We start from the raw sequence: 72,089 nt of genomic DNA, 5'->3' as shown, positions 1-72,089 counted from the left end.
TTGTTTGGTATTTTGCCCATAGAATCATTTAATATTACAACTCAAGGCTTGAATTTTTTCTTAATTTCTTTCAGCTCATGAAATGCTGAGCGTGTTCTTCTCATTTGGTTTTCTAACTCCAGGACTTTGCACATTTCATTATAATACTTTGCTTCCTGGAGCTGCCCTTCGAAATCTTCTCTTCATCTTTTTATTTCATCCATTTTTCCCTTCATGTTAGATGCTCTACATTCAAGATCAAGTTTCAGAGTCTCTTCTGATATCCATTTTTGCCTTTTCATTCTTTACTGTCTTTTTAATGACCTTTTGCTTTCTTCATGTATGATGTCCTTGATAACATCCCACAGCTTGTCTGGTCTTCGGTCATTAGTGCTCAGTATGTCAAATCTATTCTTGAGATGGTCTCTAAATTCAGGTGGGATACACTCAAGGTATATATACTCAAGAGGATTTGAAGTACTTACTCATGAAGATCAAAGACTACAGCCTTCAGTATGGATACACCTCAACACAAAGAAAACAAAAATCCTCACAACTGGACCAATAAGCAGTATCATGGTAAATAGAAGATTGAAGTTGTGAAGGATTTCATTTTACTTGGATCCACAATCAATGCCCTTAGAAGCAGCAGTCAAGAAATCTAATTATATATTGCATTGTGCATATCTGCTGCAAAAGACCTTTAAAGTGTTAAAAAAGCAAGGATATCATTTTGGAAACTAAGGTGCATCTACCCAAGCCATGGTATTTTCAACTGCCTAATTAGCATGCAAAAGCTGAACAATGAATAAAGAAGACCAAAGAAGAAGTGAAGCCTTTGAATTATGGCATTGGCAAATAGTATTGAATATACCATGGACTGCCAGAAGAATGAACAAATCAAAATGATCCTTAGAAGTGTGAATGGTGAGACTCATCTAATATACTTTGAACATATTATCAGGAGGGACCAGTCCCTGTAAAGGGCATCATGCTTGGTAAAGTAGAGGGTCAGTGAAAAAGAGGAAGAGCCTTAATAAGATGGATTGACATAGAGGCTGCAAAAATGGCCTCAAATATAGCAGCAATTGTGAGGATGGTGCAGTGTTTTGTTGCATTGTACCTAAGGTCACTCTGAGTCAGAACTAACACAATGGCACCTAACAACAGTAATGTTAATAATAAAGAATTTTATCAAAAGCTTTCTCAGCATCTATGAATTATGAGGTTTTTATTTCTCAGTTTATCAACATGATTAAATTTATAAATGTTTTGGAGTTGATCATACTCCAAATTGCTACTATCAAGAATGAAATAGTGAAAAAACTAGATATATAATATCTCTTGTGGAATGAATACTTTAAGATTCTTACGGATTCTGGTAATATTTAGAATTTAGGATCCATATTTCACAGTTTAAGTGCACTTTAAATCATGGATAAAGCAATGAGGTAGAAGATCAACAAAATATAGAAGACTTAAAATACACTGTAAACAAAGTAGACCTACTAAACATCTATAGATCACTCAAGTAGACAACAGAAAAATACATATTCTCAGTTTCACATGGAACATTCTCCAGGATAGTCCAAATGCTGGGCCATACAATGAACTTTAATAAGTCAAAAATCATAGATACAATACAACATGTGTTCTATGGCCAGAATAAAATTAAATTAGAAATTATTACTAGAAGGAAATTTGAAAAATTCACAACTGCACATACCTAAATAATCAGTGGATCAAAAATAAAATCACAATGGAATGTAAATTATAAAACACTTTGAGTTGAATAAAAATGAAACACAACGTGTATCTTATGGGATGCAGCTAAAGCATTTCTTAGGAGGAAATTTATAAACACATACTTTAAAAAAGAAGAAATATATAAAATCAACAGTCTAACCTTCCACCTTAAGAAAATAGAAAAGGAAGAGCAAACTAAACTTAAGATAGAAGAAAATAAATATTAAAGTGGAAATATGAAATAGATAATGGACAAGCAATAGAGAAAATCAAAGAAACCACAAGTTGGTTCTTTGTAAAGATCAACAACATTGGCAAAACTTTAGGTAGAGTAACCAAGAAAAAAAGAGAGAAAAAGTAATTTGCTAAAATCAGGAATGAAAGAAGGGGAACAGTATAGGCCTTAGAAAAATGAGAAGGATTTTAAAGGAATATTATAAACAACTGTATGTCAACAAATTAGGTACATTAAGATGAAATGGAAATATTTGTGGAAAGACACAAACTATTAAAATTGACTCAAGAAAAAATAGAAAATCTGAATAGACCTATAACACATACAGAGATTGGATTGTAATTTAAAGACCTCCCACAAAGAAAAGCATATGACCAGATAGCTTCACTGATGAATTCTATCAAACATTTAAAGAATAAATACCAATCCTCCACAAACTCTTCCAAAAAATAGGAGAGAACACTTCCAAATACAACGCATTCTCTGAGGCCAGTATTACCCTGATATACAAACCAGACAAAGATATCACGAGAAAAAAAAAACAACAAAAAAACTACAAACCAATATATCTTATTAATAGAGATTAAAAAAAAATCCTCTATTTGAAATGATATCATTTTGTATATAGGAAGTATTAAGGGATCCACTAAAAAACTATTAGAACTAATAAATTAGTTCAGCAAGTTTGCAGGATATGGGATCTATCAAACTGAATTTTTATACACTAGCAATGCATAGTCCAAATATGAACTTAAGAAAACAATTTCATTAACAGCATCAAAAAGCATAAAAATACTTAGGAATAAATTTGACAAAAGAAATGCAAGATTTGAACACTGAAAACAAATATTACTGAAAGAAATTAAAGATAACCCAAATAAATGGAAAGAAATACCATGCTCATGAATTGGAAGACTTAATATTGTTAAGATGGAATTATGCCCCATTGATCTACTGTCAATCCCTACCAAAATTCACCTCATTGTCATCCAAAAATTATATAAGTGGGTCCATTAGCTGCTCCACTGTAGTCAGAAACAAATGTTCAATGTTGTTAATTTCTTTGTAAATCTCTTTCTGACTAAAGTGTAAACTCTATGAGGGCAAGAATGCTTGTCTGTTTTGTTCACAAAAGTGTCTTATGTACCTAGAACAGTGCTAAAGAAACATTGGGGATGAGGTAATATATGTTGCATATCTTTTAGGGATCTGAGTATCTGATCTGTGATGAAAGAAGATTGCTCACATTTTAGTGCTGAGCAAAGGTATAGTACTTAAGAGGATATTAGTGCTTGACTGTTATTCCATTCTCCTTTGAGAATACTGGAAAATCTGGTGGTGTAGTGGCTAAGTGCTATGGCTGCTAACCAAAGGGTCAGCAGTTTGAATCCGCCAGGCGCTCCTTGGAAACTGTGGGGCAGTTCTACTCTGTCCTATAGGGTCTCTATGAGTTGGAATTGACTCGATGGCACTGGGTTTGGTTTGGTTTGAGAATACTAGCTCATAATCAGTACATTTAGAAAAGGCAATGTGAGGCTTAAACCTGTTGCCATCCACTTGATTCTGTCTCACTGCGACCCTATAGGACAGAGTAAAGCTGGCCCATAGGGTTTCCAAGGAGCAGCTGGTGGATTTGAACTGCACACCTTTTGGTTAGCAGCTGTAGCCCTTAACCACTGTGTCACCAGGTCTTCTTAACAGGCTTAGACCCACCCACTGCGGTCGAGTCGATTCCGACTCATAGCGACCCTATAGGACAGGGTAGAATTGCCCCATAGAGTTTCCAAGGAGCGCCTGGCAGATTCGAACTGCCAACCTTTTGGTTAGCAGCTGTAGCATCTAACCACTACACCACCAGGGTTTCCAAGAGGCTTACAGAGAAAGAAAGACCTGTCATTATTCACAAATGGCAATAGAAAACCCAGAGGATCTACCAAATCCATTGCCATTGATTCTGACTCATGAAAACCAGACCCACGTGTTACAGAGTAGATCTGCTCCATAACATTTTCTTTGCTGTAATCTTAACAGGAGATTGCCCTGCCTTTCTTCCAGGGTGCCATTGGGTAGGTTTGAGCCACTAACCTTTAGCTTAGCAGTTGAGTACAATCTGTTTGTGCCACCTAGGGACATTAAAAGATCTACAAACTATTGGAACTAATAAATAAATTTAGCAAAATGGCTGGATACAGAATTAGCATAGAAAAATCATTACATACTATTAGCAATTAGAGAATGGAACTTAAAAATATAAACATTTTATTGTAGTATCCAAAACATAAAAATGTATGTGAACAAATCTAATAAAATATGTGCAAGACATTTATACAAAAAAACAAAAGATTATTGAGAGAAATTAAGACCTAAATAAATGGATTGGAAAATTTAATATAAAGATCAGTTCTCACCAAATTAACATCTAGGTTCAATGCAATCCTAATAAAAATTCCAGCAGGTATATTGTGAACATTGATAAGCAGATGCTAAAATATACGAATGCCAATACTGGTGAAAACACCCATACAAAAAAAGTAATTCCAGATGGATTGTCGATCTCAATATGAAAGTAAAATGTAAGGCTTCTAGGAAGTAAGATAGGAGGCTTGGACTAATCAGGATAATGTGTGGATAAAAACAGGGTAGATAATAGAATAAAATTGTAATTCTGTTAGGTGAGTCAATGTTGAGTAAGCAATGAAAGTGTCTACTGCTGGATCGGTTTTATATAACAACCATAAAATCTCTGTTGCGTACAGTTGTTGTTAGTTGCCATCTGGTCAATTCTGACATATGGTACCCCATATGTTACAGAGTAGAACTGCTCCATAGGATTTTCTTGGCTGTAATCTTAATGGAAGCAGATCATCAGAAGCATACCAAACCCATTGCCGTTGAGTCAATTCCAACTCATAGCGACCCTATAGGACAGAGTAGAACTGCCCGATAGAGTTTCCAAGGAGCGCCTGGTGGATTTGAACTGCCAACCTTTTGGTTAGACTGCTGACCTTTTGGTTAGCAGATGTAGCACTTAACCACTATGCCATTACTTACCATACCCTAAATATGCCTCTGTCGCGTGGAGTGAGTTCCAAGGTATCACTGGGTAGGTTCGAACTGCCAACCTTTAGCAGTCAGGCACAAACCGTTTGCACCACCTAGGGACCTTGCATACAATAATAAACCCTCATTAACAGTCTTCGAGTTATACCTGATCTGGGCTGGAGCCAGGTGATATGAACTGGGTTAACTTTGCATCCCAAATCAGGTGAGAATTAGCCCCGTTAATTGTTTCTGGACCCACCCCCCTCCTTTTATTTTTTGAAGATTGACTGCTGTCTGACCTCAGATAAACTTGGCTGGGACAACTGGGGCCAATCAGTTCTGGCCAGGTTCCTTTCATCCTCTATTTGGCTAGTCTGGGAATGTTCTCATGACAATAGCAGAGGTGCAAGAGAGAGGGCACATCTAATTGTGCAAGTGCTTTTCAAGCCTCCTTCAGGGTAACAATTACATGTAAGACCATGTGGTCTTTAAATTACAAACACTGTGCTAGGCACTTAGTCTATTCAAGGAGCATTTGATAGTAATAAAGTATTTGGTCAATGCTTGCTCTCTTCACGTCGGGGCCATTTAAGAGCTCAGCAAGGATGTTTTGTCTTCTATTACTCAGGCCACTGAGATGTTTGAACAGATTTCTGAGAATAAGTGGATCACTTTACAAACTAACAGGCCATGTTGGAAAGACATTTCTATAGTTCTTTTAATTGCATTGTTTGCTGTGTAATCTAAAGGTGATCTACAGAATAGGCAAATAGTCTCCTCAAGTTCCGCTTATACAACTACTGCTCAAGTGATTTGAAACAATTTAAAATTTTTATCTTTTTTTTTTTTGTTTTTTTGGTTCCCAATTTGTTAATGGAACTTGTAATCATACCCTGGAGAACTAGAAAGTTTTTTTTTATATTTCAGAATCACAACAACAAATTGTTCAGGGAGTTGAAAGGTCTCTAATAGCAACAGGAGACTTAAATAATAGTCTTAGGTCCAGGGATAACCCTTTGGAATTTTGGGGGGTCATATCATAGGTGGTGATTTTGGCAGAACAAATCACAGTGTGATTTCTCTTAAGAATTAAAAAAAAAAAATTAATAGTAGCTAACTTTTTTTTTTTATGTATGTTGAGATTTTGTGAATCTGGCAAGATTTGGGTTGGTTCTTTTGCAAACCAAGACCATCCATATCCCTTTCCTTTGCTATCATTTGAATAAAAGTGTCTCCACACAACTGAATTTAATGTAGTTTCCATGCAGTGTTATCATAATTTAAAATGTCAGATTATTTTACTTCTTTGAGCCCTGCACTGGACTTATGAGAAAGACCCTGCTGAAGATCAACTTTAAATATTGAAGTATAAGTTAACCAAAAAGGAAGATGCTTATCAAATATGCTGAGGTAAAACGGGAGCAGACATCCATCCCTGCCTGTATTCTTAGGTCTACATGACTTATTAATGGGTGTCAGCTAGAACAGGAAACCAGGAGAGAGGTACCTCCTTTTAAAAGAAGTACTAGATGGTAGAAATACTGAGTTGGAGAGAGGTGTACTGAACATGAGACAGGTACTTGGTTTCATGTCCCAGATTTGCTCATTTACTTCAGGCAAATCATTAAATTACTCCAAGTATCTCTCAAGTTTATGAGAGGGTTGGATTAGAAGATTTCTTGAGTCAGTTTTGGCTCTGACATTATAGAAAACAAAGAGGGGAATGTGTTGGGAAACCTTTATTTTAGCTGGAATCAGAAATCATTTTACAGAAAGGGAAAATAGATAAAATGACTTGAATGTAAGGATATAAGATAAGGATGAAGAATGGGTGAGGACCCATGTGTGTGAGAGAAGGAGAAGATATCCTTGTTTCATTTCTGAAAAGTGGGCAAGAGAGTGGTGAAGAGGGGACAGAAAGAGGATAGTATCAGAGGAGCCAGGGCAAGAACCAGAAAACTGGGTGCTGTGTAGGGAAGGGCCAATAGAGAAGCCCTATGTGAAAGTAGTGGTGAGTGCTGGTCAAAATGGACTTTGAGGACCAGAAATGTCTGACATTCGCCTCCCTGGAAATGATCAGTAAAGTGCTTCATAGTCACCCATGGTTTGGGGATGTAAATTTTAGTAGAGCAGGAAGAATACTGGGTTTTTTTTTTTTTTTTTATCTGAGTTAAAGCAGTGAATATGAGGAACTACAAGTTGGTTGCTCTTTCAGAGCATAAAGTGTTTGTGGGGTGGAGAATTAGGAGAAGAGGCTGGATAAGCTGGCAACAACGAAAACATGAAGCCCATGTATGTGATGCTTCTTTTGAACCCTATCTTGTATTCTAAAAAAACTGCTGTCGAGTCGATTCCGACTCATTGTATGGCACTCGGTTTTAAATGTATGCCTTCATATGTGATCAGTTGTAAGATATGTTGCAAATAATTTCATTCAAATAATAAAATAACCTTTGAAAATGATTTCTTTTCTAAGGAAAGCTTCCTTTTCTAAGGAATTCAAGATTATTTCCATACTAAAAAATTCCTTCTGGAGGACAGAAATCAGGTGGCATGACAGTGAGTTGATTTTCCCTATTACCCTAGCCTCATCTCCTGGTAGTATACAATGTGCAGCGTATCTATCTATCATATTAAAATAAGTTTCAGTTTTATGAATTACAAGCAAATCTTCTTTCATTGTAACTTTTACAAAAATTACTCCTTGCCCAGCATGTCAGTTCCTTACCCTGATTAGGTCCAATGAATCTTTTGATTAACTTTCAGAAACTATCACTGAGCAGCTAGCTACCACAACATAGCGTTAGGGTTCTGACACTTGTTTGGCTAGCACCCTGGGGCAATCTTTATATTATGGCACAGTAATTGTTTGTTATTTACTTGATTGTGTCCTCTATTTGATTGTGAGTTGTTTGAGAGCAGACTCTGTGTAGTAAGACCTTTAAACCAAACCAAACCAAACTCCTTGCCATTGAGTTAATTCTGACTCATAGCAACCCTATAGCACAGAGTATAACTGCCCCATAGGGTTTTCAAGGAGTGGCACTTGGATTTGAACTGCCGACCTTTTGGTTAGCAGCCAAGCTCTTAACAGCTTTGCTACCAGTACCTTATAATGTATTCGATACATGGTCAATGGATGAATAATTAATGTGATGTTACTAGTAATATTGCAAGGATAATGACCCCTTTAAAATATCACTAAAAACTTTCCTTTAAAGTTGGTTGAGTTTAAATTATTTAATATGTACAGTGTATACTTCTACTCACTATTACAGATGTGCATGAAGGAATAAAATGGTTAAGACAAACTGTACAATAATTTCAAATTTTATTTTTCTGGAATTTACCCACTACCCCAAAGTTGAGATCATCATATTTGTGCTGTGCCTGCTGATGTTCCTGATCACCTTGCTGGGCAATATTATTCTGATCTCCGTCAGCATCCTGGACTCCCACTTGCACACCCCCATGTACTTTTTCCTCAGTAACCTCTCCTTTCTGGACATCTGGTGCACCTCTTCTGCTCTCACTCCAATGGTGGCAAACTTCGTTGCAGGGGAAAACAGCATCTCATTCTCAGGATGTGCTGCTCAGATGTACTTCTCTCTTGCCGTGGGCTCCACTGAGTGTGTGCTCCTGTCCATGATGGCGTATAACCGGTATGTAGCCATCTGCAACCCCCTGAGATATCCCATCATCATGAACAGGAGGGTTTGTGTACACATTGCAGCTGGCTCCTGGGTGACGGGCTGCCTCACCGCTCTGGTAGAAACAATGTCTGTGCTACAGTTGACTCTCTGTAGTAATAACATCATCAATCATTTCACTTGTGAAATTCTGGCTGTCTTGAAATTAGTTTGTGTAGATACCTCCGTGGTAGAATTCCTTATGCTGGTGATCAGCATACTACTTCTTCCTATGCCAGTGCTCCTCATTTATATCTCGTATGCCTTCATCCTCTCCAACATTCTGAGAATCAGCTCAGTGGATGGACAAAGCAAAGCCTTTTCAACATGTGCAGCCCACCTGACTGTGGTAGTTTTGTTCTATGGGACAGCTCTCTCCGTATACCTGAAGCCCGCAGCTGTAGATTCACAGGAGACAGATAAATTTATGGCTTTACTCTATATGGTTTTGACCCCCAAGTTGAATCCAATCATTTATAGTCTAAGGAATAAAGAGGTAAAAACAGCTGTGAAAAGATTGTTGGTTAGAAACCCTCTTTGTGCTCTCTTTATTCCCAGCAGCAAATAATATTGATCAACATTAATTTAAGGATTGTTTAATTGTCCATTTATACCAGAACATTGGGGTAATTGTCCATTTATGCCAGAACATTGGGGTAGTGGAGGGAAACACACATTTTAAATGAGACATGTTATTTCCTGAGCCTCTTTTTGTTTGACCACTGAAACTCTTAGATAACATAAAGATATCTTACCTAAATATACCAACAATTATATATAGGTATCATGATAAGACATTTTATTTTGGGGGGAGAGTTAAAAAAAAGTATAAAATCAACTGTAAAGCTAGTCTATTATTGAATATTCAAAATTTTGTACATGTAATATACAAATATAATAACTCTAGTAGATTTTTAAGCTAATGTATGATTAATCTGTTTGTTTTGGCAGAGCTAAATTTAATGGAAATAATCACATATTCTGTAAATGTGTGGCTGTATTTTACAAGTGAGTGTATATTTACATGTGCAGATAGATGTGTGTGATGTGAATATCTGTATACAAATGTAAAAGGTCTGCATAAATATAGTCTTGAATGGAAGTAGGATGGAAGAATGCCTATCGGGGGGGGAAAAAAGGCAGCATTTAGTAGTAGGTTGTTGATGTAGGGTGCTGACATTATGTTTTAAATTCAAAGAAGCTACAGGGTATGTCCGTGAAACTACTAGAACACTTTCTACTGTACTTTTCCTCACCTGATTCCTCAAATCTAAGGGTAGAAATCAATCCATTAACACTTACAAGGTTAAGGCATGATTCCTGTATTATAGAAATTAAAATACTCAAAACCCACTAAACTGGCATAAAAATATTGAAATATATGAAAATATCTTAATATTAAAAATACAACATACAAGTTATTCCAAAATGTACACTCAACAGCTTTCATGGCATTTGTATTCCTTCTTTGGGACAGATGACTAAATGTGAGATCGATGTGCATATTTTTTTTGCTCTTTATCACACATGTCTCACCAGAGTTAATGAAACTGGAGTCATGGCTTTGACCTAGGATAAGGATTTCCCCTAGGGGTAGAGGCAGTTATACTGGGCTTAATGTTGGGACATGTGAGGAAATCATATCAGAGATTGAATTAGTCCATTCAAAGGGTAACAACCTTATCATGACAGGTAGTTAGGTTGGAGCCAGTGATCTATGGTTATTGGAGGTTAAAAGAAGCGTGAGAGAGTAGAGGTAACAAGAAAGAAGAATAACCACAATTCTATGTGCAAGATGAAGGAGAGTATACGTAAGTAACAGCAAAAATGATGATTGGATTTAATACAATTATTAATTCCACCTAATCATGCTCACTCATTCTAACCTCATTCAGACCTTTACTGCCTGCAAAATGGCAAGGTGAATCTGATCTATGGGTGAAGAAATAGGAGTTTTCAAGCCTCACAAGCTTCTATTACCGGTGGAGCCTTCCTGAATAAAGTTTGCTTCCTTTTAAAGTTTTAAAAAAGTTTTCTGTTATATGGTCGTGAGCCTATTTTCTACAAGTGGGTGCTTCCTTGTAACTGACTTAATATTTATAAGCCTATGACAGTAAGGGCCTCTTAAGATTTTTGATAGGCTCAGAGGCCACTTATAAAGGGGTTTGTTCTACCTGACTTGCGCCAACTTCAGTAACGTACACACAGAATATCCAAGATTATCTCATTTTTAGTCCCGATGACTAATCTCTTTTTTATATTTTATCGTTGGTTATTTTTAATATATTCAATATCATTAATATCTATTGTTTTTAAACAAAATTAAAAAAGAGATTGGAATTCAAAGTTGATGGGATATTACATATCAGAAATGATCAATGCCTTTAAAAGTCAGCACATAGAATCCTCTGTATTGATGAAGCAACAGGGAAATATCATGATGAAAAAATTTTTGAAGAATATGAGGATAAGTGTTCAAATGGGAATGGATATTAATAAAAACATCTTGTTCCTTATCCTTTCCACTGAACCTTCATTATTACAGTAAAATAAAATACAGAGTACCCCTGTTTTTAGCTTAAATCAGAAAGCATATTATTCAACTTTAATGTTCTTTATACTACTGCTGAGGGAATAAAAATCGTGGAAAAAACTGTTAAGTTTTCATTTACAGTGTCAATACTTGTCAATTTAGTTATTTCTGCTACAGGAGAGGCAATGCAATGTTATGGAATACGTGAGATTTACCACTGAAAAACTCAGAACTGAATTTCTGCTCTTCTATTTCTTAGCTGCGTGATCTTGGAAAATATAACTTGATCTGTCTGAGCAAAAGCCAGAACAAGATATTTTGGGAGAGTTTTACTCCAGAAGCTATAGGGTTTTTCACAGTGGAGAGAGAGAGAGAGAGATGAGGGCAGAGACACACAGAGAGAGTGAGACACAGAATAGTGTGATTTTGACTAAGTGAATTAGGAAAGTTTTCAAAGATGAGTGATTTTTAAATTGAGCTTTAAAGAATTACTAAGATTTTAGGAAGCTAAAGAGTAAATGAAACATTTTTGTTTGCAAATACACAGCAAGAAAAGGGGGTAGAGATTGTTTCAGGAATATTGACTGAATTCACTTAACGAGTGGAAGATGGAACGGCTCGTTGAAATCACATTGTTAAGAGTCTTACAGCATAGGCATGTGAATTTGGGCTTTATTCTGTAGAAAATGAAAATCAGTGAAGATTTCTATGCACAGTTGTGACATGATAAGACTGGTATTGTGATAAGGACCGGTCTTGTGATAGAATGGAGGATAGGTTGACAATGGGAGAGATGAGTTAGAGGACCATTGCAACAGTGGCCCAAAAGATGCAGTGAAGACTTAAAATAGGGTGATGGGATGGAGAAGATAGGACACACATGGGATATACAGGGGAGCAGGTTTGGACTTGAGAATTTCTCAGATATGGACAGGAAGCTATCAAAGATGATTCCATTGGTTCTAAGTAAAGACCTCTCATTTCACCATTGATTGGATGAGGGGAGTAGCTTGGGGATGGTAGCTTCACAGAGATAGAGGTCTAAAGTGGTTGACTGGTTGACTATGAATTGATTGTCAGACATCTGTGTGAGGAAATAAAAAAAAAAAATGGATTAGTGAATTCCAAGAGAGAAATCAGAAATACAGGCATCGTTTGTAAGTCTTTTGCACTGAGATAGAAATTGATATGTGTGGCTGATGTGGTCTAGGAAAAATTTACGACAACTGTCTTTAAGGTAGTTGACTTATGTTTTTCTATATTTGTCAGAACTATAAGGGAAGTAGCAGTATACATGAGTTCTGGAGTGAAGAATTCCAATATGGTTTTTCTATACAAGCCAGGTGATCTTAGGCAATTTATTAAACATAAAGGTCTAATCCCTATTCTGTAAAATAGGAATGATGATAACACCACAGAATTTTTACAAAGATTATACAATATATGAAAAAGCATCTAGGACAGTTCCTGGCATTTAAAGAAAATCAATTCTATTTTCCCTTAAAGAAGAACTTATCTTTATCTGGCATTATTTGTATCTACTAGCTCCATCTGCAAAGGAGAAATGATGAAGTAAAAAATCTGAACAGAAGATTCACAGGGTGGCTCGAGAATATAAAGTATTATAATGAGATGTTCAAAATCTGGAATTAGAAAACCAAAAGGGCAGAACATGCTCAGCATTTCTCAATCTGGAAGGACTGAAGAAAAAATTCAAGCCTCTAGTTGCAATATTGAAGGATTCTATGGGGCTAAAAATTGAATGATGCAGGAAACATCAAAAGAAGATGGAAGAAATGCACAGTCACTGTACCAAAAAGAATCGGCTGACGTTCATCCATTTCAGGAGGTAGTATATGATCAAGAAGGAAGAAGTCCAAGCTACAGTGAAGGCATTGGTGAAAAGCAAGGCTCCAGGAATTGATGAATACCAATTGAAATTTTTCAACAAATGGATGCAGCACGGATCCGTGGACTTGGGACTTGCTAGCCTCTACAACCATGTGAGGCATTTCCTTGAAATATATCTCTCTCTATGTATACATACATATATGGTTCACTTCTCTAGAAAACCCGTAGTAAGACATTTTGGTACCAAGAATGGTTCTAGAGAAATAAAATCCCAAGGACGAGTTTTCTAATTTGGTTCTCAAGTCTGCCCAAACCTGCTGATGACTCTGCTTCCAGTAGTAAAGAGGGCATTGCTAATCCATGGTGTGAGATGGCAAAATATCACCACCGATAGATCAGGTATTGGTGAGAAGCGATTCTCTGGGTGATCGCATGTTTGATACTTTTCTACAATTTTGTCAGAATGAGAACAATAAGGAAATTGGTTGGTTGGTCCTACTTTTTCTAGACCAAGTGGTAAAAGAGATGAGCCCAGGGCTCAGGGTCACAGCTCGAGCACCACATAAAAGACCTCAAAGTTGCAACTTATGCCATGATAGAAAGCTTCATTTTTTGTAGTGACAGAGTTGATACTGCCGAAAACCAAACTCAAAGTCTTATCATAAGAGTGGCTGAATTACAAATGGCAGCTAAATTCCCAACCTTGAATGGTGTCTGAAGTTAAAGTGAAGGCATTGATTAGGAAGAAATGGAATCCTGAAACTTGGGATAGGGACATATGGGTAGATAATCAAGAATCTGGGGACACTGAGCCCCTGCCACTGAGTAACTCCTGCCAGCAGAATTAGTCCTCTTACTCTCAGTGGTTAAGTACTACGGCTGCTAACCAAGAGGTCGGCAGTTTGAATCCGCCAGGCACTCCTTGGAAACTCTGTGGGGCAGTTCTACTCTGTCCTATAGGGTTGCTATGAGTCGGAATCGACTTGACGGCAGTGGGTTTGACCCTCATCTGAAGAGATTACTGCATCTTTGTCTGCTAAGCCACCCTTCCCAGTAAAACCATTATTCCTTCTACAACCACCTGATAAGATTAACCCAGTTGTGCCAGAAGAGTCTGTGTCTGAGATATCACTTGGGATGGCACCTGGGATGTTGACTGGGGCATCGCCTGAGGTAACTGCCTTGCAATACATTGCTGAATGTTTCCAGGACCCACCCCCACCACCCACTTTTGCTTCTAGACCTATAACTAGACTTAAGTTTCAGGGAGCCCAGAAAGGTGAAGTATAAATGGTGACCCAGGAGGAGGTACGTTGCATTCCAAAAGAACTGCTTGACTTTCCTTTACATGTACCAACAGAAACCTAGGGAATATATATGGGAATGGGTATTAAGAGTGATGGGATAATGGTGCAAGGAACATAAAGTTGAATCGGTCTGAGTTTATTGATATGGACCCACTAAGCACGAGAGCTTAGGAAAGGATCTAATAGTTTATTTGGATGGTTTGCTGAAGCATGGGTTACATGGTGGCCTACACTGAATCAAGTTGAAGTACCAGACCTGCCTTTGGTATACTGCAGAAGCATATATCCAAAGAAAGGTTTAGGGAAATTGGTATGTTAGAGTGGATTTATCAGGTTAAACCCACAGACCTTCACATGGAGTGCCCAGAGGATACACCTTTACCACAACAGTTAGGAACAAATTTGTGAAAGGAGCTCCAGCATCCTTGAAGACTGCTGTGATTGCTGTTTTACATAAGTCAGATTTGACAGTGGGAACTGCCCTTAATTGAATTAAGACACTTAACTACAATGGGGATGATTGAACCCCGTAGTGGTAGGGGCCAAGTGGCAGCACTCAGTCAACAAAGACAAGGTGGGAGTGGTTACTGTAATGGACAGCGGAGTCACAGCAGTAATCAGAATAGTCTGACTTGTACGGACTTAAAGCATTGGCTACTTAGGTCAGTGTTCCTAGGAGGGAAATAGATGAGAAATCTGCTAAATATATACTTGATCTGTACCAGGAAAAGAATTCTAGGTCAAGTGAATGGTAGTCTATCTTGAATTGTTAGAATAGTCATGGCTCCTCATTCGATTCCTAGACTTGAGCCAGTTTACAGACCCACAACCTTGAATGAAAGGGAGCCCAGGTCCCCTTCAGGAAGGACTCTACTACATTGCCCAAAATTTATACTGTTAATCTTTCCCTTGGCCTTCCCCAAAGCGACAATTGGCCTTTTATGAGAATGGCTTTTCAGTGGGGAGAAGGAAATAATCAGACTTTTCCAGGATTACTGGATACTGGATCTGAACTAACACAAATTCCAGGATACCCAAAATGTCACTGAGGGCTACCAGTCACAGTGAATATGTATGGAGGTCAGGCTATTAATGGAGCCTTAGCTCTGGTTCATCTCACAGTGGGCCCAGTGGGTCCCTGAACCAGTGGGTCCACTGATTTCTCCAGTTCCAGAATGCACAATTGGAATAGATATTGTCTTAGTTAACTAGTGCTGCTATAACAGAAATACCACAAGTGGATGGCTTTAAAAACAGACATTTATTCTGTTACAGTCTAGTAGGTTAGAAGTTCGAATTCAGGGTGTCGACTCCAGGGGAAGTGTTTCTTTCCTGTCAGCTCTGGGGGAAGGTCCTTGTCATCAATCTTACCCAGTCAAGGAGCTTCTTAGCACAGGAACTGGGGCCCAAAGGATATGCTCTTCTCTTGGCTCTTGTCTCTTGGTGGTATGAGGTCTCCGTATCTTTCTGCTCAGTTCTCTCTTTTGTATATCAAAAGAGATTTGCTTACACACAACCTAATCTTGTAGATTGAGTCCTGCCTCATCAATATAATTGCCACTAATCCCATCTCTTTAATATCATAGAGATAGGTATTTTGGGGGGATGTGATTCAATCCATGACAGATACACTCAGCAACTGGCAGAACATCCACATTGGATTCCTGAGAAGAGGATTAAGGGCTATTATGTTAGGAAAAGCCAAGAGAGGGGCATTGGAATTGCCTCGACCTAGGAAAATAGTAAACAAATAGCAGTACTGCTTTCCTGGAGGGATTGCAGAGATTACTGCCACCATTAAGGACTTGAAGGATGCAAGGCTAGTGATTCCCACCACATCTCATTTCAACTCACCTATTTGGACCGTGCAAAAAACAGATAGAATGGGAATCCCAGGACACTTAATTGTGCTCATGAGGAACCTTTATATAGATCAAGAGGCAGTTGTTTGGACAGAATGAGGGGATACTGACTGGTTTAAAGTCAGGAAAGGTGTGCACCAGGGTTGTATTCTTTCACCATACCTATTCAATCTGTATGCTGAGCAAATAATCCCAGAACCTGGACTATATGAAGAAGAACAGGGCATCAGGGTTGGAGGAAGACTCATTAACAACCTGCATTATGCAGATGACACAACCTTGCTTGCTGAAAGTGAAGAGGACTTGAAGCATTTACTAATGAAGATCAAAGACCACAGCCTTCAGTATGGATTGCACCTCAACCTAGAGAAAACAAAAATCCTCACCACTGGACCAATAAGCCACATCATGATAAATGGAGAAAAGATTGAAGTTGTCAAGGATTTCATTTTACTTGGATCCACAATCAACAGCCATGGAAGCAGCAGTCAAGAAATCAGAAGATGCATTGCATTGGGTAAATCTGCTGCAAAGGACCTCTTTAAAGTGTTGAAGAGCAAAGATGTCACCTTGAAGTCTAAGGTGCACCTGACCCAAGCCATGGTATTTTCAATCGCATCATATGCATGTGAAAGCTAGACAATGAATAAGGAAGACTGAAGAAGAATTGATGCCTTTGAATTGTGGTATTGGCAAAGAATATTGAATATACCATGGACTGCCAGAAGAACTAATAAATCTGTCTTGGAAGAAGTACAATCAGAACACTCCTTAGAAGCAAGAATGGCGAGACTGTGTCTTACATACTTTGGACATGTTGTCAGGAGGGATCAGTCCCTGGAGAAGGACATCATGCTTGGCAGAGTACAGGGGTCAGTGGAAAAGAGGAAGACTCTCAATGAGGTGGATTGACACAGTGGCTGCAACAATGGGTTCAAGCATAACAATTGTAAGGATGGCGCAGGACCAGGCAGTGTTTCAGTCTGTTGTGCATAGGGTTGCTATGAGTTGGAACCGACTTGACGGCACCTAACAACAACAACAAAAAACAGACGAATCTTGGAGAATGACAGTGGGTTACTGTGAACTTAGACAAGTGATGACTCCAGTTGTAGCTACTGTTCCAGATGTGGTTTCATTGCTTGAGCAAATTAGTATACCTCGTGGTACCCAGTATGCAGCTCTTGATTTGTCCAATGCCTTTTTCTCAAGTCTGGTTTAAAAGGAACACTAGAAGGAGTTTTCCCTTATTTGGCAAGGCCAGCAACATACCTTCACTGTGCTACTTCACATATATTTCAACTCTCCATCCCTATGTCATAATTTAGTCCACAGGGACCTTGGTTGCCCTTCTCTTTCACAAGATGTCACACTGGTCCATTACACTGATGACATTTTGGTGATTGGACCTAGTAAGGAAGAAGTGTCAATGACTTTGGACTAGTGGTAAAACATTTGTGTGCTATCCCAGAAAGGGTGGGAAATTAATCCTACAAAAATTCAGGAACCTCCCACCTCAGTGAATTTTTTAGGAGTCCGTTGGTGTGGGGCATGTCAAGATATTCCTTCTAAAATGAAAGATAAGTTATTACACCTGTGCCCTCCAACAACTAAAAAGGAGGCACAATGCTTGATAGGCCTCTTTGGATTTTGAATGCAACGTACCCCCCGTTTAGGTGTGATACTCTGACCTATTTATCAAGTGACTTGAAAATCTGATAGTTTTGAATGGGCCCCAGAACAAGGAAGTGTCAGTAAGAGGTTCATGCTGCCATGCAAGCCACTTTGCCACTTGGGACATGTAATTCTGCTGATCCAATGATGCTTGAAGTCTCAGTGGCAGGTAGAGATGCTGTTTGGAGTCTTTGGCAGGCCCTATTATTGGTGAATCACTGTGTAGACTCTTAGGATTTTGAAGTAAAGTCCTGCTGTCCTCTTCATATAACTACTCTCCTTTTGAAAAATAGCTTTTGGCTTCTTACCGGGCCTTAGTAGATGCTGAGTGCTTAATCATGGGCCAGTAAGTCACCGTGAGGCCTGAAATACCCATCATAAACTGGGCGTTATCTGATGCATAGTCATAAAGTCAGACATGCACAACAGTACTCCATTATCAAATGGAAGTTGTATAACAAGATCGGGCTCAAGCAGGACCTGAAGGCACAAGTAAGTTACATGAGGAAGTGGCCCAAATGCCTACTGTGTCTGGTTTACAAATGTTTGTGCATGATATGCAGGCACTACTCAAAAGCAGACAGCAACAGCACTGCATCGCCTTTCTGGGACCTCACTGAAGGACAGTGTTGAAGGGATATCCTCCCAATGGACAGAACTTTGAGCACTGCACCTGGTTATTTACTTTGCTTGGAAGGAGAAATGGCCACATGTGCAATTGTATACTGATTCATGAGCTGTGGCCAATGGTTTGGCTGGGTGGTCAGGGACTTGGAAGGAACATAATTGAAAAATTGGACACAAGAAAGTATGAGGAAGGGGATATCGACACATTTCTCTGAATGGGCCAAAAAAGTGAAGATATTTGTGTCCCATGTGAATGCTCAGCAGAGGGTGACCTTCGCCAAGGAGGATTTTAACAATCAGGTGGATAAGGTGATGTGTTCTGTGGAAACCAGTCGTCCTCTTTCTCCAGCCACGCCCATCTTTGTCCAATGTGCTCATGAATGAAGTGATCATGTTGGCAGGGGTGGAAGTTATGCATGGGCTCAGCAACATGAACTCTCACCAAGGTGGACTTGACCACAGCCACTGCTGAATGCTCAATCTGCCAGCAGAAGAGACCAACATTGAGTCCCTGATTGGCACCATTCCTTGAAGTGAACAGCCAGCTGCCTGGTGGTAGGTTGATTACAATGAACTGCTTCCCCTGATGGAAAAGGCGGCATTTCATTCTTACTAGGATAAACACTTATTGTGGATATCGATTTGGCCTCCGTGTATGCAATACCTTTGCCAAAACTACCATCGGTGGATTCACAGAATGCCTTATCCATGGCCATGATATTCCACACAGCATTGCCTTGGATGAAGGGACTCACTTCACAGCAAATGAAGTATGGTAATGGGCCCATGCTCATCGAATTCGCTGGTCTTACTATGTTCCTCATCATCCTGAAGCAGCTGGCTAGAAAGAACTATGGAATGACATTCTAAAGACACAATTACAGCACCAACTAGGTGGGAATACTTTGCAGCTTTGGGCCGGTGTTTTTTTTTTTTTTTTTTGTATATGCTCTCAACCAGCATTCAATATGTCATGTTGTTGTCACATAACCAGGATTCACAGTTCCAGGAATCAAGGGGTGGAAATGGGAGTGGCACCACTCACTATTACCCCCAGTGACCTACTTGCAAAGTTTTTGCTTCTTGTCCCTGTGACAATATGCTCTGCAGGTCTAAAGGTCTTAGTTCCAAACGGTGGAATGCTTCCACGTGGAGACACAACCCTGATTCCATTAAACTGAAAATTAAGAATGCCACCCACCTACTTTGGGCTCCTCATGCCTCTGGACCAACAGGCAAAGAAGGGAGTTACCATATTGGCTGGTTAGGCACAAGTATGACTTTGTAATTGTCTTTGGTTATAGATTTTGTGTCGTTTAAGAAGATGTGTACAAGTGCCAAGTTGAAAGGTGCAGACTGTGATGTAGTTAAGGTAGTGTGTCAACTCGGCCAAGCAATGATTCTCAGTGGTTTGGTAATTATGTAATGATATATATATACTTGTGTGTGTGTGTGTATATATACATGTATATATGTGTGTGTGTATATATATATGTGTATATAGATATAGCTGATATAGACATAGATATAGATATATAGATGGAAACCCTGGTGGTGTAGTGGTTAAGTGCTTTGGCTGCTAACCAAGAGGTCGGCAGTTCAAATCCACCAGGTGCTCCTTGGAAACTCCATGGGGTAATTCTACTCTGTCCTATAGGGTCGCTATGAGTCAGAATTGACTCGACGGCAGTGGGTTTGGTGGTTTAGATATAGATGATATAGATATAGATGTAGATGTAGATATAGATATAGATGATATAGATATAGGTATGGATGCTCTGTCAAAGCTCTTTTGCTTGCTCTGGGTTCTGCATCTAGCTTGTTATCATCTGACCTTTGTTCGTGGGACTTGAGCCAGCTGCCTGACATATTGCCTGCTGATCTCAGGATTCATCAGCCTCCACAGCCTGCAAGTCAGCAGCTGTTGCCTTACATGCTGATCTTGTATTCATAAGTCTCTGCAGACTGTGAGCCAGTGGTCCGCATCTGATCTTGGGTTCGTCAGCTCCTGCAGCTAAGTGAGTCAGGAGAAGCCTCCAGCCTGATGCCTGACCCTTGGACTTGAGACTTGCCAGCCTCTACAATCATGTGAGCTATTTGGTAATTGAGATAAATTTTTCTCTCTCTCTCTCTAGAGACACTTCACTCATTTTGCTTCTCTAGAGAGCCCAACCTAAGACAGAGGGGAATACTGCATGGTTTAAAATCAGGAAGGATATGTGTCAGTTGTATCCTTTCACCATACTTATTCCATCTGTATGCAGTGTGTTTATGAAGAAGAACTTGGCATCAGGATTGGAGGAAGACTCATTAATAATCTGTGATATGCAGAGGACACAACCTTGCTTGAGGAAAGTGAAAAGGACTTGAAGTACTTACTGATGAAGTTCAAAGACTATAGCCTTCAGTATGGATTACACCTTCACATAAAGAAACTGGATTGATAAGTGACATCGTGATAAATGGAGAAAAGATTGAAGTTGTCAAAGATTTCATTTTACTTGGATCAACAGGAAACACCCATGGAAGCAGCAGTCAAGTAATGAAATGATATATTGCATCAGGCAAATCTGCTACAAAAAGCCTCTTTAAAGTGTTAAAAAGCAAATGTCACCTTGAGGTCTAAAGTGTGCCTGACCCAAGCCATTGTATTTTCAATCACCTCATGTGCATGCAAAAGCTGGACAATGAATAAGGAAGACTGAAAAAAAAATCGATGCCTTTGAATTGTGGTGTTGGTGAAGAATATTGAATATACCATGGTTTTCCAGAAGAAAGAACAAATCTGTCTTGGAAGAAGTACAGGCAGAATGCTCCTTAGAAGTGAGGATAGTGAGACTCACAAACTTTGGACATATTATCAGGAGGGACGCTTTCCAGGAGAACGCCATCACACTTGGTTAAGTAGAAGGTCATCGAAAAAGAGGAAAACACTTAGTACGATGGATTGACACAGTGGCTGCAATAATGGGCTGAAATAGCAAATATTGTGAGGTGGTGCAGGACTGGGCAGTGTTTTGTTCTGTTGTGCATTGTGTCGCTATTAGTGGGAACCAACCCAGTGACACCTAGCAACAACAGCAGCTCCATCTTGCAATGCCTTTTTCCACCACCTAATTGCTCCTGTGTGGGGTTGGAGGTTTAGCTCCCACCAGGCTTCACTAATGTCTGGAGTGGGAGGAAGAAGGCCAGCTAGCTCCTCCTTAAAAACCTTCATTGTGCCTTGTTGGAATCGAGTAGGGAGACCCATTGACATTGGGGGAAGTAGACCAACTAGCAATGCCTCATTCTACCTTATTGTTGCCAGGTAGGGGTGAAAGCCCAGTTTCTTGTTCAATATCACTCTAGTGGGGTTATCAGAGTAATGTTTGCTGCCATTGGGCAGGGAGTAGAAATTCAGTTCCCTGCTCAGTCCCACTGAAATTGCACTGGAGCGGGGGCAACAATTCCTACTGTTGGTGTTTGGCTAGTGTAGGATGTGTATTGTCTATTTTTTTTAGGAAACCCTTTCCTCGTACTTCAGATAGAGGCTTTTTTTGAGGCCCATCTTATCTGCTCCTGTTGGCAGTGCTATGCTGCAAACTTATCCAGTGCCTAGTCCAGGATATATAGGGAGCAAAAATAAAACCCAGGGAAATCAATACCATGTTCTTCCTCAAGTCTTCCTTTCTGCCTGCCAGAATCTTCCTATGCTAGTTGTTTTGTGTGTGTTATGCCCATGATTTTCTATTCATAACTGGATGGACTAGTGGGGAATAAATTTACATCATTTTGACTAGAAACAAAGGTCTCCCTATTGAGTATTTAGAATGTATTATTTAATTTTTTTTATTTAATTGATTGTTTTAGTGATTATAATCAATATTAACCCTAAATATATTACAATGTGGTTTGAATTAGTATTTTATTACTTCTTGAAAAATATAAGAATAACTCCATTTAGAGTCCTCTCACATTTTGTGCTATTATTGTCATATATTTTCCTTATATATGTTTTAACTGAGCAATGTAGTGTTATCTTTGTTGTTTTCGTAAGTCAAAACAACTTGTAAGTCTTTACAAATTAAAAAAACAGCAGTAGTTTATACTTACAGTTTCTACTGCTCTTCATTTGTTTTTCTAATTCAGTGTTTCAGTTTCATTTTTCTCCAGTATGAAGAACTTCCCTTAGTATTTCTTATAATAATAAATCTTAGATTATGATTCTTTTTTTTTATTTTCAATCTTGATGGGTATTATAAAAAATACAGAATTCTATGCTGGCAGAATACACACGCACACACACATATATACACACACACACATATACACACACAAATATGTGTATATGTATATATACACATGCACACACGCATATCGCCTGCCCCACAGCACTTTAAATGTGCCATTCCATTGATATCTTGCAACCATTGTTTCTAATGAGGAATTAATGGTTATTCTTATTTCCCCCTGAATGTAATATATCTTTTTTCTCTTTGCTTTTAAGATTTTTTCCTAAATTTTGGTTTTTAGCTATTCAAATGCGCTACACCTCTATATGGTTTTTCTATTTATCCTGAGGTTTTTTTTTTGTTTGTTTGTTACTTTGTTTCAGATAATTTTGGAAAATTCTCACATATTATCTGTTTACACTCTGTCCTCTCTTTTTGGTATTCCAATTACACTTAGGAAAGACCATTTGAGATTTTCCATACATCTCACATGTCTTATTATATCTTTTTTAAAATTCTTTCTTTATCTGTATTCTTCAGTTAAGATAATTTGTACTGACTTCTTTTCCTACTGCCATTCCTAGTCCACAATTTATCCTATTCAATGAATCCTTATTTTCAGATATTGCATTTTTAAAATTTAGACTGTTTATTAGGTCCTTTTTAAAAGATTCCATTTCTCTGTTGATTTCTCCACTTTTTCATCTCTTTTGTCCACTTTTTAATTAAATTACATATTTATAATAATTATTTTAAAGGCTTTTATGCTAATTCTAAAAGACTACATGTCAAGTAGCTAGGGTAGTGGACTTATCACTTTGACCCAATCAGTTCTTGATTTGGATCCTGAATAGACTAGTTAGTTTCAGTTTACCTCTGGTTTCAAATATTTTAACAGCAATATCTATTCCGAGTGTATTATAGTCCCAGGCCCATATCTGTAGCCATACTTAGGGATATGAGCATGAGCTACCCCAGGAGATCTCTTCCTTTGCCCATAGTCCAGCCTTAGTCCATAGACACATGCACTGAAGTATACTAAAAATTTCTATTTGGAAAGTAGGTAGGTGGTGAGCATTTGGATTCCTGTTTCTGGATAAGATGGAGTAACGAGACCAAGTTAATCTTTCCACCTGGCACAACTGAAAAAAAAAAAAGAACAGAAAAACTACGTTAAAAAAAATTCAGACATTGGACATCAAGTAGGACAGGAAGTGATACTTGGGTGAAGAGAAACAAATGAGGTGAACCCTATAGTTTATCCAGCTTATTGCAAGGAATGAGTTTCTAGGTAGCAAAGGGAACCCATGCGGAGGACTTGGCCTCCCTGAATTTAGGAGATGGAGTTGAGATGAAAGGAGGTTAGAGTGCAGACAGCAAAATACCAGGGAGGAGGGGGCTTCACAGTAGGTGAGTTCTGGAGATCTGAAGAGAATATCCCTCAAGTGTTCAGCTGAATATGATGACTGCATGTGTGTGAGAAAACTACCTGGTACCAGGGAAAGAACAATCCAAAAGGATTAGAGATGACTGCATCTCACAGCCCATACAAGGCTGAGAATACTTTCTGTTTTCACTAGAATGGCAAAACCTTGTAATTCACTGGGAATCAGATAGAGTACTCAAGAGTGAATTTCCTCACTACTGAGTCATAATTAGCCCTAGTCTGAAAGCTACTCTAGCCCTGCCTAAATGTAAAATATAAAAGGATCAAACTGTATCTAAGTAACTTTATTGTGTTCCAGTAAAAAGCTCAAGAATATTTATAGAAATACGAATATATTCAGTACCCAGCAAGGTAAAATTTGCAATGTCTGGTATTCAAACAAAAATTACCATCCATGCAAACAAGAAACTACAACCCATAAATTGAAAAAAAAAAATCAATCAATAGAAAGAAATCCAGAGATGATACTGATGACAAAACATTAAGAATTTATCTATCTATTATCCTGTCCTGGTGGTGTAGTGGTTAAGTGCTATGGCTGCTAACCAAAGGGTCGGCAGTTCGAATCCACCAGGTGCTCTTTGGAAATTCTATGGGGGAGTTCTACTCTGTCCTATAGGGTCGCTATGAGTTGGAATCGACTCGATGGCACTGGGTTTTGTTTTGTTTTTTTATTATCCTATCTGGAAGGTTGGAAATCCTGGTGGTGTAGTGGTTAAGTGCTACAGCTGTGAACCAAAAGGTCAGCAGTTCAAATCCGCCAGGCGCTCCTTGGAAACTCTATGGGGCAGCTGTACTCTGTCCTATAGGGTTGCTATGAGTTGGAATTGACTCAACGGCACTGGGTTTGGTTTTTTCAGTTTATTACCTTATCTATATTCTATATAGTCAAGAGTGTAGAAGAAAATTTGAGTATGTTATTTAGATATAGAAATATTTAAAAAAGAAAAAACCTAAGAGAGGGGAGGAATACATCTAACATGAATAAAACACTGAATGGAATTAACAACAAATTGGACAGTACAGAAAAAAAGATTAACAATCTTGGAATCATAGCAACAGTCACTCTTCGAAATGAAATATAGCGGGAAAAAACAGTGAAAAAAAGTAAACAGATCATCTATTACCTGTGGGACAACTTTAAGTGGCCCAATATACATGTAACTGGACACTGTAATGGAGAAAAGTGGAGGAGGGGGCAGCTAAATTTAATGAAAACTATAAATTCACAGACACAAGAATCTCAGTGAGCCTCAAGGAAAAGAAACATGAAGAAAATTATACCAAGGCACATAATAAATTGTTTAAAACCAGAATGGGAAGATACGATATCTGTGTACAATGTGTTATTACCCTTATGTATGAGAGAACATGAATTACCCGGGTAACTACATAGTGGGTGGAGCAAAGCATGCACAAAGTGGGTGGGTGAGTATATGCGAAGGGAAAGAAGAAGGTGAAATATATGGCTAGAAATGTAGACTGGGATTAGGTTAGGTTCCTGGTAAGAATAAACAAACAAAAAACTTTAAATCAAATGGATTTCCAAATAAAAGAGGCTGAAAATATGTTTTATTTGTTGAGTAAATATATGTGCTAGATTTTCTTGGAAAGGTTTACTTTTAAATATTTTTTATTTGTCCCCATATGTTTACTTGCACTTCTCAGACCACTTGTGTCTACATTTTTATGAGATCACAGTCATTTTCATAAAGTGATAAAGTTAGACTGTTGATCTCAAAATATCTTTCTTAACTCTGAAATTCTGTGACTGTACATATTTCCTTCGTTCCTTTTGCTATGTTTATATTTAAAACCCTTGCTCAAAATATGTGAGCTTATTTTGTATATGAACTCAAAAGTGTCAGTTTCTTACTGTTTCCTCCTGAACCAATGTCTACTCATCAGTTTTTTCATAGCCCCACGAACCTCCTTGTTCCTCAGGCTATAGATGATAGGATTGAGCATCGGGGTGACTATTCCACAGAACACGGCAATCAGTTTGTCAAGAGTCTTTGGACTTTGGCTTCATATACATGAAGAAGATTGTTCCATAAAATACAATCACCAGTGTCACGTGGGCTGAGCAGATGGAAAAAGCCTTTTTCCATCCTTCAGCAGAATTGATTCTCAGTACAGTAGAGAAAATGAAAAAGTAGGATAAACAAATCAGAAGTAATGGAGAAAACAAAAATATTATACTGTCTAACATTATAGTAATCTCATTCAAGGAAATATCCTCACAAGCCAGCTTGACAAATGCTAGTATTTCACAGCCATTGAGGGGATAAAAAAGGATGTGTACCAGATGTCTAGGAAGGAAAGATTACCAAGGAAGAAATACATGGGCATGTGGAGGTGGGAATCCAGGAGCATTAAGATGATCAAGGTACTGTTCCCCAGGAGGATTACCAGGTACATCAACAAGCACATCACAAAAAGTAGTTTTTCAGCTTTTGGGTAATCAGAAAGTCCCTGCAGAATGAACTGGACAACCTCAGTTGTCCAGTTGGTCCTTTCCATTTTACTTTTTTTATACCTGAAATAATCCAAAAAAGTAAACTGCATGTGTGTTTAATTAGTCTGTACATATAAAGTATAATATCATTTTATATTTGTCATAGTAAGTAAGAGATAGTTGGGGTAGGTGGGGCAAAAAGTGTGTCAGCACTAGCTGGAGCAGTGGTAACAGCTATGAATTTAGCTTTTGGGATCCTTTTATCTTGGATAGCTCCTCAGGCACTGGATTGCTGACATATAATTACATAATTAACTTCTTAAAATGCAGGTTTCTGTATTCCATTTCCTGAGATTGTGAGGCACAAGGTCTTAGGCATGGATGAGCAATTTGCATTTTTAAAAGGCATCTGTCATTTCTGATGTGGTTGATCCACAGACTGCACTTTGAAAATCAATATTCTGAAGAGAGTGTGCTTTATTCATTTCAACAGAGATTTGTTTATTTGATTTTATACCATACCAATTATTAGCAATAACATTTACTTAACGTTTTATGGGAAACCCTGGTGGCATTGTGGTTAAGAGCTACAGCTGCTAACCAAAAGGTCAGCCGTTCAAATCCACCAGCCACTTCTTGGAAACTCTATGGGGCAGTTCTACTCTGTCCTATAGGGTCGCTATGAGTTGAAATTGACTCAATGGCAGTGGGTGGGTATGGTTTTATAATTTATAAATATTCATAAACATAATTTATAAATGTTCATAAACATTTTATCATCACTATAAATCTGTGAGGAAAGTAAAGTTCAGTGGGGTTGAATTATCTATAGTTATAGTAAGTGAGAAAACTGCTGTTTAAACCTCATTTTTCTGATTTTAAATGCCATGTATTTTTTTTCACTATACGTCATTGCCATCCAAAAATTATGTAAGTTGAGTAAGGGGCTGGAATCAGATAACTATTTTTTGTAATAAAAACCCATTGCTGTCCAGCTGGTTCCGACTCGTAGCGACCCTATAGGACAGAGAAGAACTGCCCCATAGAGTTTCCAAGGAGCGCCTGGCGGATTCAAACTGCCAACCTTTTGGTTAGCAGCCGTAGCATTTAACTGCTATGCCACCAGGATTTTCTAATGTGTAACCAAAGAAGTAAGTCACTGGTCTCATTGAGTACTTCTCAAATTTTAGTATGCATAGAAATTACCCGAGGAATTTTTGAAAATTACATAATCTGATTCAGTGGATTTGACAAGAGGGCTGAGATTTGCATTTTTTAAATGTCCCCAGGTGATGCTGGTGCTGCTTGTTTGCAGAACACATGAGTAGCAAGGCCTCATAAACTATCTCTAACACCTGAGAGAGCAAATTGGTGCTTCACTTGCGTGTTGAATAGTAGTTGTGTAGTAGACAATGTGAACCTGAACACTCAAGTGAGACTTGGCAGTGAGACTTCTGTGTGGTTTATTGCAAATGGTTTCATGTTCTTCGGATTTTAGATACATAAGCAACCAAATTGCACACAGAAGAGCCTGCCTTGTATTGTTGTCCATATAAAAGTCATTCCTCTTCTATTTGTTGAATTTCTGGTTAGGGCCATTATTTTCCTAAAGAAGATATTTTGGGTCAGCTCAGGTGCCTCAGTTCTGCACCAAATATCATGAAGCAAATTATTTTAATTTGAAAAAAAAAATTGAAAAGTGGGTATTAGCAGGTATCATCCTGTTTATAGTAAATGAATCACAGATTATCCATTTTAAAACAGCTCTGCATCCTCCTGGTTTTCTACCACAGCTACATAATATACCCCTAGAGAAATAAATGAATTGGTCCAATGGATAAGTTACTACTCAGTATTTTCAAACAATGGCTGTGGTTATGGTATAGGATTTGCTTTGTGATAGTCATTTGCCAAAAGTTTTGCTGCTTTCTATGGAAACTCCAGTTTACAAGGGACAGATAGTTTAGTCAGCATAGAAAGAGGTTTATGTTTCTATTGGCTATGGAAAAGATGATTCTCATCCAATTAAACTGTTTCCAATGTCGCAGGCATACATTACAAAGAGGGCAGGGATGGTTGTGTAATCCAGGATATACTCCTATTTGATACTGTTTAATATTGGAATTTAACCAACTCTAGAAGCATGTCAACCGACTCTAAATCTTCCAGTAAGCCTCCGATACAGGCTTTCAAAGAGCCTCAGTAGTTTGATACTGAGGTTGCTGCAGAAAATATGTACATCAGGTCAAATGCCCTCTTATTTTCTAGGAGCCTCTCCTAAAAGTCGATTCCTATTTGGAAATTACTTTCAGAAAATAATTGTTTTATGCTGAGATTAATAGTGTACATGTACGTTTGGTATCCTCATAGTCTGAGATGTTGTTTTTAAGTGTCATTGAGTTGATTTCAGCTCATAAAGCAACCGTTTGTACAATAGAATGAAATACTGCCTGGTTCTGAGCAATCGTTGTTTTGCTTGAGCCTATCATTGTAGCCACATGCAGTTTACTTTTTTGGATTATTTCGGGTATAAAAAAAGTAAAATGGAAAGGACCAATTGGACAATCTGCTTTTCACTGATCGTCTACTTTACCAAGCATGAGGTCCTTCTCCAGGGACTGGTCCCTCCTGATAACATGTCCAAAGTATGTGAAACAAAGTCTCGCCATCCTCACTTCTAAGGAGCATTCTGGCTATACTTCTTCCAAGACAGATTTGTTTGTTCTTCTGGCAATCCATGGCATATTCAATATTCTCTGGCACACCACAATTCAGAGGCATCAATTCTTCTTTGGTCTTCCTTATTCATTGTCCAGCTTTTGTATGTATATGAGGTGATTGAAGATACCATGGCTTGGGTCAGGCACACCTTAGTCCTCAAAGTGATGTCTTTGCTTTTTAACACTTTAAAGAGGTCTTTTGCAGCATGTTTGCCCAATCCAACACATCATTTGATTTCTTGACTGCTGTTTGTATGGGTGTTGGTTTTGGATCTAAGTAAAATGAAATCCTTGACAACTTCAATAGTTTTTTGTTTATCATTATGTTGTTTATTGGTCTGGTCATGAGGGTTTTTGTTTTATGTTGAGGTATAATCCATACTGAAGGTTATGGTCTTGATCTTTATCAGTAAGTGCTTCAAGTCCTCTTTGTTTTCCTCAAGCAAGGTTGTGTCATCTGCATATCACCGGCTGTTAAAAGAGTCTTCTTCCCATCCTGATGCTGCCCTCTTCTTATACCACACAGTATCCCCTTGTTCTGTTCAAACGACTGCATCTTCATCTATGTATAGTTTCTGCACAAGCGCAGTTGAAGTGTTCTGGAATTTCCGTTCTTCACAAAAAAGATTTTACTTGAAAACATTTATAAGAGGAACCACCAATCTCCTCTGATGTTTTCAATCTCCTCTGATGTTTTCAAAAGCTTTGCCATCATTGAGTATTGTTTTATAAGACAGTTTTTTTTTTTTTTTTTAAATTCTTGGCTAATTCTTGGGAGATTGTTAAATAATCTAGTACACATTTCATGGGTCATTATGCACCTATATTTCTGAAGAATTTGTATTCATACAAAAATACTTACATTAAAATGATTAAATGAAAACAGAAACAACAACAAAAAATAGTATGCAGCATTATTTGCAAAACCAAAACCTAGAGCAAGGTAACCTAGGCAGACTGGAAAGCCTGGAAAGAAACACTTAAAACAAGCTAATAGTTCTCTTAGAGACATTTTTTTCTGCGTGTGAATTCTTGAAATTTATAAAATATGCATAAAGAAAAAACATCTTTTAAAAGAAAAAAAACTGAAGCTAGTGTCTAACTATGTTAGAATATTAACTCTGTGTCAAAAATATCAAAACTTAAATAGTGTAGTAAATTGTCTTAGGTGTCTAGTGACCACACGTTGGGATTGAGTTGTGCTGTCATGATTTTACGTATTTTCCTAATTATAATCCAGTTATCCATAGGAGGCCACCTTTTTTGTAGTGGACCTAGGTCATGTGTAATTCCTACCCTCAAAATCTTCCAGGTAAGTCAAGGGAGTATACCAAGAAACAGAACTTGAGCTCCTGACTTCATCATATTATCTCAAATTGCAGACCATTGATGCTTAGAACAGAATTGTTACTAGAAGACAGAATGGTGATAGAAATGGGTTTTAAAATTAAAGATTAAATTCTTATTTGCAAAGGCTCTGAACTGACCTGGATTCCTGCCACCCTCCAATCACCCTCTTTCTCCCCCCTGGTGTTTTGTAAGAAATAACCTCTGTGTTTCAGAACTCTAGGGCTTCACCTGGGCATGGTATTAGTGTTGTCATAGACCTAAGATTTTTTCCCAATAAAAGCTTGTGACTCTTTTTTCCAAACTAGAAGGCAAGCCAGGACTTCTAACTTTTTTCTCTTAGCCACTTTAAGGTCTAATCTCTAAAATATTTAGATTTTTTTCAATCAAAAACCCAGAACACATGCATCCTAAATACTCAGGGGGGGAAATAATTTTCTAATTCTCTCCAGCTCTTCTAAAATGACCAATTAAGACAATTGGTATTGTACAAAGATTGGTAGACATGACAACTCTCAATTTATAGTTTTTTTCAACTCAGATATTCGATTAATAGATCATGAAAGAGATATTATTTTAGCTCCAAAAGAGAATGATAATTGATATTAGGTGAGGTCCTAGTATATATTAGATTAAAGAAACCCATTGGTGTCAAGTCGATTCCAACTCATAGCGACCCTATAGGACAGAGTTGAACTGCTGCATAGGATTTCCCAGGAGCTGATCTTTTAACCACTGCACCACCAGGACTCCATATATTAGATACTTCCTATAAATTTTGTCATTTAATCTGTAAAATAACCCAACTAGTTTGATGTAACTATGACCTTTATGGGTGACAAAATTAATACGAGGTTTCAAAGGTTATGTAAAATTTCCAAAATCTTATAGTTGTTAAATGCCAGGACTATGATTTAAACCCATATTGAGTCCCCATTTTCATCACTGAAACACAGTGTTTCCCTTATTTATACATAAATTTCATAAAAAACACAATTTAATAACATGCTGTGAACTTTCATCAATGACCAATATAATAAATACAGTCATAAAGATATTTTTGTCTCTTTTGAAAAACCACTTAAGAGGACATTATGCTAATAATTCAAATGAAAATACTCAAAATTAATTTCAAGTCTAGTGTGGGAAACTAAGGCCTAGTGTAGTGGAATTTGATGTATTATATAAATGAAAACATGGAAATTTTTAATATTTCTTTTTTGCCTTGGCTTCCTGGGACTCTAACTCCTCAGTTGTAATTATTTTCCCCTCTGTTATATATTATTTTTTTCTAATCCTATTTTTAATTCAAACACCTTTAATTACATCTTTCCTCACATCCCTATTGGACATAATTTATATATGAATAATGTACGTATCGACATGTGCTGTTTCACCAGAACACTGTTCCTTAAGGTTTTAATTAACTGGATATTTGAATATAGTAGGCATTAGCCTGTTATCTGTAAAAGTCTGATGTGACAGCTATCTCTTCTTTAGTAGTCTCTCTCATGGATTATTTCTGGATTAAAAAAAAGAATTGAATAATGTCCTGGCCTGAGAGGTGATACCTAAGTTTTTCTGTTTTTTCCTCTACATAAAATTCATATTAAAAAAACTTACAATGACCATTTAAATTCAAAACTATTTATATATATATTAAGATATTTTTCTTTTGAAATGATTATAACAAAATCTTCTCTCTCTCTTACCTTAAGACTAGGTTTTCAAACCATCTACACCATTCCATTAAATACTAGAAAAAAAATTGCAAGAGTTTGAATTTCATTTGCATGCCTCAGATGAGACCAAGAGATTCTCAATTTGAAAAACTTTTGTTCCTCTTTCCTAAAAAATGTGACAAATAACAGCCACAATTAGGCAATTATTTTATACGAATCTATTAAGAGGACATCAAGGAATAAAATATATTAACCATAAAGATAAATGATATGACAAGTTTTACCATGGCTTGTTGTAAAGTTGACCATTACTGGAAAGAAACTCAGCTTCTTTTGGAAGTCAGTTTAGCACTTATTTTGCAAACTTCTTCTGTCCCTAAGGTTGTGAGTCAGAAAGTTAGAATTCCCTAGTGATAAAGTCCCTGACTTCTGCACAACCCAAAGACCCAGTTATCTTGACCAAAGACACAAAACAAAAAACTTTCCCAGTCATACATCTTTTGGAGTATTCATTGAATATGATCATATTTGATAGTGTCCTCATAGGTTGAAGCTGGAAGCCAAAAGCTCTCAGAAAATTTAACTTTCGCCGCCTTTGTTTTTATTGTATAAATAATACTTGGTCAGTCCTAATATTAATTTTTAAATATTTAAAAAAGAATATTAAATATTCTTTTAATTGCATAAATAATTCTAGGTCAATCCTAATAGTATAAAAGAAAAGAATAGTCATTTCACCTTGTTAAATTGTTTTTGTTTTTTATATTTTTTGTTACTCCTAGACTATATACATTTTTTTATACCAGTGTAATTTCCTTACACAAACATATTTCTTTATACCAGTATACTTCTAATTAACATTTGATACTTCATATAAATAGTTTTCTGTGATTTTTCACAGAGTTCGTGATATTCATTTTTAAATATTTGAATACTATTTAATTAAGTGGAGTTATAATTTAGTTTACCATCTTAATGTTATTGGACTTTTTCAAATTTTTTGAGATTTTGATATAATGACCATGAATATGTATGTATCTGATTAATTTCCTTCTGCTGGAAGTAAAACAAATATGATTGTATACTAAAAGGATATAAATTATAAGAGAATTCTTGGTACACATGCAAAATTATTTTCACAAAACTTAACACTTTACACTAATACTGAAAAAATTTGCATGGGCTATTTTCTTTACATTTTCTAGAACCAGAGAAAATGTTTATTATTTCTAGATGCATAAAACATTACTTTCTCTAGTTTTTATTTCTATTATTGCTAATTAGATTGAACAATTTCTTTTATAACTTATATTTTCTCTCAGTGGTTTCTGATTATGCCGCTTATATAACTATCTTCTGAAGTTTTAATAGTTTTCCTCTTAATTTGTATGAACTCTTAATCAACTTACACTTAGACATGTTGAAATTTTTGGAGTTTCACGGTAAAGAAAAAAATGATTGTGACTATTTTTCCATGCCTTGTCCTAAAGTTGGCACTTGCTGGAGAGAAAGTCCACTTCTTCTTCAGTCCCGCAAAGTATCCAGAAAGGAAAAATAATCAGATTGCTTATACAATAGAAAATGATTGGCACTAGATTTTTCCTCTACAAAATAAAAAGCTAGGAAACAATGAAATGTCATATTTAGATGTCATTCAGATTTCAAAACAGAAGTTTGTTATCCAAGTATTGTAAAGCCAAAATTTAAGATCTTACTAATCTGTGACAGCAATTGATAGATATATCCAAACATGTAAGGAATAAGAAATTATATTACTTATTTACCAAAAAAGTATGATTAGAAGTATTCTAGCCAATCTACAAACCTTCCCAAAAGGAAGTGTGGGAGAGAGATGATTTAGTAGGCATAATGGTGAGCTAAGAAACCTGAACCATAGAGCTGGTCTACACAGTTATCATTATGAATACAAAATGCAAAAAATACTGAAAGTTTCTTTGTATAAAACAATAATTAGAACAACTTGGATCTACAATTCTAGATTATTTTAGCAAAGAGGAGGAAGGTAGAGTTAAAGATAAAGGATGATTTGGGGCATGGAGAGGGGTGAATAAACTTTCTTTTTCACTTTATGCAAGGGATGATCAATAGAAACTATTTTTAATGTTGCAAGGTTGAAAAATAAAATGAGAAATATTATATTATAGTTCACAAATATAGTAGTTTATATTCTCTTTTGATCAATGTTAAAGCATAAGCAGCTTTTCATGTATCATAAAATATTTAGGGAACACATAATTTATAATGGCCTGCATAGTTTTATATTATACTTGTGTTTAAGATCTTTTTTTTTAAGATCTACTTAATCTATTTTCAAATATTGTGTATTTACCTTGCTTTTATTTTTTTATTATAAACTGCTGCAATAATAATTATAACTTATTCTTTAAGGGGAATACTTCTGTCTTATTTATTTTTGGAATAATTCAAAGCACTTTCACATGAACAATGAAGGTGGAGGTAAAGATAATTCAATGCATGTTCATATTCAGTAATACCGGTGTCATAGTCAAATTTTAAATCATTGAATCCTAGAGCTGATAATTGTATTGAAATTAACCTAGTTATAACCCTTATAAGATGACAGAAACATATCAAAGGTGACCATTAACCTTACTTCTGCCCCAAACCACAAGTTAATGGTTAGAGTTCTTTATGATGAAGCCACACAGGTTATTTTAGGACTATTCTAATTATTAAAAATTTCTTTACATTCAGTAGCATATATAACTTTCTGTATACAATGCTCTTCCTTCTCTGCGGAACAACAACAAAATCAGTGTATGACCCTTTCCTGTGACAGCTTTTCCAGTATTTACTATTGCTTCTGGTCTTCCTTGCCCCAGGCTATAATTTTACCTTCTTTCAGCCATTCCCCAGGTGTTTTCTCAAAATCTTAAAAAAATGTATATCACTGAAAATATCTTAGGAACGTGAGGTTCTCTGTGATAAATAAGGCCACCTTCTATGCATTCTGCTGCCGGTTATTAATTTTGTCTGACGCTACAGAAGTTAAGTATTCTCTGTCATTTAGGAGACAGAGGAGTGAAGTGGTTAAAAGCATGGATTCTGAAGTTAGACAGCCTGGCCTTGAGGCAGAGCTTTGTCAAGCACTACCTCTTTGGCCTTGGGGAGGTCACTGAACCTCTCTAACTCTCAATTTTCAAAATGAGGAAATTAAAAGTTCCTACCTGATATCGTTATGCTAAGGATTAATGAGTCAATACATATGAAGCATTTAACATAGTGTAGGTACTCGATAAAAGTGCTTACTATTTTTCTAATTAAATTGGTGGCTTTAAATATGCATCTTGCTAAGACAGAAGAGAATGACTCTGGAGTTGAGTACGCATGGATTTGAATCCCAGTTTCCTTACTTGTAGCTCGTTGACCTTGAGTACCAAAAAAAAAAAATCCAAATCAGGTGCTGTGACAAACCCATGTGTTCCAGAGTAGAACTTTATAGGGTTTTCAATGTCTGTGATTTTTCCAAGAAGTTCTCTAGGCCTTTCTTCCAAAGTGCCTCTGGGTGGATTTGTACTTCCAACTTCTGGGTTAATAGCTAAGCATTTAACTGTTTGTCCCACCCAGGAACTCCAGCCATTTTAACTGTAAAAGGAGTGTTATAACTACCTTGCAGGGCTGTTACGTGATAGTTTAAAGCGTGCTTATCATGGTTCTTGATGTGGTGGTGCAGTGGCTAAGAGATTAGCTGCTAACCAAAAGGTCGGCAGTTCGAGTCCACCAGCCGCTCCTTGAAAACCCTATGAGGCAGTTCTACTCTGTCCTGTAGGGTCACTACGTGTCAGAATTGACTCAACGGCAAGGGGTTTTATGGGTTTACATAAAAGGCAGTTAACTTTATCATATTTGATTATTGTGAATCTCAGTGTAGTTTGCTTACCGTTGACACCACAAATAATAACTTTCATTTGGTTTTCATAAATAAAACAGACATAATCATTCTGCTTCAGTGTAACACTATATAAATCAATAGAAGGTGTATCAAAATGAATAATGGAATCTATTCTTTGATAAGTTGGGGAAGATGTTAATTGCCTATAGGAGGCAAAATTATATAACTTATTGAATTTGATTACACAAAACCTTGACAACTCATTTAAGATAATTCTATCTAAATTGGAGGAGGCTCATTTTTCTTGATAAATATACAACTCAATTTAATTCAGCATATACGTTGGCAGACTGAAGGGCAATGGAAGTCGCAAAATGAGCTATGCACAGTCCTGACAAGGTCATGAGTTCCAGGTTAAAAACAGTTTCTGTAGCAATCTCCTAAATGGTCAAAATACAAATTTAAATTTTGTCATACTGAACATTTCCCTTCTTGACAGTAGTTGACCACCAGGTACAGCTGCTTCATGACATCCCTCCTTTGAAACTGATAGAAAGACCACATTTTTAACACAGAGCAGGTGCCAACTTAGCTGTATTCAGTAACAGGAAAAAGAAGTATTTCAAACCACTCCCACACTCATTTTTGGATCTTTCATCCACAGCCAGGGCAAAGCTAGCACACCTTGCTTCTCACGAGCTCTGTGGAGAGTGGAAAGTGTGTGGAGGGCACGGTATGAAAGAAGGGGCCTGATGAGAACACGGGAACTGATAAATCAGCATGTCTATGCCCAGGGCTGCCAGATGTTAAAGGAACAGACAGTGGTAAGTTTTTAGTTGGGATTAGTGCTAAGTAATGTTAAAAATGATATATTAATTCATATATTTAAATTTAAGTCCTCAGAAATTAAATCACTACTTTAAGCTATTGTGAAGAAGTCCTCAATGAAACATAAAGTGGTGTGATCAGCCCTGGTGCTCTTGCTCTCATTTGTGTCATATCTAGCACAAACGTACTCTGAATGATCATCTCGACCTACTGCTTTCAGATGGGAATCATGTGACCACCGTTAGGAACCTCAGGCACACAGCTCCTAAAAGTTTCTGTAATGGATGCTCATACACTTAGATACAGATGAACAATTTGTTCAACTAATTTGTATCCACTAATTTCCCAGGATAAAAATAAACTTCCTTGCATAATATCATGTCTTTTGGGGGTCACATCCTCAAATGTCTTCACTGATAAACAGTTAATGTAATTGAGTAAAACAGGTTGGGTATAATACAATATTGAGGGGTAAAGACTGTGGCAAATACTTTAATTCCATATGATTAAACTAAATGCATCACTATGACATCCTCATTTCCCACCATTTTATCACCTTTGACTCTTCACTCAGTACCTTCATTACAAGAATTCTGCTTTAATTACATTTTATGGATACCTTAGTGATGGCATCACATAACAGGCTGTCTACTTGTCACTGAATAAAGTGATTTGGCTTTTTAGAATTTTCCATACATTGAGCTCATTTATTCTTTTTCTTTCCTGTTTGCTTGTAACTAAAGAGGAGAAATGCATCTCCTAGAAACAGCCCAGACTCCTTCCAGAAAACTTGTGGAAGGAAAAGTGTTTTTGTTAAAAAGTCACAAGCTTACTTTAACAAGCTCAGCTTTAGACTATCACAGGCACATGGGACTCCATCCCTATGGAACCTATTTGCACTTTGATATCAGAGAGAAGTAGGTCAGTCAACTTTTAATGATCTCCTCTGAGATGTGGTTCCTTGCTAAGGCGTAAATATTAGATGGTGTCTTGTAGTCCAGTGGGAGGAGATTACCAGCTTATGGTATAACAAGGGAAAATGAAATGATGTCTTTTTAGGTCTGTTGGCCTCTTTGGAACCATCCTGTTTTATATAATTAAAGGTCATGTACAGCTGTGATCACAAAAACATATTGATGTGGTCTGTTTGCTAAAGAGATAGATAGGAACATCTTGGCAGGTCTGTTAGCCATCAAAAAGTTGAAAGTTACAATGAAGATGATGAGAAATGTGTGAATTTTGGAGTCATAAATTTGTGCTCTATTTCCTACTGTGCCACTTCCTGGGGCTGAGTTGTATAACTTCTTTGGACTCTCTTTATTGTTTATAATCATGTATTTCTTCAGGCTTTTATGAAGGTGAAATTTATCAGCCCATAATATGTTCCCTTCCCTGAGCAACAGAAAATATGAGCCACTGAAGTGGTTGCAGTACATCATTTTGGATAAATTGCAGCAGGGGAGAGGTATCTTCCTTCCTTTTTCTATTTCTCTGGAAACCTCATGGGTTTTGTCTAGAGATAATTATATAAGCTTTCTAACTGGACTCACTAAAATTATTGCTGTTTTATCTTTGGTTAGAGTACCACTGCTCCTACGACAACTTTAAACTTAACATTGGTGGCTTTGTGTAATCCTACAGGCGCCATTCCCGAAGCCACTGGGTCAGAGTCCTTCTTCTGCATATCAATATCTCTAGCGTCAGTATCTCCAGTTTCCTTTCTTAAATTAGGAAAGTCAATTTTAGCCTTCTTGAGACTCTCTTTTTTGTAATTTCAGTGACTATACGCAGCCATAAGCCATGGCTGTCTTTCTACCTCTTGGGCAACTTCTTGCCTCTTCTTTTAGTGGTTCCAATTCTTTGTTCCCTTTGGTACCACAAAAACAAAACAAAACAAAACAAAACAAAAAACCCAAACCCATTGCCATTAAGTCAATTCCAACTCATAGTGACCCTATAGGTGAGAGTAGAACTGTTCCATAAGATTTCCAAGGAGTGACTGGTGGATTCAAACTGCTGACCTTTTGGTTGGCAGCTGAGCTCTTAACTACTGCACCACTAGGGCTTCTTTGGTGCTATAGAAGGGGTAATTCTTGATGCAGATATTATAGGTAATTGTTGTGGATGAATTGTGTTCCCACCTCCATATGTGTTGGAATACTAACCCCATACCTGTAATCTAATCTAATCTAATCTGATCTGATCTGATCTAATCTAATCTAATGTAATCACACCCCATAATGCAATCTAATGTTACGTTAATGAGGCTGTACCAGTGTAGGATGTGTCCTAAACCTGATCACTTCTGAGCTATAAAAAAAGAGCAGATCAGACACAGAGGCAAGCACATACTGGGGAAGGCAGATGCCATGTGAGGTTTGCCAAAGAACCAAGGAAGGCCTGGGGCTAGTGACAAGGACTGTATCTCCCTGGTTTTCAGGGAGTGGTTTCCTCTGTGACAACAATCCTGTGATGGAGTGAAGAAGAGTTGTTGATTATCAGTTTTTTAGCTCATTTCTTTTTGCGAAAGTGAAAGTGATTATTTCTTTACATGCTGGGCTGGAAACTGGAAGTTCTCCCTGCCTCTTTTTTTTAAATGTCTCATTCTGCTCAGAGTTTTCTGAGTATGAAGGGAGTTCTTCAAAGTTCCAGAGAAAAAAAATTCCTTGGTTAACAAGGTTAAGTTTGATGTCATGGAGACCAGTCCTTTCTCCCTGCTTTTCCCATGGTGGAGTCACAAGAACCTGGACCTCAGCAATTCCTGCCATTTATGCTGCTTTCCAATTCTTTTTGCACACATTTATATTTTCTCCTAGTACATTTCTAGGAGTTCTTAACTCATTAAGGCATTTCTCATTTGGTAAAATCATCATGCCTTAAAAAAAAAAATGCTTGAGATTATCTTGCATATATTGAGAAGAGAATATATGTACTGAAATTTTGTTTCCACCACTTATTAGCTCTGAGATCTTGTGTAAATTCCTTAATGTCTCTTAGTTTCTGTGCCCTCATATACAGATTAGAAGTAATGAAGGTTCACAAAAGTGTAATGAACTCATCGAGATGAGATAGCTAAAATCCCTGGAGAATGGTTCCAATTCAGTATTATGTAAAGACATATTAGGAGTTCAATATACATTTGATTGATTTCTTTCTTAGTATATAATATTTTATGATTAATAGATAAGGGGGTCTTGGGTTTCGGTTAACAACATGAGTCCAGGTGCTAGACTTCCCACATCCTGGATGTTACTTCAAATATTTCTACATTATTGGAACTAGGCTTTAACTTTTGTAAAGTTGGGAAAATATAAGCTTTTTGCAGAGTTATCATGAAGATCCAATAATATGATCTTGGGAAATTATGTTGGAAATGATATGTTTGCATACCATTTCCCTCCTAAAAATGTTTTTTATTCATTTATTTAATTATTCATTCAGCTGCAAATTTATGGAAGTAGCATAGTATACACCAAGCATCTTATTGCTTTTAAAGTCATTTCAAGATAAACTAAAGACTCGATTAGACCATTAATTTCCCGTAAATGAAACTCACATGACACACTCAAACCTCTGAACAGGTGGAACTGGTAGACTATTGGTCCTGGAGTATAGGAAAAAAAAACAAAAAACAAAAAAACTAAAACCAGTGCTAGAAGAAGCTAAGCAGCTGCTGCTGCCATTGTGAATAGCCATAGTTGGGATGATGCTGATGGGAACTGGAAGCAAATAGGGAGGGGCCAGTCCCTTATCTTCATCCAACTTTCCATTCTCCCTCTAGCTCCTATTTTGGCAAAGCCACCTGACAAAGGAGAAATGTGATTTTCAGTGTTCCAGCTCTCACAAAACAGAGCAAGAGAAGTCAGTTTGATGCTGAGAGACAGCAGTTTAATGACATCAAAGTTGCTTCATAAAAAGGATAAAAACCTTGTACCTACTAAAAGCTTTATAACCTATTAAAGTATAACCAAAACTAATAATAATAAAATAGCCAATGTTTCTTGAGCATTTAGAATGTTCCAGGTACTATTAAGTGCTATGCATGAATTAACTCTTTTACGTAACAATAATTATCTGAAAGAAAGGTATTATGGTTTTACTCTTACAATTTAGATGTAGTTACAATTTTTTACTTTATATTTGTGTTCTATATATTCCTCGAAGTGCAAGGTTAAGGGGAGTGCTTCATCCTTTATTGACCATATTGGACTCAATTCTCCCCGTAGAAGAGTAGCTTCTATTCTCCGTGCGGATACCGTCACATATGGCTGCATACTTCAGTCAATAATCTCAGTCTAGAACTCTCTCTGTCTTATCTACCTTCCTCCAAAACTCTGTAGCTTCTCAGTCCATTGAACAACTTGATTTTTTCTCCTTTTCCTGGTCTTGTCTTCGTACTGCAGCTTCGTAAGTCACCAGTTTTGTGTAGTTCTTCTACTGCTTAGGAGTTTGTGCAATCCAATGCAGAATAAAAAAAGTCCTCAATAGTCTGGTCTCTTTTCAGAGTCACTCAGACTTTCCATTCTGCCAAGAGGAGCTCTGTGCTACTATGTCACATGTATTTTATTAAGTTCAAATTTAAGATACATTACCAGGGAACTCTTTCAGCTATCTTGGTCTTATTATATACCAAATCCCAGAAAAATTGTGGTAGCTTGTGGAAAAACCCGTGGCTCTACATTATAATACATAACATATAGAAGATAAAAACTAATAGATTAACAGTTAAGCACTGTTCATACGACAGAAAGCCAACATAGTTCATTTTGTAAATATTGCATTTAGTCAACTTTCTTTTTGAATAGTCTTTGTTACCTCAGGTCTGACAGGTAATATATTTTGTTTTCCTATATTGTATGGCTCACGTATTCATTCAAAAAATGTTTATTGGGCACCGGTTGGTTATGTGCCAGTCTCTGTCTGTTCTATCGGTGCTTTTTGGGATACCATAGGATAATAAACAGACAAGTTCCTATCTTTAGGAAACATACATGTGTGGTGAGCACAAACAGTAATTTAATTAAAAAAAAAAGAAAGTAATATATATAATGCAATGCCATATGCTGATTACTATTCCCTTTGCATAATTATTAACGTAACCAATATTATGTTACAAAGGGCTTTTTAGAACACCTTTTGCCTTGATTATTTTCTAAAGTTTTAAGAGAGATTCTTTCTGACTGGGCCTTTCTACAGATTTCCAATATTGTGCATTTTCATGTTAGTATTTTTGAAACCATAAAAGCGTTTTATGCCTGCAATTATAACAAAACACTAATAGTAACAATAGCAACCAAAATATTTCTGTTATGTGGTTTTCAATGACAAACAGTGAATTTGTTTTCAAATGGTAATTTTCTCTTTCCAAATCTGATGGCTGCAGCAGCTTTGAATATCGAGCCACATAGTGTAAATTAGTGTTTATATTCTATCAGAGAAGTGTTTTCTACCCAGCATGTTCTTCAGAGCAGCCTTTACATCCTTGTTTCTCAGACTGTAGATGAGAGGATTGAGCATGGGGGTCATCACTCCATAGAAGAGGGAGATGAGCGCCTCAATGATGTCTTGATTATCTGTAGCAACAGAGTTTTTAGACTTGGGTTTTGCGTACATGAAGAAGATGGTTCCATAGAATATAATCACCACTGTCAGATGGGCTGAACAGGTGGAGAAGGCCTTACATTTTCCTTCAGTGGAAGGGATCCTCAAAATGGTGGCAACAATAAAAATATAAGAGGTGGAAATTACTAGCAATGGAATAACCAGAACAATTAGATTTGACCCGGCCATGCTGATCACATTGATTGAAATATCAGCACAGGCCAGTTTCAGGATAGCCAGAATTTCACAGACAAAATGGCTAATGACATTATTAGTACAGAATGGTAACTGCACTGCAAGAGATGTCTGCACCACTGAGTCAGCAAGCCCAGCAACCCAGGACCCAGCTGCCATGGGCACATAGGCACCCTTGCTCATGATGACAGGGTATCTTAGTGGGTGGCAGATGGCAACATAGCGGTCAAGTGCCATCATACCTAGGAGCACACACTCCGTGGCCCCCATGGCAAAGGAGAGAAACATTTGCACCATGCACCCTGAGAAGGAAATGGTTTTCCTTACTGTCAGGAAACTGTTAAGAATTAGTGGGACAGAGGAGCTTGTATAGCAAATGTCCAGGAGGGAAAGATTATAGAGAAAGAAATACATGGGGGTGTGTAGGTGAGAATCATAGATGATTACTGAGATAAGGACTCCATTTCCCAGCAGAATCATCAGGTACATCCATAAAACTAGCACAAAGAACACTGTCTGGAGTTTTGGGTGGGCAGAAAGCCCCACCAAGACAAATTCTGTCAACATGGAATCATTGTTCCTTTTCATGTTGCGTTTGCTCTTTCTTCAACAGATGCTATGGTTGATAGGACAGGAATTGTTAATACAGTGACCTGGGAGAACCGCCATTTTTAAAGCATCATTTCCTGTGTGACTGCAGTCCTATGTTTTGATGCAACAGTATTACTCTGGGACAAGTTTCTTACCTCAAACCCAGACCACTAGAGCAGAATCCTAGACCTGACTTTCCCAGAGTTCAGAGACAACACGTTTGATTATAGGACTTTTGGCTCCCAAACAAGTTTATTGCTATCCCTACTAGTTCTGATGCTTAAAACCCTGATGCTGCAAATCAGTGGTCCACAACCTGCATCTGTAAGCAGATGTGCTATGTTTGGAAGTGATTGCCTACATTATGCTTCAAATTTGAATTAGAGATCATCTTAAAAGTAGGAGATATGGTATAAAAATCTTGATTTCCAGCTTCTGTTCAAATAAATTAGAATATTTGAAAATATTTGACCTATTTCCATTATGTAGCTCAGTTGTAGCTGGCCATTGGAGTGGAAGCATGTCTCTCCACTCCACAGAGAACCATCCTCACTCCCTTGTCTACTTGCTACTGGAGGTGAATACTAGTTGTTAACTGATGAGTTTTTCTCAGTTGGTTTTAATCATTTATATTACCTGACATGATCTTATGTGTATTGGAATTCTTGACCCATTGCTGCAGGGCCGACTTGCCTGGACATAGTAGGCATAGTGATTGGTACAATTAGGAACTCATGAAAATGTTTTATTTTGAAATAAGAATAAAAAGTGAATGATTAGGTTTTAGTATAGTATTAATATATTTGTCCTTATACCAACACAGTTGTAAAATATAAATTTACTTTATTTATTTATTTTTCTATGAAGCAAAGAGAAACCTTGGTGGTGTAGTGGTTAAATGCTATGGATGCTAACCAAAAGGGTGGCAGTTTGAATCCACCAGGTGCTCCTTGGAAACTCTATGAGGCAGTTCTACTCTGTCGTATGGGATGGCTATGAGTCAGAATCGAGTGCATGGCAATGGGTTTGGTTTTATTTTTTGATAAGAGAAAAAGCCCACAAAGACAAAAGTGCCTAGGGCCAATCAAAGTCATAATGCAGCCCTGTGTGGCTGAGTCTCCTTATAGAACTCAGTCTTGTATGCCAGTGGTGTAAGTAATGGTTATGTATCTGCCTCTGATCTCATTAAGGACAGCAGCTTCACTGAGGAAAGGGATGTATCTTATATTTCTCCATATGACAAGGACATGTACATCCAAATAACTTTTTAAATTGAAGATAAAAATCCAGTTTTATCATAAATGGAGGAATATAGTGTTGTAGGTGCCACCTAATTTTTTTATGTTCACCTCGTGCAAGAACCATCACTTAGGAATTAATCTAATAATAGTGCTTTATTTAAAATGTGTGCATTTGACTAAACTTGTGATATCCAACCATTATTTTTGGCAAATAGAATTTACAAAGAAGCATAATATATAAAACAAACAAAAAGGAGGGTTTCTCTTGTTGAAATTACACTGGTTGTGGGAGAGAATAAAACAATATTTCTTTAGCACCTATTCACTCTTCTTTTTTCAATTCAGTTTAAGGGGATCCCAGGGGCATAGTTCGAAAACCTCCAATGTAATAAATAATAATTAATATTAGCAAGCTATGCATTCTAATAATTTTATTGAAAACAATAAGACCATGTTAATAGTTTATATATTGGTTGATTACTATGTGCCAGGTAAGTTTCTAAGTTCTTTTATTCATAACAACCCAAAGAAGTAGGGTCTACTGTTATATGAGATATGGTTTATCCTACCTTAAAAATTCTGTAAACTTCACCAGTGAATCATGATATGAATAGACTGAAGAAAAAAGTACATATTTTGGTAGATGCAAAAAATGAATTTGATGAAGTTCAATTCATAAGTTTTATATAAACTACCTGAAGTTCACACACAGAAGGTAACTTCCTAAGCTTGTAAGAAAACTATAAACCAAAAAAACCCAACCCAGTGCCGTCGAGCCGATTCCGATTCATAGCGACCCTATAGGACAGAGTAGAACTGCCCCATAGAGTTTCCAAGGAGCGCCTGGCAGATTTGAACTGCTGAACCTTTGGTTAGCAGCGGTAGCACTTAACCACTAGGCCACCAGGATTTCCATATACCAAAAGCATAGCAAATTATTAATGGAGAAAGTTTACACATTCTCCTTAAGATCTGGAATAAGATAAGGATACTCACTCTTACAGACACTGTTTAACATAGGCTTAGCTATCCTGGTCAAAACCGTAAGACAAGAAAATATCAGAGTTGTAACAGAAAGAGAACACAAAGATTATACAACTTGATGAGAAAAATTGGTGAATTTGCTGGTGGTAAGAGTGATGGAAAATATAAATATTTATCTCTATATTAGCAATAAATAATTAGAAAACAATAGAAATAAGTATAATAGAAATGATAGCAAAAAATATAAAGCATTTGGGATTTATCCCAACAAAACATGCATAAGAGCCCTACAGAAATAATTTTAAAAGTATACTAAAGGGCATAACAGAATATCTGAGTAATTGAAAGGGTATAACATGTTAATAGATGGATAAAAACATAATAAGGACATCATTTTCTCCAAATTAACCTGTAAATTCAATTGAATCCATTGGTTTTTTCTTTCTTTTTTTTTAGGAATGTGAATCGTTATACTAAAATTTATATGGGAGAATAAAAGTGCACAAATTGCACAATCAATTTATATAAAAAAATGCTAAAATGTAATCAAAGATAGAAGAAAAAATCAGGATAGAATGATATTACAGAAGCCAAGCATCTTAGTTATCTAGCGCTGCTATAACAGAACTACCACAAGTGGGTGGCTTTAAGAAAGAGAGGTTTATTTCCTCACAGAAAAGTAGGCTAAAAGTCCAAATTCAGGGCGTCAGCTCCAGGGAAGGCTTTCTGTCTCTGTTGGCCTCCTCATCAATGTTCCCTGGGACTAGGAGCTTCTCCGCACAGGGACCCCGGGTCCAAAGAAGGTGCTCTTCTCCCGGCACTGCTTTTTTGGTGGTCTGAGGTCCCTCCTCTCTGCTCACTTCCAGTTCCTTTTTATCTCTTGAGAGATAAAAGGTGGTGAAGGCCACACCCCATGGAAACTCCCTTTACATTGGATCAGGGAAGTTACAATCCCACTCTAATCCTCTTTAACACAAAATTACAATCACAAAATGAAGGGCAACCACACAATACTGGGAAGCATGGCCTAACCAAGTTGACACATGTTTCTGGTTGGGACACCAGTCCATCCATGACACCAAGAAAAAAGTACTGTTTACAAAGATTATGAATTGAACTTCACCAAATCAATTTGCACTGATTTGAAGGAGACCTAGCCTGTTCTTGTTTTAGCACATCATTTTAAGTCTGTGAGGTCAAGGTCAGAATGAACACCTTGGTAAAAGCACCTCCACAGTGCTATGTGGTGAGATCTGTAGGTAGGAAACCAGCAAGTTTTCCCTGTTGAAATCCCTGAATCACTACACACATTTTATTCAGACTTTCAGAATAAGTATTATCAGACTTACTTCAAAGAAGGGGAAGTTATCTAAGAGACTGGTAGGACAAGATTTCATCATGTCAATTGAATTTGGCTTTGATGAGCTGAGAAGAAATAGTCTGAGGTAATGAACTGTGGCCAAAATGCGTCAGTGGGGCAGCTAGCTGAGAAAATGATATATAGGAGGGTGGTAGTCATAAAAAAATATGGTCCAAATGGTTAACTCACTGTGCTGCTAACCGTAAAGCTGAAGGTTTGAGTCCTTTCAGAGGCACCTCAAAAGAAAGGCCTGGTGATCTACTTCGCAAAAATCAGCCGTTGAAAACCCAGTGGAGCACAGTTCTACTCTGACACTCATGAGGTCACCACGAATCGAAATCTGTTCAATAGGAACTTTTTTTTTTAGTCAGAAAAAAAGGAGAAAGAGAAGTTAGCTGGTTGGTAAGATACATTAAATGGGATGTTAAGGAATTATAATTTATTCTGCAAAAATTGGGAACATTGGGAGTTTTGACCAGGGGATATTACAGACTAAAACACTGAAGGGTAATATAGAGGTAGTCTTCAGGATTATGTACTTTTCTTACCAATATTCAACTGTGTTAAAGGATTCAGCACAGCAATCTGTGCTTTGTAGGTCTATAATCACTGTTTTTTCAGTGCGATCATTGTTCCTTCTCTGGCTTGTAGAGAACCTGACTTAAAATTTACCTTCTTTTGAAATAAGACACACTTGACCTAGTTAATTTTAGGTCAAATTGGTATCATTAAGTCTCATTTCCCATGGCAAAAAAAAAGACAATCCTTCCATTTCCCCTAGGTTTTCAATTCAGTCCTACAAACAGTCAGTGAAAACCTAAGTGTACCTAGTTTCATTTGGAAGTGAAGACCAAAGCTCTATTGGGTCTTCCTCAGCCAGGTATTAACTGATTGCTTTAGTTATTAAACTAACTAAAGTTGTTATATTAATTGCCCCATTCACCTTGAGTTTTTTGGCTTCTTTATGAGTACGAAGGGCAGAAAACCAGAGAAAAAGAAAGAAACATCCTTGTTAATAGGCTTGATGACAAGCCAGGAACCTAACCTTAAGAAACTCTGCTATTCGTGTTTTTTTTTTTTTTTTTTTTTAAAGAGAGAGCCCTCCGCCCCCAAACACTTCTAGAAATACTAGTTTGTTAAGGCATTTTGTCCTTAGGTTCCTGCAGAGGTCCCAATGTGTGTTGAACACTATACGCAATTTTTAGTCATAAGTACATGCGACCAAAGGACAAAAAATATTCTCAGCTGCATCTCTTGTGAACTCCATGACATTACGATGAATTTCTAGCTTCTCTCAGCAATGTGTCCTCCCTTATGTATTGGAGCTAACAGAGGCTTATTAGTGTGATCTGAATTTAACTGTGATCATATAGGCTAGGTTTATGGTATGTGGTAGGAACATAAAACACATTTGATTCTTCCTTTGGTTATAATTACCTTTAATTAAAAGAGTATGAGACACGAAGTTGCATTCTTACACAACCAAAGTCCACGTGCTAAATTTCCCATGTGCTAGGAAGGCAACCTAGGACTGCGTGACTCTTCAGAGCCTAGGTTTCCTTGTCTGTAAAGTATATTTACCAATAGCTTCTTCATAGATTTTATGAAAGTATCCAATTAAGAGGATATGATGCTTTGAAAGCAATTTGCAAGCTAAATGTAATATCCAAATATCCATTCATTCATTCAATATATAGCAATAGCCTAGTGTGTACTATGCGGTATTACAGGGGTTGATAGAGAGGAGGCAGTGGTGAATGAGTGGAATTATTATAACTCTATTTTACTCAAGGCCAAAGGATAATCCTTCATACAAGTAATTCTGCATTTGGTAAACAGCATAATGTTCTCTTTTCAAATGATTTTACAATTTTAAAGCTTAAAGGGAATTGTCATAAGCTACTGCTCTTTCATTTTCAAAATAAGGAAAGCAATGCTGAGAGAAGGTGAATGTCTTACTAGGTGTTGTGTGACTAGAAGAGCCCTGGTAGTACAGAGGTTAAATTGCTCAGCTGCTAAGCAAAAGGTTGGCAGTTTGAACCCACCAGCCTCTCTGTGGGAAAAGATGTGGCTTCCATAAAGATTTACAGCCTTGGAAACCCTGTGGGGCAGTTGTCTCTGTCCTATGAGAGGGATCTACTCAACGGCAATGGGTTTGGCATGTTGTGGGTGTCCCTAATGAATTGTGTGCAGGAAGTGAGGGCTGACTGACTTTAAAGCACGCAATCTTTCAAAACATTGTATTATCTCGGACAGGGAAATGTGTGCTGTGTAAATCTTATTGGTTTAGTGACAATCAGAGAAAGGATAAAGATTTGACTGGACAATTAAAGTCAGAACCCAAGCAGAATGACAGATACATTGAGAATATGACAACCACAGACTTGAGCCACTTAGCAGCATTTCTGCTACTAATGAAAGCAATTAGCACAAAGCAGGAATAAACGGAACAGATGCTCAGATTTTTTTTTTTTTTCCTGGAAAACCTCTGTCAGCCAAGATTAATCCAGGTCAGTAGAAATCAAAACAAGACAGAGCTAAGGGGCCTGTTATAGACTTTTGCCTGAATACAGTAAATAACACTGTCAGAGCTCACTCTGGAACTCAGGGGCCTTAGGGTACTAGGATGAGGAGGTACTGATCGTTGGTCCTGGGTCAAGGGGTTTTCAGAAAGAATAATGGAGGAGGTGGTTTATGTTCACTCATGTTAACAGAGTTAGATGCAGGAATCATACTTTTTGTCTTTATTTGAATCTAATAACGATTTTGAACATAACTATACAGTTTATATTACAGTTCAGCTATTTTAAAAATCTTTTCATCGTTTTCAAATAATGGTCATAGAACTGCTGGTGATGGTAAAAAAAAAAGTATAGCAGTACCATGCATTTGGGACAGAGGATTAATTTTTTCAATAGATTATAGGTCTTCACATTACTTAGCTACTGAAGAAAATGAGAGATAACAAAATTACTTTGCATTGATGTCTGTAGGTTGGAGCACCAGAGTAAAAAAATCTAATTTTCTCGTTCTATCTGCAGGGAGGGAATGTGGAATAAGTATTTTTTGAAAAGGTAGGTGTGAAGCTGGAAAAAGTCACTGGATTTGGTCCCTAGATTTGAAACTTGGAGCTTCCTTTTTTCCTCTTATTTAAATGAGATTGATGCCTACCTAAGAGTTTTATTATGAAAATTACCCAGACAATGGACTAAAATATAATGCAAAGCTCTAATCACACTAAATGATGAAAAGTTGACAAATGAGAAGATTAGCTATATCCACTTAAAACATATAAATGATACCTTATCCATAATTTGAAAAACAGTATTTACCAAAACAGAAGATGGAGTTTATGTATCTCTGTCCTGAGAAATGGCTCCCTATCCTTGATTTAAGGTCATCTTTCTTCCTTAAGACCTGTTTTGCTTTGCCTCAAGAAATACTCTACATTTTATACAATAATATACAGGATAAATTGGGGGGATATTAGTGAAAATTAGACCAAGAGGAATAGTGTAGTTATTTTCTTCAAGTTTGCACTTACCAGTAGATTATTCCTTAGGTAAAACGGTTAGATGAGGGTATTGAAGATATTCTGACTCTCAGGCCAAGAGTTTTTTATTTAGTCTCAGAAAAAAAGATGACAAATATCCCCTTAGGTCCATGAGCCTTCATTCATGGACCTTCTACATTTGGACTCCAGAAACACCCCCCAAAGGGCCAGCCATTAGCACAGCAATGCAATTTAAATTTTTTGTGGGATACATAGGCTAAGGGTAAGAGGTAAAGCATCCAATATTGCAACAGATTAAATTTAGGAACATAAACATGGAGGATTAGAAACTTTCCAAAACTCCAGGGAGAACATCCCATAGACACAATTATATCATATAATTGGTATATTCTTGTTGTAGTGCAACTCAAGAGACAAATATTGTCATCTACATTACCACAATATTTGAATATTTTAAGACTCAAACTGAAAAAATTTTAATGAACATTGTTTTTCCTTTTTTGAAATTATCTGAAAAACTTTCCATTACTAATAGCATAAATTGCCCTTATTTACGTACACCACACACCTGTTGTCATCAAGTTTATTCCAACTCATAGCAACCCTACAGAACAGAAAAAAAAAAAAAAAACAGAACAGAGTAGGGTTATAATCTTTATGGAAGCAGGCTGCCACGTCTTTCTCCTACAGAGAGGCTGGTGAGTTCAAACTGCTGACCTTTCAGTTAGCAGCCAAGTGGTTAACCACTGTGCCACCAGGGTTCAGTGCTTTCAAATACCTAATGGGGTTCTCAGAACACTACCATGAATTAGTACAATTATTCCTAATATACAGATGTAAAGTCTGAGACTCTGAAAGCTGTAATATCTTTAAAGGATTGAATGTAAGCAATTTAAATTGACTGTTAAATGCCAGTAGAAGCATTAAACTTTATTTTTTCCTCTAAAGGTAACTCAGAGTTGGAGCATATGGAACAGAATATATCCTTTTATCGTAAACAATTAACAATTCCTCTTAACGGTACTAAGGGCTTGCACCCAAACCAATCATTTGTCACAGAAATGTACCTTCCTTTGTCAAAATTTTTCTATCAGAGCTTTGCCAGATGAACCCACTTTTTCAAATTGGTAACTTCTCCTTAATCGCCTATGTATTTCTTTTTAAAAACAAAACCCATTGCTATCAAATAAATTCTGACTCATAGCAACCCTATAGGACAGAGTAGAACTGTCCCACAGGGTTTCCCAAGAGGCTGGTGGATTTGAAGTGCCAACCTTTTGGTTGGCAGCTGAGCTTCTAACCACTGTACCACCAGGGCTCCATTTCTTCTTTAGTTGATTTCAAATATAATGTCGTATTGCTTGATCATCTGCTCTTAAATGCCAAAGAATCCTAGCTAACACCTCCTGAGTGGTGGGTATTTTCTATGTATTTTACATGTTTTTGGTTTATATAATCCTTATTGCAATCTTATGAGATAGGTGCTATTATTATCTTTATTTTACAGGTTGGGTAACTAAGAAACAAAAAAGTTAAGTTTCTTGTCCAAGATTATATAGTTTGTAAGTGGTAGAAACTGGGATTCAAATTCAGACAGTCTGGTCCTAGAGTCTATACTCTAACCACTAAAGATGCTTGAACAAAAGAATAAAAGGATTAGTAGTGTAAGTATGAGGGTGTTCTCGCATGTTTGTATGATTAGGTAGTTACTGAAGTGTACTAGAGTTGACTCGAGAGTGGACTATGTCAGTGATGACCCAAAACCTTACCTATATTTATCTGTATCAATATATTCAGTCTGTATGCTGAGCAGATAATCTGAGAAGCTGGACTATATGAAGAACTCAACATCAGGATTGGAGGAAGACTCATTAATAGCTTGCTATATGCAGGTAATACAACCTTGCTTACTCAAAGTGAAGAAGACTAGAAGCATTTACTGAAATGATCAAAGATTACAGCCTTCAGTATGGATTACACCTCAACATAAAGGAAACAAAAATCCTCACAACTGGACCAATAAGCAACATCATGATAAACGGAGAAAAGATTGAAGTTGTCAAGGATTTCATTTTACTTGGATCCATAATCAATGCCCATGGAAGCAGCAGTCAAGAAATCCAATGACATATTACACTGGGCAAGTCTGCTGCAAAAGACCTCTCTCTTTAAAGTGTTAAAAAGAAAAGATGTCACTTTGAAGACTAAGGTATGCCTGACCCAAGCCATGGTGTTTTCTATTGCCTCATATGCATTCATATGCATGCAAAACCTGGACAATGAATAAGGAAGACTGAAGAAGAACTGACACCTTTGAATAATGGTGTTGGCTAAGAATATTGAGTATACCATGGATTGCCAGAAGAAAGAACAAATCTGTCTTGGAAGAAGTACAGCCAGAATGCTCCTTAAACGCAAGAATGGTGAGACTTATCTCACATACTTTGGATATGTTATCAGGTGGGATGAGTCCCTGGGGAAGGACATCATGTTTGGTAAAAAAGAAAAAGAGCCTTGGGGAGATGGATTGGCACAGTGGGTGTAACATGGGCTCAAACATAGGAGCGATTGTGTGGAGATGCAGGATTAGGCAGGGTTTTGCTCTGTTGTACATGGGATCGCTATGAGTCGGAACAACTCGAGGACACCTAATGACATGTCAGAATTTCTCTCTCTCTGCTAAACCGTTATCTATAGTGACTGCACCATTTTACATTCCCACCAGCAGTGTGTGAGGGGTGCAGTATCACCACATACTCATCAACACTTGTGGTTTTATGTATGTATGGATGTACTTTGGAAATCACGGTGGTTTAGTGGTTAAGAACTACAGCTGCTAATCAAACTATGGCAGTTTGAATCCACCAGGCACTCCTTGGAAATTCTAGGGGGAGTTCTACTCTGTTACAGGGTCACTATGAGTCAGAATTGACTCGATGGCAACGGGTTTCGTTTTGGGTTTATCCTCGCGAGTTTGTTCATGGTTTTCCCCTTTGAGTATGCCTAAAATAGTTTATAGAAAGTGTTGTAGTGGAAACACCATGCGTCTGTTAGGTTTAAAAACAAACCATTTTATTATGGCAAAGAAAGTGTTCTGCAAAACGAGGAAACATAATGGTGGAAGAGATCCAGCAATGTGTCCCTGGGGTGCTACAGTAATACAAAAACTTATGAAGAAAAAAACCGCACACAGCAAGATACAGCTAAAACAGTTTTGATTGGTCAGTATATACAAAGCTGCAGGTGGTAACGCCATGGTTAACCATCCTGGCAGGTGTTGACATCTTTTGCAAGGATGGCTCTAGGGGACAAAATTCTGGCTGACTACTAAAACCACGTCTTTTATGGCATCTAGACATCTGTAAAAAAGAAAAAAAAGGGACATCTGTAATCTATGTTAAATTGAGTTACTTTAGCATTAAGATGGAGGATTCTGTTGAAATGTAAAACAAAAACGTTCTAGGATGATTATATCTAATACTTAAGGAGGGAAAAAGTTTTTGATACAGAAAAGCCGTAACTTTGTAAGGTTAATTTATTCTAATTGTAATTTTTAAGAAGGGTTATGTCCCCTTCCAGTTTAGGCTGAACAAGTTTAAAAAGCACAGGTTAGAAAAACATTTTTCACGGGAGAACAAAGGGGGCGTTTTCTGAGAGCTGGCATAGTAGTTAGTCACATATTCCACACTTCTATCTAATATACGCGGATCTTGAATTATGTTTTTTTTTTTTTTACCATTGGCCATTTCTAACCACAAGTGCTTGGCAAAAATGACAAGCTGCATTGTATGATAGAGAAGAACTCCAAGACGGAGTCACTTAGGATAAGAAAGATTGGGCTCAGACCCTGGCTAGAAATCCCAGTCACATCAAGGGTTTTAGCTTTGAAATGCTCTGTCGGAAGTTTGTTTACTGTGTTAAAAGCCTAGGTTCCTCAGGGACAGTTTCTATTGACTGCTTCCCCCCCCCCCCCCCGCCCCGTGTATGTGCCATTCTTTCTTGTTTATTTGAATGCCTCATAACTTTGTAAACATTTTGAATATTATAATGTGGCAGCTTTGGAAATCAGATTCCTCGCCCTCCCCAGGGTTTGTTGTTGTGGTTTGTTTAGTTGTACTGCTGAACTGTTTTCTAAGGTCTGCGTTCTTCATTGTGTGTGACCACAGAAATACCCCTTTCCTTAGTTTAATGATGAGCTAGTGATTGACAGAGAGTTCCTTAAATGCCTGGAAGCAAAAAAAAAAAAAAAATCTCCCAGTCTTTGCAGATGTACTCTGTGTGTATGTTGGAGCACACCTTCCACAAACACTCAACCAGCCAGTTTAAGACTCTGCCTTCTAGATTCTTATGAATATGTGGAAGCTTTTCAAAGTCTTTATTCCCCAAGTATCTCATTCCCTAGCCTTTTATTTCAAACTTTTTTGTATGCATATTGTTCACCGTCGGAGCCCTAGTGGTGCAGTGGTTAAGAGTTCACCTGCTAGCCAAAAGGTAGGCAGTTCGAATCCACCAGCCACTCCTTGGAAACTCTATGGGGCAGTTCTGCTCTGTCTTATAGGGTCTCTATGAGTTGGACTGGACAGCAACGTTTTTTTTTTCTTTTCGGAACTGACACATCAGCATTTTCTTTTTATTTTTTAAATTAATTTTTATTGTGCTTTAAGTGAAAGTTTACAAATCGGGTCACTCTCTCATAGAAAAATTTACATACACCTTGCTATACACCCCTTAATGAGACAGCACAGTCCTTCCCTCCACTCTCTCTCCTCATGTCCATTCGGGCAGCTTCTGGCCCCCCGCCCTCTCATCTCCCTTCCATATAGGAGATGCCAACATAGTCTCATGTGTCTACTTGATCCAAGAAACTCGTTCTTCACCAGTATCATTTCAATCCGATATTCTAGTCCAATCCCTGTCTGAAGAGTTGGCTTTGGGAATGGTTCCTGTCTTGGGCTAAGAGAAGGTCTGGGGATCATGGCCTCCATGGTCCTTCTAGTCCCAGTCTGACCATTAAGTCTGGTCTTTTTACGAGAATTTGGGGTCTGCATCCCATTGCTCTCCTGCTCCCTCAGGGGTGTTATGTCGTGTTCTGGGTCAGGGCAGTCAGTGGGTTGTGGCTGGGCACCATCTAGTTCTTCTGATCTCAGGCTGAGGTAGTCTCTGGTTTATGTGGTCCTTTCAGTCTCTGAGGCTCATAATTACCTTGTGTCTTTGTTGTTCTTCATTCTTCCCTGCTCCAGGTGGGTTGAAACCAATTGATGCATTTTAGATGGCTGCTTGCTAGCATTTAAGATCCCAGACGGTTCTCTCCAAAGTGGGATGCAGAATGTTTTCTTAATAGATTTGATTATGCCAATTGACTTAGATGTCCCCTGAAATCATGGTCCCCTAACCCCCTCCCCCCATCCCCGCTACACTGGCCTTCGAGCATTCAGTTAATTCAGGAAACTGCTTTGGGTTTAGTCCAGTTGTATTGACCTCTCTTGTATTGTGTGTAGTCTTTCCCTTCACCTAAAACTTATCTACTATATAATTAATGAAAACCTCTCCCTCCCTCCCCACCCCCCGTAACCATCAAAGAATATTTTCTTCTCTGTTTAAACTATTTCTCCAGTTCTTATAATAGTGGTCTTATACAATATTTGCCCTTTCGCAGCTGACTAATTTCACTCAGCATAATGTCTTCCAGATTTCTCCATTTTATGAAATGTTTCACAGATTCTGTTGTTCTTTATCCGTTGTGTGAATATACCATAATTTATTTATCCATTCATCCATCGATGGGCACCTTGGTTGCTTCCAACTTTTTGCTATTGTAAACAGTGCTGCAATGAACATGGGTGTGCATGTATCTGTTCGTGTAAACGTTCTTATATCTCTAGGATATAGCCCAAGGAGTGGAATTGGTTGATCATATGGTGGTTCTATTTCTAGCTTTTTAAGGAAGCACCAAATTGGTTTCCGAAGTGGTTGTACCATTTTACATCCCCACCAGCAGTGTTTAAGTGTTCCAGCCTCTCCACAACCTCTCCAACATTTACTATTCTGTGTTTTTTGGATTAATGCTAGCCTTGTTAGAGTGAGATGTAATCTCATTGCCGTTTTGATTTGCATTTCTCTAATGGCTAATGATCGTGAGCATTTCCTCATGTATCTGTTAGCAGCCTGAACGTCTTTAGTGAAGTGCCTGTTCATATCCTTTGCCCATTTTTTAATTGGGTTATTTGTCTTTTTGTAGTTGAGTTTTAGCAGAATCATGTAGATTTTAGAGATCAGGTGCTGATCAGAAATGTCATAGCTAAAAATGTATTCCTAGTCTGTAGGTAGTCTTTTTATTCTATTGGTGAAGTCTTTGGATGATCATAGGTGTTTCATTTTTAGGAGCTCCCAGTTATCTGGTTTTTCTTCTGCATTGTTAGTAATGTTTTGTATACTGTTTATGCCATGTATTAGGGCTCCTAATGTTGCCCCTATTTTTTCTTCCATTATCTTTATCGTTTTATATTTTATGTTTAGTTCTTTGATCCATTTTCAGTTAGTTTTTATGCATTGTGTGAGGTATGGGTCTTGTTTCATTTTTTTTCAGATGGTTATCCAATTAAAAAAAAAATTATCCAATTATGCCAGCACAATTTGTTAAAAAGTCTGTCTTTTCCCCAGTTAACTGACTTTGGGCTTTTGTCAAATATCAGGGGCTCATTTGTGCATAGATTTATGTCTGGATTCTCCATTCTGTTCCATTGGTCTATGTGTCTGTTGTTGTACCAGTACCAGGCTATTCTGACTACTGTGGCAGTGTAATAGTTTCTAAAATCAGGTAGAGTAAGGCCTTCCACTTCGTTCTTCTTTTTTAGTAATGCTTTATGGGCCTCCATATGAAGGTGGTGATTTGTTTCTCTATCTCATTAAAAAATGTAGTTGGAATTTGGGTGGGAATTGCATTTTATCTATAGATGGCTTTTGGTAGAATAGACGTTTTACCATGTTAAGTCTTCCTATCAATGAGCAAGGTATGTTTTTCCACTTAGTTGATCTCTTTTGGTTTCTTGCAATCTTGTCTTGTAGTTTTCTTTGTATAGGTCTTTTACATCTAAGATTTATTCCTAAGTGTTTCATCTTCTTGGGGGCTACTGTAAATGGTATTCATTTGGTGATTTCCTCTTCGATATTCTTTTTGTTGGAGTAGAGGAATCCAACTGATTTTTGTATGTTTATCTTGTATCCTGATGCTCTGCTGAACTCTTCTATGAGTTTCAGTAGTTTTCTTGAGGATTCTTTTGGGTTTTCTGTGTATAAGATCATGTCATCTGCAAATAGAGATACTTTTACTTCTTCCTTACAGATCTGAAGGTCCTTTATTTCTTTATCTAGCCTAATTGCTCTGGGTGGGACTTCCAGCACAACGTTGAATAAGAATGGTGATAAGGGGCATCCTTTTCTGGTTCCCATTCTCAAGGGGAATGTTTTCAGAATCTCTCCATTTAGGATGATGTTGGCTGTTGGCTTTGTATAAAAAAAATGCCCTTTATTATGCTGAGGAATTTTCCTTCTATTTCTATTTTGCTGAGAGTTTTTATCATGAATTGGTGTTGGGCTTTGTCAAATGCCTTTCTGCATCAGTTGATAAAATCATGTGGTTCTTGTCTTCTGTTTTATTTATTTGGTGGATTACATTAATTGTTTTTCTAATGTTGAACCATCCCTGCATACCTGGTATGAATCCCACTTGGTCATGGTGAATTATTTTTTTGATATGTTGTAGAATTCTATTGGCTAGAATTTTGTTGAAGATTTTTGCACCTAAGTTCATGAGGGATTTTTTTTTTTTTTTTTAGCTGCTTTCAGTATCATGGATAGGCTGACTTCATAGAATGAGTTTGGGAGTATTCTGTCCTTTCCTATGCTGTGAAATACCTTTAGTAGTAGTGATGTTACCTCTTCTCTGATAGTTTGGTAGAACTCTGCAGTGAAGTTGTCAGGGCCAGGGCTTTTCTTTGTTTGGAATTTTTGATTACCCGTGCAGTCTCTTCCTTTGCTATGGGTCTATTTAATTGTTCTACCTCTGTTTGTGTTAGTTTAGGTAGGTAAGTATGTTTCCAGGAATTTATCCATTTCTTCTAGGTTTTCAAATTTGTTAGAGTACAATTTTTCCTTGTAATCTGATATGATTCTTTTAATTTCAGTTGGGTCTGTTGTGATATTGCTCATCCCATTTCTTATTCAGGTTGTTTCCTTTCCTGTTTTTCTTTTGTCAGCCTGGTCAATGGTTTATCTATTTTGTTGATTTTTTCAGAGAACCACCTTTTGGTCTTGTTAACTGTTTCAATTGTTCTTCTGTTCTCTAATTCATTTAATTCTGCTCTAGTTTTTATAATTTGCTTTCCTCTGGTGTCTGAGGGTTTCTTTTGTTGCTCTCTTTCTATTTGTTCAAGTTGTAGGGAAAATTCTTTGATTTTGGCCATTTCTTCTTTTTGTATGTGTGCACTTATTGATATAAATTGACCTCTGAGCACTGCTTTCGCTGTGTCCCAAAGGTTCTGATAGGAAGTGTTTTCATGCTCATTGGATTCTATGAATTTCTTTATTCCCTTCTTAATGTCTTCTATATCCCAGTCTTTTCTGAGCAGGGTATTGTTCAGTTTCCAAGTGTTTGATTTTTTTCCCCTGGTTTTTCTGTTCTTGATTTCCACTTTTATGGCCTTATGGTCTGAGAAGATGCTTTGTAATATTGCAATGTTTCGGATCCTTCTAAGGCTTGGTTTATGACCTAATATGTGGTCTATTCTAGAGAATGTTCCATGTGCACTAGAAAAGAAAGTATATTTGGTTGCTGTTGGGTGGAGTGTTCTGTATATGTCTATACATATCAATCAAGTTGGTTGATTGTGGTATTTAGACTTCCATGTCTTTATTGAGCTTCTTACTGGATGTCCTGTCCTTCACTGACAGTGGTGTGTTGAAGTCTCATACTATAACTGTGGAGGTATCTATCTCACTTTTCAGTGCCGTTAGAGTTTGTTTCATGTAATATGCAGCCCTGTTATTGGGTGCATAAATATTTAATATGGTTATATCTTCCTGGTAAATTGTCCCTTTAATCATTATATACTGTCCTTCCTTATCCTTTGTGGTGGATTTAACTTTAAAGTCTATTTTGTCAGAAATTAATACTGCCACTCCTGCTTGTTCTTGATTGCTGTTTGCTTGATATATTTTTTCCATCCTTTGAGTTTTAGTTTATTTGTGTCTGTAAGTCTAAGGTGTGTCTCTTGTAGGCAGCATATATCTGGATTATCTTCTTTTATCCAATCTGCAACTCTCTGTCTCTTTATTGGTGCATTTAGTCCATTTACATTCAGCATAATTATAGATAGGTATAGTGCTGTCATTTTGATGTCTTTTTTTGTGTGTTGATGACAGTTTCATTTTTCCATTTACATTTTCATGCTGAGTTTTTCTTTGTAAATTGTGTGTTCCTCTTTTTCATTGTAGTTGAATTTGTTTTTGCTGAGTCTTTATGTTTATCTTGGTTTTTATCTTGAAGTATGGGATTGTTGGTCTTCTTTGTGGTTACCTTAATATTTAGCCCTATTTTTCTAAGTATAAACCTAACTTGTATCTCCCTATATCGCCTTGATTTCCTCTCCATAGGGAAGATCTATGCCTACTGTATTTAGTCCCTCTTTATTGATTATTGTCATCTTTTACATAATGACATCAGTGAGCCCCTGTTTTGAGTGTTTTTTTTTTTTAATTTTATTTTATTTTTGTGATTTCCCTGCCTAAGCTTACATCGGGATGCTCTGTTCTGTGTCCTAGTGTTGGGTTGATATGTGATATTATTGAGGCATGTGTAGCCTGTGTGTGCTGGCTGGGTCCCCACTAAGACTGGCTCAGGGGGTAGGGCTGTGTCCCTTGCTTGCCACGTTTCAGGAAACTACCATCAGCCCCACTGCATTGGTGCCAAAGAAGGGCACCACGTAATCAGAGCTGAGGCGCTGCGTGGGCTTGGCAACTGGTCACTGCTTCTGCACTGTCTCTCATTCACCTGTCACTCACATCAATTCCTTAGTTCTGTGTTTGATGCTCAGGGTTCGTAGATTGCCATACACTTAATCCATTCACTTGTATTTTTGGGTCTTTGTTGCAAGAGGGTTCAGCGGAATCTTCTGACTAGTTAGCCATCTTGGCCCCGCTCCCCACCCCATTTTTTTTTTTAAATTGTTTGCCCTATTATTCATTGTGTCAGGCAGCACAAACAAATACATTTGTTTTTAAATGTTTTTGACAAACGCTCCCCAGGAAGCTGCCTCAGCCCTTTGAGCTGGTCCTTCAGGGAGCTACTGGACAGGTCAATGCAATCAACTACAATGTTTTGGGAATAAGGTCCATACTGCTCTCTCTGGTAAAAGGCACATGTACCAAGCATGTGGACTGTTTGCTCTGAGGCTGAATTGAAGCTGGGGGGTAGAGGATGGTGCTAGGAAAAATTAAAATACCACAAGGCTGTCTTAGTGTGATTCTGCTGCTTTTCTTGATTGAGCATTGCCCTCATGTTTGTAAGCTTTTGAGTAGATTTCAGAGTTTAGAAATAAGTTGATTCTGACCATTTTTGCCAGCTAATTTTTGGAGGAATGGACTTTTAAATTGCCTACTTCACTATTTTTGCTGGTCTCCTCCACACATTTACTCTTAAATTCTTTACAGTTCCATCCCTCTAACTTAATCATATTGTTCTTTAAGTATTAATTAAAAGGTTTCAATGTGACAGTGCATTGTGCACCACTGTCCAGCAATTCTAATATAAAGTTTCTTCATCATCCCCAGGTACCCATAGTAATTCAAAGGACCTCAGGTCTCTGCTGGTTTTGCCCATGAGTCAGAATTATAATCCTATCCTTTATCTCTTTAACTTGCCATCTTTATCTGCATTAATTACACTGATTCTGAAGGGATTGTAGATTCTTCTTTTGTGGTATCATGAGATTTTTTAAAATTCATCAAGGCTGGAATAAATTGAGTCAATCTGTTGCATTTATTGTATAGAATGGGAAGTCAGTGGAACAGCCTGACCACCAGTACTCTTAGAATGGTCCATTAAAAGTTTAGTAGGTAGTCCATTTACCTGTTGATTTTTCATGCCATTTTAAATTAATTATTGGAACATTTGACTGCGCTTAATTGTTCTGAAGTTTTGTCATCACTTTTGTTTTTATTTCCCTTTCTTCTGAATATTCCTAATATATATTAAAAAAAAAACAAAACACTAAACCCCATTTGTTGGAGCTAAGCTAGTGGATACATGACAAGATCACTGACATTACTCTGTATTCCCACTCATAGTGTCATAACAGGAAATTTATAATGGTTGGTGCCACTTTTGCTATTGATCATTACCTGGGTCAAAGACATAAAATTAGATGATACTGTAATATTATCACATAACCAATTTGCATTGTATATATACGTGCATTTTATAGTATTTATCAAATTGTGTTATATTTGTTATTTCATAGATCTGCTTATCTCACTATGGTCAGATCTCCTAGAGCACAGGGATGTAACAACCCCATCATCATGTGAAAATACATACTCAGAAATGTAGCTTGTATGTGATAACGGCTATGAACATTTTATAAACTCTTAGATGCTTTAGGTATTATTTTAAAAGTGTGTTGTTGTTAGGGGTGTTGAGTGGGTTCCAACTCATATTGACCCTATGTACAACAGAACAAAACACTGCCGGATCCTGTGCTGTCCTCACCATCGTTGTTATGCTTGAGCCCATTGTTGCAGCCACTGTGCCAATCTATCTTGTTGAGGATCTTCCTCTTTTTCGCTGACCCTCTACTTTACCAAGCATGATGTCCTTCTCCAGGGACCGATCCCTCTTGATAACATGTCCAAAGTAAGTGAGACGAAGTTTCAGTATCCTCACTTCTAAGGAGCATTCTGCCTGTGCTTCTTTCGAGACAGATTTGTTTGTTCTTTTGGCAGTCTATAGTATATCCAGTATTCTTTGCCAACACCATAATTCAAAGGTATCAATTCTTTAGTCTTTCTTATTCATTGTCCAGCTTTTGCATGCATATGAGGCAATTGAAAACACCATGGCTTAGTTAGGCACACCTTAGTCCTTAAAGTGACATAAAAGTGTAGAAGCATAAGAAAGATACAAGCATGTTTCATTAAAAATATCTCCTGGGGCACATATAAATGTGGCAAAAAGAGAGAAATATGGGGGATATTTGAGAAAAGTACCATATCCTCTGCTTTGGGAAGAAAAAAGAAAAAATACAATAACATAGCTCTTGCTTCAATTTTAAAACATTTTATTGGTAGAATTATCTAAGGCTGTAGTTCAAATCTCATTTTTTTATTCTAAAATACAGATGTAAATTTATACCAATAAACTAATGTGAGGTTCTAAAAAATTCTTTATACCATGTTTATTGGAGAAATGTTGCAATGCTCAAAGTTTTGTAAAAAGCATTAAGCATTTTCTCTAGTACAAAACTAGCCTGTTACATGTTATATGTCCTTAATACAACTCTGTTTTTCCAGCACTCACTTACCTGCAGAATTCGCTCAATCATATATTGTATCCTTACTGCAAAAATCAGTGCCTGACACTAAGTGATGGAAACCCTGGTGAAGCAGTGGTTAAGTGCTATAGCTGCTAACCAAAAGGTCCACAGTTTGAATCCACCAGGTGCTACTTGGAAACTCTACGGGGCAGTTCTACCCTGTCCTATAGGGTCCCTATGAGTCAGAATTGACTTGATAGCAACGGGTTTGGTTTTTGTGGTTTTGAAGACAAAACCCATTGCTGTCCAGTCGATTCCAACTCATAGAGACCCTATAAGACAGAGTAGAACTGCCATATAGAGTTTCCAAGGAGCAACTGCTGAGCTTCTGGTTAGTAGCCATAGTTCTTAACCATTGAGCCACCAGAACTCCATGCTTAGTGAGTGCGTGTTTATATTTGTGGAATGTAGGGTGCTAGGAAAATATTCTCAAAATTCAAAATATAATACATAAATCCTGTTGCATCTCAGCTTCCAGAAATAAAAACGTTCTATAAAAATATTTTAAAAGAATATTAAAAAATATTTGTTTGTGATATTGAATATTAGACTTTTGTAATTGTTACTGATTCACCTATTACCAATGAATGTGTGAATTTGGAGCACTATTTTACCATTAAAAAATTTGATTATTCATCTGTAGGGAGGGGAGATGTAATAGTTAATTTCTACAGCATAAAAAACCGACATTTTCATTTGTATTTTAAAGCACATGTAGTATAAAAAAAAATTTTTTTTGTAGTATAGTTTATGTAAATTTGTGTTTATTTGTGTGCCTAAATAATGACCTTGTTTTCTAGTGAATTCTGCTATTTCCCAGAATCCAAATATTTTTCAGTGAAACTTGATTTCCAGTTGGAAATTATGATCATAACTTAAGTTTTAATAACTAGAATATAGCTTAATATATGTTCATGGAACACTTTCAGTCAAGTAATGTGATAAATGTATATCTATGTGAATTTATGCCACAAACACTCCTAGAATTTTTTTCCATTTGTGTTCTTAAACATTGAGATTTGCTTTTGTGTTGTGAAATTATTTTTATTTTATTGCTTATACGTATTTCCTTTTATAACAAAAAAATCTTCCACAAACATATCATCTTAAACGAATGGTGATAAAGCAACCAAAGGAGTTAAATAATGATGCATTTAATTGATTTATTCACTTCATCCTACCTGGATTGTTTTTAATTCTAGCATTTGACTCTGGTAATTATTATTTGGATTAATAGGCTCTCACTTTGAAGTAGGCATTTAAATTTCCTTTGGTAAATATATTATGAATTAAAAAGTTCTCATTTTATAAATTTTGGTTGGTGAAGATTTGCTGCATGTTCTCAAAGGTTATACTGGAAGGAGAATTTTACTTCATTTTTAAAGTTTTAGTACCACTTTGATTTATTTCCAACTTCCTTCTTAATCGGGTCTGTGGAAGAGTGTCCCTCACGTACCAAGAAATTTCTCCATTTCACAGATCTGTTATTCCAGCTTTAAATTGCTTTGGGAACTGGGGAACAATTACAGTAACTCTGGCATAACAAATATTTACTCATCCACATCTGTGGAATCTGGCATTATTCTTGATCCTGACCTTAATTCAGAATGCTGTCATAGATATTTAAAAAATTCTAAATTGACTCTTCTAGAAAATGTGGATAATTTCTCGGTTTAAAGTAAGTTTTAAATACCATAAACTGTACCTTTTCAAACTATGTTGTTGTTGTTGTTAGGTGCTGTGGAGTCAGCATCTCTATGAGAAATGGAAGGTAAATATTTGATCACTATTTTACAAATTTTTGATGATTTCCAATTTTCCTAGATTCATACTTCATACATTCCAGGTTCTGATTATTAATGGATGTTTGCAGCTGTTTCTTCTCATTTTGAGTCGTGCCACATCAGCAAATGAAGGTCCCGAAAGCTTTACTCCATCCACGTCATTAAGGTCGACTCTACTTTGAGGAGGCAGCTCTTCCCCAGTCATCTTTTGAGTGCCTTCCAACCTGGGGGGCTCATCTTCCAGCACTTTATTAGACAATGTTCCGCTGCTATTCATAAGGTTTTCACTGGCTAATGCTTTTCAGAAGTAGACTGCCGGGTCCTTCTTCCTAGTCTGTCTTAGTCTGGGAGCTCAGCTGAAACCTGTCCTCCATGGGTGACCCTGCTGGTATCTGAATACCAGTAGCATAGCTTCCAGCATCACAGCAACACACAAGCCCCCACAATATGACAAATTGACAGACATGTGGAACCAGGGATATCATTGCTGATGTCAGATGGATCCTGGCTGAAAGCAGAGAATACTAGAAGGATGTTTACCTGTGTTTTATTGACTACGCAAAGGCATTCAACTGTGTGAATCATAACAAACAATGGATAACACTGCGAAGAATGGGAATTCCAAAACACTTAATTGTGCTCATGAGGAACCTTTACATAGATCAAGAGACAGTTGTTCAGACAGAACAAGGGGATACTGATTGGTTTAAAGTCAGGAAGGGTGTGTGTCAGGGTTGTATTCTTTCACCACACCTATTTAATCTGTATGCTGAACAAATAATCTGAGAAGCTGGACTATATGAAGAAGAACAGGGGATCAGGATTGGAGGAAGACTCATTAACAACCTGTGTTATCCAGGTGACACAACCTTGCTTGCTGAAAGTGAAGAGGACTTGAAGCACTTACTAATGAAGATCAAAGACCACAGCCTTCAGAATGGACTGCACCTCAACATAAAGAAAACAAAAATCCTCACAACTGGACCAATGAGGAACATCATGATAAATAGAGAAAAGATTGAAGTTGTCAAGGATTTCATTTTTCTTGGATCCACAATCAACAGCCATGGAAGCAGCAGTCAAGAAATCAAAAGATGCAATGCACTGGGCAAATCTGCTGCAAAGGACCTCTTCAAAGTGTTGAAGAGCAAAGATGTCACCCTGAAGACTAAGATGCACCTGACCCAAGCCATGGTATTTTCAATCACATCATATGCCTGTGAAAGCTGGACAATGAATAAGGAAGACCGGAGAAGAGTTGATGCCTTTGAATTGTGGTGTTGGCAGAGAATATTGAATATACCATGGACTGCAAAAAGAGCAAACAAATCTGTTTTAGAAGAAGTACACCCAGAATGCTCCTTAGAAGCAAGTATGGCGAGACTGTGTCTTACATACTTTGGACATGTTGTCAGGAAGGATCAGTCCCTGGAGAAGGACATCATGCTTGGCAGAGTACAGGGTCAGCGGAAAAGAGGAAGACCCTCAACGAGGTGGATTGACACAGTGGCTGCAACAATGAGCTCAAGCAGAACAATGATTGTAAGGATGGCTCAGGACGGGGCAGTGTTTCGTTCTGTTGTGCATAGGGTTGCTATGAGTCGGAACCGACTCAAAGGCACCTAACAACAACATTTTACAAATGAGAAAACTAAGGCTATAAATTAGAATCAAGGAACTTTAAACCAAAAACTTTGAATCTAAGTCTGTTCAAGTAAAAAAATATTAGGTAAATTCTCTTTATGTACATTGCATTAACTGGTGTGATTATCTGTATAAGACAGCAGCTTGTTAGTACTGATTGAAAGATACCAAGAAAATAAACTAAAACTAAAAGCCTGCTGCAAATGAACACATGTGGCATGTTAAAGTTGTCCTGATCACCAATCTCTAAGTACCGTGAGGGAAATTGCTTAAGAACCCAGAAAGTAAGCCTGTATCTTTTGAATTAAAACCTGTTTTATGCAACCACTGTGGTCATCCACAGGCATAGAGGAGAAAGGTAGAGAGATGAGAAAGACAAGCAAACTCCTTCCCCTAAGCCTCTTTTTATCTCACAAAATGCAAGGTAATTGTTCGGAGTGCTCGGAGCAAAAGAAAAAAAAGGCAACATGACATGCCTGGTTCAAGGTGGTTTACATTGGTGAGGGGATTCTTGCCTGGGAGGAGGAGGCTTAGTGCAGGTGGCAGAGAGAAACAGTTTAAGGGGCTTAAGATACATTGTCATTATAGTTTTCTGAAGCGGAAGCCAAAAGACTCTCTGGTTTAGACCCAAAGGAGCTGAATCCGGAACATCTCCATATTTGCCAGTAAGTCAGGTAAGTCATTGTCTTGTTTTTCTTCCTTTTGCATTTCATGACTGGGCGGATCAAAGTGCTCATGTTCCTTTTCCAAGGCATCTCTACTCGGGGAAGATTTTGATTTAGTATTAAAAAGACTATAGGGTGAGTGTAGAATCGTTGCCATTTTTCTCTGGGCCCTGTTGAATGAGTTTTGTCAAATTTTGTCTTGGTGGTCCTAATTCTTTGGTTCTCACTGACCACTCCCTGTTGTTGACATAAGATTTCTCTATATATTTTATTGCTACCTGCTAGGCAGGACAGTGGAGTCCCTGAGAGTTCTAAATGGTCAACATGTTAAACTACTAACAGAAAGGATGGAAGTTTGAGCCCATCCAGAGGCACCTTGGAAGAAAGATCTGGCAATCTAATTCTGAAAAGTGAGCCATTAAAAACCTTATGGAGCACAGTTCTACTCTGATTCACATGGGGTTGCAATGAGTCATAGTCTACTTGATGACAACTGTTTTTTCAGGCAGGATAGTGCTTGAAAGAGTGTGGGCTTTGGATCTTGCCTCTCTCTGCCCATTGTAGTGCGTGTGACTATCTAGTGAACTAATTTCAAGCTCAGTATCTGGTACATTGGCTCCTGCAATAAAAGTTGGCTAAATGAATGAAACTAAGTTCTTTTTTTTTTTTTTTTTTAATATTAATTCCTTTTGAGGTAGTCCTGGCCTTAAACTAAATAAAAATTAACAATCTCTTTTAGACTCAGATTTTTCATTTGTAAGTTTGTGATTGGTGCATTCCCTTGTTTGTCTTTTCAAAGTTGAAAACACTTCTACAATGTGTTTTTTTTTTTTTTAACTGAATTGTGTCTGTAGTGGGAACCTCTCTGTCAAGTTCAACTTCTGACTCCCAGTCGTTATCCCAAAGGTCATTACACAACAAGCTGAGTGTGATAGTGGAGAAGAGTGGCTATGCTGACTTCTCAAAACTGCTAGCCCACATGAGGCTTAAATTTGCGATTTTGACCAACTTTTGGTTGTTACAAAAAGATCAATTTTAACATCCAGTCAGTAATTACTTATAGCCCCGTTATTCTAAATATTTTAATTCTTTGTGTTACATTTTTGCTCAGAAACCTTATAGAATCATATTGTATGATGTCAAATTTGGAAGATAGCTAAGGTTATGGGTCATAAATATCCTGTGCTTGCTGCTATCTACTGGTGGACTCCTTTCCCACTAAAAGAAGCACCGGGTTCTTTGTCTGACTTTTGTGCCTTTATGTATGCCTGCCACATGTTCCTTCCCAGACGTGCTTGCCACCAATCCTTCACAGAAACTCCCTTGTCCAAAAAGAATGTACTGCCAATCTGATTATTCTTAAACTTTGGCTCAACGTCTTCTCTTTCCAGAGTACTCACCTTCACCTCTCTTCTTCCAAGCCTGTCTAATGCTGTCCATGATCCCAGATTCAGTCCTCACCTGAAATGCTTCTTAAATTCTCACTTGACTGATTTAGTTCCGTAAAGTTCTTCTTTCTGGAAAAACTTACAATTTTAACTCAAGCTATACAGTATAATTGTATATATTGTATTTTCATGTGAAGTTTTTTAGTATCCTTAGCTGAATTGTGAACATTGTAATGGGAAGCAGCTTACATTATCCTTTTCTTTCTCGTTAGCATGCTTGTAACATGATTGGGCTCGAGGTAGGGTGTCAGTAATATTCTAAAAATATTGTAGTGGTATAGTACAAGTTTATCCTACCTTATAAAATTGTGTCTTTGAATAACATTATTTTTTTAAGACTATATAACTACATGGTACAACCCTGGAATTTTCTATATAACACAAAAGAAGTGTGGTCTTACCATTTTCCAGATTGTTAAGCCAATATAATAAGACAAAAGATGTTCTGTTTGGATCAAAAGTGTCTGGATAATCTACTAACTCATTGTAGAGTAAAGCCTTGCTACTCTGTGTGATTTCTAGGTCAGTTGCATCAGCATCCTTGAGAGCTTATTAGAAATGAAGAATCTCAGGCCTTGTCTCAGGCATCTGTAGTTTAACCCAATTCCAAGATGATTCATAAGCATATGAAAATTAGTGAAGCAGAGAGCTTGACTTCATATTAAAGACCTGAGCTTCAAGCTCTACTTCATTATTTACTACTGGTTTACCTTGGTCAAATTCTCTCTTCTATATTTGAAAAAAATGGAGATGATAAAAAAATGATTATAATGTGTAAAGCATAGAATGGTAATATAGACACATCTATATGCATTTTTTTGGTATATGCATGTATATAAAGTAAACATTATTATTGTGTATTCAGGCTGACTTAAACATGTAAATTACAAAGATAAATTCTGAAAACACAGAATAAAACAAGTGAAGAAACTATGTAATGTTCTCCAAAGATTATCCATCATATACATGTAGAGCTGGTCTATGCAAAGATTTTGTCATTGGAGTAGTCAAACAAGATACTGAGAGTGGGCTGGAATATGAGATCAACAACTCAGACTGCTGTTGAACAGATGTCAAATTTCATTACATGTTATTCAGTTTATTATGATTAAATATCTCTAAACTTCCACTATTAAACTGACAGAAATAAGGTACCCAGTGCCAGGCATAGATGGAGATATGCATAAAAGACAAAGTTGCTTTGACATTTTGACCATCTGTGTTAATCACTGATTCAAAATTCCTGTCTTTGTTCATTTGTCACCACTACTTGCTTGTGGTACTGACAAAAGAAAGTCATATTGTAATCTATAATATTCCATTCCAGGGATTTAATCACTTCAACTCAGGAACTTGTCCTCAACAGCTGGAAAGGTTACTTCTGGACTTGATTCTGAACATAAGTAGATCTGTGTACATTGGCTATGGGACCTAAGTAACATTCCCAATTTCAATGTATTCTAGTCATGCACACTACTGGATAACTGGATGTCAGAGCTTCAAGCAAACATGCCTTCTGTTCCATCCTAAAAAAATAATGATTGCTCGGGTGAATTTTAACATTTTTTTCTTTGCGGGCAATATTTTTATGTTAGATCTTACTTTGACGACCTGAAAACAGATGTCATGGGTAAGTTTAACCAGACATTTGTGAGAGAATTCGTTCTTCTGGGTCTTTCTGGGTACCCAAAACTTGAGATCATTTACTTTGTTCTAATTCTAGTGATGTATCTAATGATTCTAATTGGCAATAGTGTTCTCATCATAGCAAGCATCTTTGATTCCCATCTTCATACCCCCATGTACTTCTTCCTGGGCAACCTCTCTTTCCTGGATATCTGCTACACATCCTCCTCTGTTCCCTCAACATTGGTGAGCTTAATCTCAAAGAAAAGAAACATTTCCTTCCCTGGATGTGCAGTGCAGATGTTCATTGGGTTTGCAATGGGATCAACAGAGTGTTTGCTCCTCGGCATGATGGCTTTTGATCGCTACGTGGCCATCTGTAACCCTCTGAGATACTCCGTCATAATGCACAAGTTGGTGTATGTGCTGATGGCTTCTGTGTCATGGCTTTCTGGTGGAATCAACTCAATTGTGCAGTCAGCTCTTGCCATGCAATTGCCATTCTGTGGGAAAAATAGTATCAATCATTTCACATGTGAAATATTAGCTGTTCTCAAGCTCGCTTGTGCTGATATATCCCTTAACATTATCACCATGGTGGTATCAAATATAGCCTTCCTGGTTCTTCCACTGCTGGTTATTTTCTTTTCCTACATGTTCATCCTTTGCACCATCTTGAGGATGAACTCAGCCACAGGGAGACGCAAGGCCTTCTCCACCTGCTCAGCACATCTGACTGTAGTGATCATATTTTATGGTACCATCTTCTTCATGTATGCAAAGCCCAAGTCCCAAGACTTGCTTGAAGAGGACAAGCTGCAAGCATTAGACAAACTCATTTCCCTGTTTTATGGGGTAGTAACCCCCATGCTGAATCCTATAATCTATAGCTTGAGGAATAAGGATGTAAAAGCTGCCGTGAAATATCTGCTGAACCACAAACCTGTTTAATAAGAACTCTGGGATATGTCTGTTTTTGTGTAACAAGCACAAAGACAAACTCATAGGCAGATTTGTGAGAGCCTTCTTTGGGGAAACCATAATTAGAGACAGATATTCTTTTTCTTTGCCTGTACGAGCACTGCTCTATAGTATTCTATACTGAAAACAGTAGCCTGCTATAAACTAAGCTTCCAGCATGCCTTTGTCTAGATCTCACAAAGACAGTGTATTCCATTAGAATCTTATCCCTGGTTGTATCTGAAATGAGCGTTTCTGATGTACTCTGTGGCAACATAGTGGGACAAAGTCACACATAAGCTTTGGAAGTAGAGAGGCAAGGGTCCAATTTCTGCTCTACCACACATGATTATGATATTGGATAGTTTTTTTTTTCTAAGCTGTAGTTTCTTTGTACTTGTTTATTTATTACTTAAGTAATTTACTTGTAATTTGTGATAACAGCATAAATAAATCCTAGCTCCAGTGTTGTTGAAAGTCTCGGTAAGTTGGAGAAAACACCTAGGATAGTACCAGTGTCATAAAAAAAAAAAAGTTTTTTTTTTTTTATATTGTCCTACAATTTCAGAATTGAAGCTAAAACTCTAAATTGAGGACTAAACATACTACTTAACCCCACTTATTCTTCTGTGCTACTAAATATTAGAGCCAACTATCTCCCCCTGACAATCACCCTGTTCATATCAATCACACTCTCCTTTCTCCTCCACATATCTATATAAAGATCTAGCCAGAGGAAGAAAGAATGATGGGAGTATTTTACATTACGGGGAGTGC

At 37.3% G+C, this 72,089-nt stretch overlaps 3 protein-coding genes across 3 annotated transcripts; 2 read left to right on the top strand and 1 right to left on the bottom strand.

Annotated features, from left to right (window-relative positions):
- Positions 1-8,299: 8,299 nt before the first annotated feature.
- Positions 8,300-9,259, top strand: LOC126082429 (olfactory receptor 13F1-like). Its single transcript, XM_049894957.1, has one exon. The coding sequence runs from the start codon at positions 8,300-8,302 to the stop codon at positions 9,257-9,259; it is 960 nt and encodes a 319-aa protein (XP_049750914.1).
- Positions 9,260-42,533: 33,274 nt separating this feature from the next.
- Positions 42,534-43,496, bottom strand: LOC126082845 (olfactory receptor 13C8). The gene has a single exon (XM_049895901.1). The coding sequence runs from the start codon at positions 43,494-43,496 to the stop codon at positions 42,534-42,536; it is 963 nt and encodes a 320-aa protein (XP_049751858.1).
- A 26,820-nt stretch (positions 43,497-70,316) lies between these two features.
- LOC126082838 (olfactory receptor 13C3) lies at positions 70,317-71,303 on the top strand. The gene has a single exon (XM_049895883.1). The coding sequence runs from the start codon at positions 70,353-70,355 to the stop codon at positions 71,301-71,303; it is 951 nt and encodes a 316-aa protein (XP_049751840.1). The 5' UTR covers positions 70,317-70,352.
- The last annotated feature ends 786 nt before the right edge of the window (positions 71,304-72,089 follow it).

This window comes from Elephas maximus, chromosome 9 (assembly GCF_024166365.1).
Source record: "Elephas maximus indicus isolate mEleMax1 chromosome 9, mEleMax1 primary haplotype, whole genome shotgun sequence".
Taxonomy (NCBI): domain Eukaryota; kingdom Metazoa; phylum Chordata; class Mammalia; order Proboscidea; family Elephantidae; genus Elephas; species Elephas maximus.
This window is presented reverse-complemented; position numbering and strand designations above follow the sequence as displayed.

What these genes read in the sequence shown, in the direction of transcription:
- LOC126082429 (XM_049894957.1), top strand. Translation starts at nt 8,300, where the DNA reads ATGGTTAAGACAAACTGTACAATAATTTCAAATTTTATTTTTCTGGAA.
- LOC126082845 (XM_049895901.1), bottom strand. Translation starts at nt 43,496, where the DNA reads ATGAAAAGGAACAATGATTCCATGTTGACAGAATTTGTCTTGGTGGGG.
- LOC126082838 (XM_049895883.1), top strand. Translation starts at nt 70,353, where the DNA reads ATGGGTAAGTTTAACCAGACATTTGTGAGAGAATTCGTTCTTCTGGGT.